The 71384-nt window shown below is 37.5% G+C and overlaps 2 protein-coding genes across 2 annotated transcripts; both read left to right on the forward strand.

The window, feature by feature from the left end:
- The first annotated feature begins 33930 nt into the window (after positions 1–33930).
- Positions 33931–35040, forward strand: LOC141660939 (uncharacterized). The gene has a single exon (XM_074467917.1). The coding sequence runs from the start codon at positions 33931–33933 to the stop codon at positions 35038–35040; it is 1110 nt and encodes a 369-aa protein (XP_074324018.1).
- A 1034-nt stretch (positions 35041–36074) lies between these two features.
- Positions 36075–38370, forward strand: LOC141660940 (uncharacterized). Its single transcript, XM_074467918.1, has 4 exons — positions 36075–36437; positions 36673–36762; positions 37130–37402; positions 37690–38370. Exons 1-4 carry the CDS (start codon positions 36075–36077, stop codon positions 38368–38370), a joined length of 1407 nt encoding a protein of 468 aa, XP_074324019.1.
- The last annotated feature ends 33014 nt before the right edge of the window (positions 38371–71384 follow it).

Raw genomic sequence — 71384 nt, forward strand, 5'->3', positions numbered from 1 at the left:
AAAATAAAATGAAGGAGAAAGAAGGATTAAAAGGAAGCAAAGTTTATTTTATTTTTTGAAATTTAAACCCCCAAAATAGAATTCTGTTCCGGGGGGTAGGGCGCTCCCCATATGCTCTCGGAAGGGGAAAAATAAAATTTTACGGAAAGAATTTACGAGGGACTTTTGCGGAAGATATTTACGGGAAATATTTACGGAGGATCTTTGCGGAAAATATTGGAAGATTTTGCGGAAGCACTTATCATTAAGATTCGGGAGAAGATTTTTATGATGAAGATTATTAATTAAAGTGTTCCTTTACGGAAGAAATAATGTACGCATATGGAAGGGAGTTAATTATCAAAAGATGAAGTGAAGATATTGCAGATGCCAAAGATCATGGAGAATCGGAAGAAGTAGAAGAAGATTTTCCACTTTGTTTTTAACAAACTAGAAAATTGGGGGTAGTTGTTATACCACAAAATCGTCAAGGGTATTTAATTGTTTCTTTAAAAAAATTGGTCGGATCGCCACCGCGAAAGAGGACGGACGAGCTCCGGAGCCTAGGGTGCTCCCTACATGGAAGTCGCTAACGACTATTGACGGTGATAAGTTACGATGATGATTTGTGAAGTTGTATATGGAGGTTTACGATAATCGTTACAATAGAAGATTATGACGACTATGGTGAAGGAAGTGTGCGACGACCGCAACGACGACGGTCGCTATAGTAGAAGACGACGATGAAGAACAAGTGTTGATAAATATCCTATAAAGGATGATCTTAAACCAAGGGAAAAAGAGTAAAGCGATCAAGAAATGAAGAACGACGCGAGCTCCGAGAAAATGTCCCCGAGCCTTCATAGGGCGCGCCCCGTGCTATATGGACGCACGAGGGTGGCCGCTCCACAACGCAAGTGAGATCATAAGGAAGAATTAGCGAGGAGGTTGCTCCCAAAACTAAACTTGGAAGTAAACAAAATATAAGAATCATACAAGAAAGGAAGAGGAGCCTCCAAAGGCCCTCTCCACGCTTAGGGCGCATTCGAGGCATGGGGAGGATTCCGGAGAGCTCCAACATCGTAAAGGAAAAGGGCCTTCCGAGTGGCCTTCGTCCTAGAAAACATGTCAAAGGCATTATTATGTACTCTTGCGGGTTATCCTCATAGGGGAACTGTCGTAAACATCTAGTGTGTGCTTTGGGATCCCTGTCTCCGTATTCGGCGGATTGTCCTCGACGGGAGACTTTGGGGTTATCTCGTACTTTGCACTTTTACGCTTGGGATCACTTGTCCTGTATTTTGGTGGGTTATCCTCATCGAGGGGTAAGGATGCCCTTTGGTATTTTTGGTAAATCATAGATATACCTGCGGTTATGATCGATGGAAGTAGCAGTAGCAGATGGGAATATTCTTCGGCCGGGGAGTTTTCTTGTTCGTGAAATCCCGAAGTCATAACCAAACCTTGGGTCTTTGTGACTATGCTACATCGTCGAGAACTCCTAAAGCAAATCAATATGTGAGTTATAATAGGAAGTTGGTTCGACAACTCCTATTGGGCCATGGAATGAGAAGCCAAATCCATCTAGGTTTCTTGTTCCCCAAGAAATATGTATGGTTTGATCATCTATAAAAGGTGGTACGTAGGCACATTGTGAGGGCACGTTTTTTAGAGCTCTGAGAAGGCAAACATAACTCTAGCATTCTCAGTCATTTCTTAAGCACAAATCAACACACTCTGGTGATTTCTCCGATCACCGAATATCACAACAGATCTTGATTCCGGCCACGAACCTCAAATCTTTGTTAACCAAATTCCTTTGTTAACACCTTCTCCTCACTTTCAAGAACTGGTTTTCAAGTTAGGTTTTCATGCTGCTTTGTTTTCCAAAAACCCTAACTTGAGGGGGGTGTTGGTGTAACTAACTCTTACAGCTCAGCATCCAGCTCAGCACATAGTTAGTTACTGGTTTTCCCACCAGAATGATTACAAAATTTAATAAATAGTCTTAGAGACAGTTTCAACTTAGTTAGTTGAGTCTTATCTTTCTTTCTCAATGATAACCTTCATTCTCTTTAGTGATGTAGTAATGTTCTTCTCTGTAAACTGTTTTCATCTTCATCAAGTACATAAATGTTTTTATAAACAATCGTTAGCTTTGTTCTTCATCTTGTTCAATCAATAATTGTTTGCATCTCTTCAAAGTTTAAAGATCAATACATTCATAACTATATCCCATTCTCATTTACCCTTGCTTCTTTTCCCAACATTCTCATTCTTGATTTTCATTCACACAATGAAATAAGCCAAACAAGCCCCAAGACTTTTACAGTTTCAAAAAATATCAAGGAGCGGTCGATCGAGTTTAGCAAATGATTTGCAGAAACTTTCTTAAGTTCGGGATGAAAGGAACATGCTGATAAATATTGGATTGAACGTAAAATGTCATAGTCACTCAATGGGCCTTTTAATTGGGTCCGGGAAAAACTATAATGTTTATACTTTTATAAATATTATAATATTAAAGAAAGCCTAGATATGATTTATTAAATATTACAATCTTTTTTTAGACAAAAGAAGGATTATGTGCTTCTTGTGTGCATGGAAAAACATAATAAACCACCTTAACACGTTAACCGATTTTAAAAATGTCAAGAAAGGAAGAAAAATACAACATTTATATTACATACTTTCATTTATCAAATATCAAGAAAAAAAAGAATTAACTTCATGGGTATAAAATTTATTGTGGTGGCTTGAATAGTTTAACATATTGGGCCTCATTTTTTAATTATATTAGGCCTGCCAAATTATTATTGGATAGTTTTTTGTGTATTATGGGCTACCTATTATTACCTACTCCTTTTACCATCAACTCGGTAAGCTTGTAAATTTTAAAGATTCATAGGCTAGAAGGCGGATGTATGATTTCCGAGTCTTAAATGCAAGTTCATCTAACCAAACTCCTCATTTTTATGTACACTACCTTTTAACACCAATAAAATCTCATTTCGATCATACTTGAAGGTAGCAAGAGTTTGATATTTTCATTCATAATGATAGGTAGATCGTAAGCTTGGGAGTCGAATGAATTAGGTAAAACCTCTAATTTCTGGGCATAAAAGTAGAAATGATAGAAAATATTGATTTGAAGATATATATGAACTGTGATGGAAGAAGTGAATATAAACAGAATGTATATAATCGAAACAGAAGTAAAACTAACCATTTAGGTTTCTAAAAGAATAATTAGTTATGTGATATACAATTCAATTTCCCTCATTTTATCTAATTAAATGATTTGTTAAAGGAGTCGAAAATATACGTAATACATTATTTGTATATGACCATTTCTACTTTAATTAGTGCTTCTAGCTGAGCATTGAACCAGAACTACCCTGATGACGTACATTTAGTTTTGGACCCAAAATATAAAGAATGCCTTTTTGTGCATTTTTGGCACTTTCTGTTTCACTGATAATCACACATTAAAATAAATCCCAAGGCTAGTGCTTTACGGTGCTCTATGTTTAGTTATGCACTTTGGAAGTGTGCTTTTAGAGTTTTAGTAATACCACTATTTCTTGTGTGAACAATTTTATATTATTCATAGCTTTTACTTTGGGAAATGCAGATATATTAACTTATAAAATACTTAATAACAGGAGAGTTGATGAACTCAGGTTGAAACAAATTCCTTACTGTAAAACTACTAAAGAGTATGGTCATATTATTAAAAGTGCGCATAAGCAAGTATCAATATAAATTTAGTCTTCATCGCATCGTGTTGAAAATGCAAAGAGCGGCACATAAGCATAGCGTGATGACGCATAGACGCACTTCATTTTAATTTGGCAGATATATAGGTAGAAAAAAGATTTATGTTGATACTCGCCAAAATCATAACCTTAAGTAAAAAATATATTTGACCGACCTAGATTAAACTCGAATGGCATATAAAGAAAATTTAAGATAATTTTTAAGATTAAGCACAACACTATGGTACATTATTTAGGCCTTTTGTCACACGAGTGCAAGTATCACTTTGGTTTAAATAGCGGCCACAACCAAGTGCCTTGATGATTGACATAACATTTCTCAAACCTGCAGAGTTATTATAGACATTTATTCTTCAAAGTAAGCATAAAAATCCAAGGTTGGCTGAATGCAGAAGGAGAGCTCCGAGCTGTATTGATGAGTTTTTTATACTAGGCATATTATAAATGGTATCTTGTTAAGGCGTTGTTGTAAAAGTGGATTTTAGACAACAAGATAGTCAAGTGACAACTGATGACCTTACTTCCGTCTTGGTAGTAGCCTGCAAGATTAAGATCAAGATTAAGAAGAAATACATCGTTCCTTCTTGATTGTTAGTAGAGATGCACAAAAAATCCAGGCACGAAAATCTGTCCCAGCCCAATCCGGTCAAAATCCAATCAAAACCCAGTCTGAAAAAGCCCGGCCCGAGCTTAGGGCCTCGACGGACCTTATATTTTTAAGAAAATCCTAGTCCGGCTCGATTAAGAGCCCGGGCTTCGGCCCAACCCAGTCTTTGACCCGACCCGATTTGAACCCAAAAAATCTCGGTTAAAATCTGATTACTTTAACATATTTCCTTATATATTCATGTATTTACATTTACCATAAATATAAATAATACCTTAAATACATATATATTTACATAATGGTGACGAAGAATACTATTTATATACTTTATTGTATGATTAATAAAAGAAGATATAATAAGTATATTGTATATATTTGGATAATATTTATAAATCGTATTATTCTATAAACATGTTCATTTAGTTGCCGAACTTAAATATTTTCAATGAAATAGTATTTTCATAAAATATTCCTTGCATGCCCGGTCAAAACCGGCCTAGGGGGCTGTTAGGTATGAAATGCAACACAGAGGGGGGTGAATATGTTTTCTTGATTTTGAATTAACTGTGATGGATTTTGGTTTAAGGAACAAGACAGTTGTATGAACTTGTAGTTGATAAAATACTAAATGCAAAAAACACAAGTAATTATCAAAAAACTCACTTGATTTATATTAAATCAAAATTGTCTTGCTACAAATCTGTGTTCTTAGAAATAAGGACTCAGCTTCTACTCTTGAGAGAATATAAGATTTTCTAGATATGTTTGTTACTTCTAAATAAAGGACCTGTGGCATGCTTTATAGATCAACATGCACGGTTTTACAAAACTTGCACTAAAATGGACTAACACAATTACTAAAGCTACTTTGTACATTTCTATTTCCAGTGCCGAATCTATTAGGTATGTGACCCCGCTTTATCCCGTTCATCTTGGCCCTTGATCATATATTTTCAAACTACATTTGTAGGTTTTCCAATTCAGTGATAGAATTGTTTGTTGACTAATAATCTTGGATCTTCAAGTTGTCTACATTCTGAATTATGAAGTTGTTTGTCGAGATCTCTTTTGTTATGTAGAGATGTCACATATCGATAATTAAAATGACTTATCGATATCTTGAGTTCTCTACATGTGTTTTTGACTTGTCGAGGTCTCCAGTTCTCTACAAGTAGAATGACTTATCGATATATCCAGTTCTCTACATAAGACGATATATCCAGTTCTCTACATAAGATTTTGACTTGTCGATATCTCTAGTTCTCTACATGAGGATTTGACTTGTCGATACTTCTAGTTCTCTACATGAATAATTGACTTGTCGATATCTCCAGTTCTTTACATGAGCTTTTGACTTGTCGATATCTCTAGTTCTCTACATGAGGTACTTGTCGATATCACTAGTTCTTTACATGAATAATTGACTTGTGGATATCTCCAGTTCTCTACATAAGCTTTTGACTTGTCAATATCTCTAGTTCTTTATATGAGGATTTGACTTGTCGATATCTCTTGGGACTTCTCTATAAGTCATTTTAGACTTCTTGACATATTTCTTGATATTCCTTGATCTGGGACTTGTCGATATCTGACTTAGAACATTTTTCTAGAACAACATTATTCAACTTCAAGCTTTTACACTTCTCTTTGAGGCATGATCAGGATTGATCTTCTTCCAGAGTTTATTCCTTAGCTTGATGGCTGTTCATAGAAAAATCCTCTTGTCTAATCTACTTAACATTTTTACAAACTCAAGAAATACAATTACATAATATACCTAAATTATCATACAACTTATCATTAGGTTTTCCAAGATGACTTAGTTTTGTTATGTACAAGCATGTCTTGCACAACAATCTCCCCCAATTTTTGAGAAGATTAGTTATCACAAATTCATGCCGGATAATAAGACTAACACCAAGCCAAAATTAAGTAAAATAAGACTTACAAATTTACAAAGTACAACTTTTATACATTCTTGCAGTTACATACAGAATTGAATTACATGATCATCTTAAATTCTCATAGCCTGACTGTTCTCTAATTAGATCTTTGAGTCTGACTAGGCACTCAAGTTCTTCAATAATTTAAGTTCCTCTTAAAGCTTCCACTAGCCTGAGCCATTCACCTAAGGAGTAACTATCAAGATATTGATTATGTACCTTGATAACTTGTGAGTCTTGATGTACAGAAACACAGCATTTGGAGACACTATGCTCAATCCCTTAGCCTTTAGTTCATTTGACCTTTGCTCAAACATCTTAATTTCCTGAGCATATTTTCTTTCATTTTCTTCCCGTACAACTTTTTTCCTTGCATGTCTTTCATTTCTCTCTCTCGCCCTCTCAGCTAATTATGCCTTCCTCATTCTTATAAAAGCATCCCTTGCATTCACCAAACTTATCACCCTCTCAAGTTCTGCAGTTGAGTAGTCCTCAATAACTTCTTTATTCAACAAATTGAAGGTTCCATCCTTGAAGTAAATTCTTACCTCCCCCAAAGATACAACACAGACTTTGAGTATATCTCAGCTAGCTTTTTATGGTAGTCATCATGTGTTATGTTTTATGAGATAGGTAGAAATATACTTTGATTAAAGCAATCCCACAGTGCACCAGCTTTAACTTGAATCCTTTTTGGTTTTCTTCAAACAGACTTAAAATGAGTTTTGGTTAGAGGTTTGAATGAAGGTGGTTTGGAGAGTTTCTTTAAGAAGGTTTTGTTTGCTTTGATAGGAATTTTGAGTAGAGAATTTGCATTTGGTTTATATAGTTACTTGGGCTTAGAGGTTTGGATATTTTGAGATAGTTTTAGCTAGGTGTTTGAGTTTGGATTGGAAAGGTTTCGGATGTTTGGGTCACACGTATTTTCTTTGTGTCTCTTCCATCTCCTCCATCCTTCTTCTTCTTCTTCTTCTTCTTCTTCTTCTTCTTACTGTCATCTTTTCCCTTCTTCTCATTGTTTTCCTTCTTTTTATCATCCTTGCTAGCTTTTTCATCCTTATGACTCCCACTACATTTGCCTAACTGACTTGGATTTGAGCCAAAAGATTTATGCTCATCTTTATTTTGGTCATCATCATCCAAGTCATTATCTTTTTATTTATTTGAGTTTTTTTTAGCATAGTATCTGCATTTTTTAGATATATAGCAAAGATCTTTATCTTTTCCACATCCTCATTGGTTTTGTTCTTCTTGGTCTTCAACTCAGTTTCTAAAGTCATCATCAGCTTCTTGTTTCTCCTATTTGACCATTTTTAAGCTCATGAAGCGAAAGAGTGTACTCTGGACTCATCACCCTGACTTTGTTGATGAATACATCCAGTTCAAATGCCCTTCTTGATTACAGGAAAGATAGGGACACCTGCATGTAACTGTCAACACCTGAGTCATTTACATTCACAACCACTCTCTTTCCTCTGAAGTTATGTCTGATCACTACCACCACCTTAGGAAATTTATGTTTTTGTCCACAGCCTTCTTGTATGAAAAATGATTGAAATTGAGAGAGACTCCCAGGACTTCTAGAAATTCATCAAACTCCTTGTCAAGGCAAGGGCCTTCAGCGGCCATCTTGAGTATTTCAAGTCCAGTGTTATCTTCACTTTTTCTTGATTAGCTGGATTTTAGCTTAGGTTCCATCATCTCCCCCTTAGGCTTGGTAGTAGGTATGGTTGAGCGTTGAGGGATTTGGGCCTTACCATTTGAGGTGTTTCCTGAAGTGGAACTTTCAGAGCACCCATAATAGCTCCTAGAGACATATTGGTCTGCATCTGAAAATACTTTCGGGAGTCTATAAGGGACTTGATATCCTGCTGTTGACTTTGGACTAGAGTAGTGAGTTGAGAAACTTGAGTAGTGAGAGAAATATTTGAACCTTGTAGCTCAGTCACTTGATGTTGGAGAGACTGAACTTGAAGATTTGTGGAAGTAGAAGGAGTAGTATGTGACCTTGATGAAATAGAGGTACCTAAAGTATTGTGCACTACATTTCTGATCTCCTCCATGACTAGTGTAGAAGGCTCATACCTAGCCTTGAATAATTGATCCAACTTGACCTTTCTGTCATTGTTGTTTGAAATTTGTTGTTGGACCACATTGCGAAGGGCAATGAAAGAGTCCTTTAACCTCTTGATGATGTCTTCAACGGGAGTGAGAAAGAGTTTGAAGTTTATCTGAGAATTTGATGTATTTGGTCTTCATTTTATTTAGTATAGGAATCAGTTCATCAATTTTCATGTTCACTAGCTCCTTCATTGTACCTTGATAACCATCCAGAGTATTTTCTTTAGCCTTTCCAACAAAATTAAAGGTATGAGTTGAGCTTTATTGACTTCTGCGATGGCATCATAAAATTCCTGTGGAGTGAGCACCTTAGCATTGCTTCCAATAATTGTGATGAACTCTTCCCTAAACCTCGTAAGTTCCTCCTCCATGTCAATAGAAAATGTTTTGGAGAGCCAAGCATCCACATTGCCATCCCTATCAGCTTCATCCATAATTTTATCTTGTTGTTTTTCAACTTCCTCCTTGCAGGTGAGAAGGATGGCTTGGTAGTCCTGGTTTGTCATGTTAGATGTAAGCAGTCGTTGAGCAATCTTAGCAAACCCTTCAATTTGATCTACCAGCATCTCATCTACAGTTGAAGTTTTAATATCTTGCAGCCATTGAGATAAGACTTGTTAAGGTTATTTTGAAGTTGAAGGTTGATTGGTGTCTGTTGAAGGTGTAGTTGAGGTTGATGGTATAGTAGGTAAGGTAACACCTGTGATTGGTGTCTGTTGAAGGTGGAGTTGCGGTTGATGGTATAGTAGGTAAGGTAACACCTGTGACTGGTGTCACAGTTTAACTTATATTAGAAACTATGGTTTTGATAGTTTGTTGTGCACTTGATAAGTGAACCTCTATTGGAATTGGAGGGGAGTTGACCAGGTTACTGTCATGTACCATGGCCTCAAACCCTTGTTTCTTTTTCAGGCTACTAGCACTTGAATGTGCTTGAGTACTTGCCTCCCCAATAGCTGGATCACTGGAAATTGAACTCCTAACCTTAATTAATAAAGCAATTTCAACTAGGGTTTTGAGGGGAGTTATTTCTACATGAGAAACCTCCAATTAAATTGGAGAGAATTAGAGTAGCTCCCCCCCAAGAGTACTAACCTCAAACCTATCAGTCTGTGAATACTGTGGTGCCCATGAAGATGCCTTGGAAAATTACACAGGATCTTCAGTAAAAACTGATGAGACCCCTGTATTTGTGTTGGTGTCATCAAGGTCTACCTCAACATGTAGCCACTCACCAACTGAAGATTGTGCCTGAGTGGTGATCACAGCTTCATGAACTGTGTCACATGATTTTAGCAGGACTTGAAAAGATGATTCAAGTCCTTCACTAAAATTAAAATAAATTTGAGAAATGAGATTCGTGAACTCAGACATGAGTGTTGGAAACTCCCCCTGAATAGATGAGGAGTTTCAATAGATGTGTTCTCTATGTGTGTGCCAGCCAAATTACTTCTTTCACACTATTGAGAGTGCTCAAGAGGGGGTGCATACTCATTACATGGTTGTAAAGCATAATGTAACATAATATGTAACTGAGGAAATATAACTCAACATGAAACATAAACAGATAAATAATATTAACAGTGAAGCATAGGAACCCTGAAGTTGAAGACTGGATAAATACAAAGAATCAAAAGATGGAATTAATGCTCTAAGTTTGTAATCAGGTCATGGGAAGAAGTTCATTAATATGTTCAATCCTCCATGAAGAATAAAATGTCAAAGGACTTCCAGTGTCAGTAAAATGATTTAATTTGAAGTATTAAAGATCAGGGGTTCAGTGATTGAAGCAATGAATAATTAACCAAGATTTATCAGTTTATAATTACAAAGGAAATTGAATTAAATAAATTCATGTTAGTTGTTTGTGAACCAGACCAGTGCACTAAGCATCAACATATCAGAAAGGATTTAATTCAGTTATACAGAAGAATTGTTATTGATAAAATTACTAAAGTTCAAGAGGTGAAAAATATGCTAAGTCATATATTATACTAGTGGTCGCAAGTCAAAAAAGAAGAGTTCTTTGATGGTGGTCGCAAGAAAAAAATTGTTCTAATGCAAAGTCAATTTGACTGTGGTCGCAAGTCAGGATGTGCTGCAGGAAAATGGCTAAGTAAAAACACAGTCTATGTGGTTGCCAGTAAATAAAATGTTCTAACGCAACACACTTGCACTATGGTCGCAAGTAAACATATAAGAGATTTCTGTCACCCTGTGGTCTCCAATAACAAGTCAAAGAAAATCTCTACGGCAACTATGTCACACTGTGGTCGCAAGTAAGAAAGACAAAGCAAGAAAACTCCCTCTAGTCGCTAGTAACTTGGTGATTTTCATTGAATAACTGAAGAAACTGATTTGTAATGTGTGGATATAAACATGCCATATGTCCAAAGAAATTGAAAGACTATAAAAGAAGCAGAATAAATTCATTTTGTTCAGTTATCTTCCTCAGCAACAACTGTAATTTTACGAAGCTCCATTGAAGGTTATATTTATTTAAGCTTGTAAACATAGTATTGTGCTGTCAAATTTATTGTAGCTAATCATTAAATTGATTAGATTGTAGCAACCTCTAGATTTATATTAATAAAACAATATATTCCTCAAATTTGATTCCGTAAATATAACGAAGAACTTGTAACGAATTGAAAAATATTGTAGGTATCGTATTCAACCCCCCCCCATCTACGATACTTTGGCACTAACAAGGACCCAATGAGTCAGTCTAAGATTGTAGGACCCAAGGAGTCAGTCTAAGTATGACGCTCTCAGTGGTCCTCCTAGAGATTTTAACTCTGGACCAGTCGTCTCACGATGACATTCAACTTGTCTTGAACAAGAATCGGGAATCGCGAACTCCCATTGCACCACTGCTGACCTCCTTAAGGATGGCTCTAGTGTTTCTTGCATGTACTCCTTCTAGATCTCGGAGCTATGAGCGGAGTGTATCCGTGAGGATGAGTGAAACACCAATCCCAAAACCGAGTGATAGAGTGCTGAGTGAAACACCACGAGAAGCCAGTAAGACACCTACCACCCTCTACATCAAGCTCCCATCAACCTGCATCTACTTCAACAAATCTTCAGATTCAATCTCTACAAGGTCGAGTCACAGCATTGCAAGACTCCAACCCTTTTCTCACTGCACAAGTTCAGGACTTGACATCTCTTGTCAAGAGCCAACAAACAGATATCCAAATCCTGGTGGACTCCCATAAGCATCTTCAAATGCGGAATTCTATAGCTTTGGGAGCCATCATGGTTAAACTCAATATACCACTACCTTCTCTACCTGAACAGGTAAGGCCTGAAATCCCTACTCCCCTCATCATGCCTGTCAACAAGACTAAAGGGGAGATAGAGGCTAGACTGGAACAATCAAGGTCATCTCATCAACAAGTCCAGGGTGCTAAAAAGAAATTATCTAAAGAAGTTGATCTTGACATGGAGAGACTTATTAGGGCTACTGAAGGACCTAGTCTTAGCAGAGAGTTTAATGAACTACTCTTTGCCTTAAAAGCTTTTCTCAACAACAATCACTTCACATAAAAAAAGGCCCTGGACAAGACAATTAATTTCATAAGAGTGATCATGGTCAATCAGGACAACTTTTTGCACAAGAGAATAGTGATCAATGCAAATGACTCAAGGACAGACAGATGTATGCAGGTGTCCCTCAATTACCTTGTCTTAAGGAGGGCATCTGAGTTAGATATCTTCATCAATAAAGTTAAAGTTATAACTCATGAAATAACCATACTATTAACTGAATTGAGAGATGCTCAAGTCGCTGCCTTTCCTGAAGCAAATCTACAGTCAAGCAAAGGTATATCATACATCTGTCCAAACACCAAACAATTCAAACATTTTAATATCCCCAAACAGTGTGTCATGAGTAACAAGAAGCTTATCATGATCCTTGGAAATGGTTTAAATACCAAGAAGAACAAGAAAAATGATGATATGGAAATGATAAAGCTACAGAGGAGATATCTGGATAATGCAGAAGCCAACTTGCCCAAAACACAGATCAACAAGGATGATTTTGGATGATGATGAGCAGAAGAAAGATGATCAAAATCCTTCTGGATCAAATCCAAGTCAATCCAGTAAGCCATCTGGTAGCAAGAGTGGAGAGAAGAAGAAGGAGGATGACAAGAAAGATGAAGAAAAGAAGAGGAGAAGTGAGAGGAGAAGCAAAAAGCTTCATGATGGCTCAGAACCACATCAAATCCTAAAAATCCAAACACAACTAGCTCAAACCTCAGCTCAACCTAAAAAATCAACTATCTCAAACATCAAACCACCTCAAACCTCAAAGACAAAGTTTCTATACAAACAAACAGCCAACTCTTTCCTAAAAATTTCAATCACCTCAAGCCAAACTAATCTCAAGAAAATGAAAACCCTGCCTTTAGCCAAACCTTCACTAAAATTTAAGCACAAATCTGTTGGGAGAAAACCTAAGAAAGTCAAGTCTAAAAAGAAATAAGAAGTCATTGAAATGGCCATCTGGAATTGCTTTAAAGAGTCTTACTTTCTACCTCTAAATTGGTGCACCTTTGATGAAGACCATTTCCAACATCTAGCTGAGGAAATTGTTAGAGTCTGGGTTGTATCCTTAAGAGAAGTTAGAATTTATTTTGAAGATGGGACATTCACTTTTCTTGGCAATGACTTAATGGATTCCTTGTCTCCAACAGAAATTAAGAGGGTGATAAGCTTGTTAAAGTACAAGGATACTGCTACAAGGGCATGGAGATCAGTTATAGCTGAATGGTTGATTGAAAGGGAGGAAAAAAAGAAAAGAAATGAGGCTGAAGCTGAAGCTGAAGAAAGAAGAAAGATGTATGATGAAGAGATTGAGATGTACATAAAAAGATCTGAAGAGTTTGAAAGCAAAAGGAATGAGCAGAATCTCCAAAGATGGAAAATTTCTAAACATCAAAGCTGGTGGATTCTCAAGATTCTGCATAGAATTTCTAGACAGTGGTTATCCTAAGGTATCAAGACAAAAACTTGTAGAAGCTCTAAGTGGAACACCTATTATAGAAGAACTTGAACTTCTTGACCACTTAAAGGATCAGCTTAGAGAAGAAGCAGACACAAAAATTGTCTTTACCTGATACTTGTAACCATTGAACCTTGTAAATCTTATGATGTACAAAAATTGTAATTCTATCAAGCTTTGTGTATTGATTTTATTTTCCATCATTTTAAACTTGGGGTTAGTATTGTTAACATGCATGAATTTGTGTTAAGCAATCTTCTCATAAATTGGGGGAGATTGTTGTATAAAACATGCCTGTACCTTAACAAGACTAAGACAATTTGTCAATCCTAAGTAAGTTGTATTATTATTTAAATTTGTATTTTGTACTTGTAACACTTAAAGTCTGTAAAAATGTAAAGGAGCGGACTGGAATCTTTTTCCTGAAACAGTATCAAGTATAAGGATTCTATCTGGAAGAAGATCAAGGTGATCATGCCTCAGAAGAACTTTGAAGAAGTTTGGAGTTGAATAAATCTGTTTGGTTAAAAATACTCTAAGTCAAGATCTCTACAAGTCACAGATTTAGTGTTATAGAGAAGTCATTAGAAAACTCCAAATGACTTATCGAGAAGTCAGGAAAGCTACTAGAGAACTCAGAGAGATATCGCCAAGTCAAGAAGACATGAAGGTTGGAGATATCTGTTAGTGTATACTGAAAATATTTATTTGAAGTATGTACATTTATTTCTGGCCAGTTTATTTGAGAATTATTTGAATGTTTACATGTTGTCTAATATTATATATTGTGAACAATCTAGTATCAAATGGGATACAGAATATTAGATTGTTAAATACGGTTATATAATATAATAAGGTTCACAGCACATGTGGTGTTGAACAATCCACTGGTATGGCTGTAGTATTATTTAGATTAGTTTATATTGACTAATAAATAATACTAGTATACTTTGTGTATATTGAACAGGATCAAATTTAGAATTGTTCCCTTAATACTGATTAAGAAGGAGAACTAAGATTCTATGTTATTATTAATGCTTAGGTTCTTAATCCGGAAATAGTAATTGACACATGTATATTATTTACATGCTTTGATTTATATATGAAATAATTCTTTTGAATTATATCATTATATTTTGGGTGATGGAATTATATACATGGTGGATATTATTTATTGAAGGAATCCATGTCCTGATAATATTCGGGTTAATGATGTCCCCTTGAAAGCTCAAAAAGATTTAATTATGTGAAACCCTGCAGGTGGAATTTATTCTGGCATAATTAAATAAAGGTTGAGTGGATGATCAAGGATAAAAGATATTAATTAAATAAATTATCAGTAATTTATTTAATTAATGGACATATGATATTTTAAACATGGGGAATTTAATAAGCAAATAATATTGGAACCGGATTAATTAAATTACGGTATTAGGAAAGGTAGTGCAAATATTAATTCTTTAGTGGATTGAATTAATATTTAATTACATTGGGCTAGGCTCAAGATGTAATTAGAAGGCCCAACCTAATTATCCATGGTCCCTATTGTAGCCTATATATATTCTTATTCTCTTCTTGCTTGGAATTATGTGAAAACATATTGTAGCCACCAAGGAGCAATAAGAGAGGATAACTTGAGAAGACGGAGGCCACACTTCGCTCAAGGGAATTTGGGAATAGAATAGAAGAGCGTGGAATCAACCATTAACAAGGTAATCCTCTTTTCGTAATCTTTATCGTAAAATGTAGTAACACCCTAAGTCCGTGGTTCCCAACAATTGGTATCAGAGCCTGGTAATGGGTTCTACATTTTATGATATAATGTCCATGTCGTAATTATATATGCGTGTATATAGTGTTTTGCTTGTATTGGTTTTGATGCAGGTTGTTAATCCACTATTATGACCATGTATATTTTAATTATGTGTTTGGATCCCACGTGGTTTAATCGTGGTTAATTTTTGTTTTAGTTTCCACGTGGTTTAATCGTGGTTGTAATTTACACGAGGGTTGATCGTGTTAGAATAGATTTTACAAAATTAGTTTTGTATTAGATCTATTTTTTTTGTAATTGTTTCGGGTATTTTGTAATAGTTATGTGCGATCGGAAATCAATTCCGGTAGTTTTTTGTTCCGCTGTGCGATTACAAGGGGCTGCTGTTGATGTTTGGATCGAACAAAATCAAAACAAAACTCACAGAAAAGCAACAGGCGCGCGCGCGCTGCGGCCGCTGCGGCAGCTGGGACTGCTGGGGCTGCTGGGGCTGCTGGGGCTGCTGCGGTAGCTGGGGCTGCTGGGGCTGCTGTGGCAGCTGGGACTGCTGTGGCTGCTGGGGCTGCTGGGGCTGCGGGGGGCGTCGGGGCGCGCTTGGGGCAGATTTTTTTTGAGAGCTGGATTTTTTTTTCAAGGGCCATAATAGTGGAAAATTTATTTTAATTTTTTCCATTAAATTTTAATTATTGCTTTAATTTCTTGATTATGTGTGTCGTTAATTATGTGTGTAATTCTTTTAAAATTGCATGTTTAACTTAATTAGGACGACATGGACATAAAATTTATTTATTGCTTTAATTAAATGTTATATGTTTCTAAAATTATGTGTGTATTTTGAATGCATGATTAGACATAATTATAACAACATTGGGCCCCATTTAATTTTAAAATTCCTCAATTTTAATAAAAAATTCTAAGTGGGAGAGGGAATTAATATGAAATTAAATCCTATGGTCTCCATTATTGGTTGTAGGTAATTTAACATAAAGACGAATATAAATTATATATACGTCACCCATCGTGGCATGTAATTTATGGTGTCTAGAATGTTATAGAAATTACTAGAACAAACTTCTTAAATTAATAAATTTTGAAAGGAATAAAATAAGGATTTTCTTTATTTCTGATTTGGGGCGATTTTGTCAAAAACGGGTTCATCGAACTTGTAAGGCTGTGGGTTTTAAGCGAGACCGATGTGACACCTCCACTACCTGGAAATCAAACCATTGATGAATATTGAATTGAAGTATTCTATTCAAGGCAAAATTACGAATATTGGAAGGTATACACGCCACCCATCGTGGCGTACCAAGTTCCATAGATTTCAAATAATTTAAGATTTGATGATGGTATACACTTAGCTATGAAAAATAATATAGTCCACCCCAACGTGGCATATTGTTTAGTAATAGGACCGAAGTAACATTTAAACAAAATTAGGTGGTATACATGTCGCACATCGTGGCGTACCAGAAGCTTATGGTGTTTAGATGTTAGTGCATTAAATTTTAATAATTGTTAGAGGAATCAATAGATCTTAATAATTAATGCACCCTTATTTATGTGATGTTTTTATGCATGATTCTCAGGATAAAATGGGCTTTAATCCACTATTCACCATATTTAAGGATAACAAACTTACCGGACCTAACTATATTGAATGGAAACGAAATTTGGACATTGTGTTGAATGCTGAGGAGTACAAGTTTTGCACTTATGAACCCAAGCCTGAACAGCCTGCAGCTGATGCTCCTGAAGATGAGAAAGAGTATTATAAACGGTGGATTAAGGCTGATGAGATGTTGCGATGTTACATTCTGGCAGCAATGTCGGGTGTTTTGCAGCATCAACATCAGTCTATGGCCACTGCTTCGGATATGCTCTTTAATCTCAAGGAACTTTTTGGAGATCAGAATAGGGCTGCTAGGCAAGTAGCCATGAAGGATTTAATGAACACTCAGATGGCTGAAGGTACACCTGTAAGGGATCATGTTCTCAAGATGATGTCACATCTGAATGAGATAGAGATCCTTGGTGCTGAACTTGACTGGGAAACCCAGATTGACATTATCCTTATGAGCTTGTCCAAGAGTTTTGAGCAGTTTCGCTTGAATTACAACATGAACAAGAGGCAGTATAGTCTCGTGGAACTGCTGACAGAACTTCAGGCAGCTGAAGGATTATTTCGGCAGAGTGTTCAAGTGAATGTGGCTGAGAAAGGTTCTTCCTCTAAGCTGAAAGGTATTAAGAAGAAGAAAAAGGCTCAGACACAGAAAGCTGTGAAGGCAGTGGGAGTTCAGGGTGGTGTGAAAAAGCCTAAGGGAAAGTGCTTCAGATGCAAATAGTCAGGTCACTGGAAACAGGATTGTCCTCTTCCTAAGAAGACAAACAATAATGGTATGTCTCTTTCTCTAGTTACAGAAATATTTATAGCGGCTATATCTACGAGCACTTGGTGTGTAGATACAGGAGCCACTGATCATGTTTGTAATTCTATGCAGGGGTTCCAACTATCCAGAATGCTTAGAGATGGTGAGATATACGTGTTCATGGGAGATGCTACGAAAGTAGCAGTAGGAGTTATTCATTTATCTTTTGGTTCTGATAGGATTTTGGTTTTGAACAATTGTCTTTATGTACCTTCTTTTAGAAGGAATTTAATTTCGGTTTCTAAACTTGCTTTGGATGGTTATAATGTTTGTTTGGATCGTAATGTTTCTATTATGATGAATAAATGAATTATATGTTCTGGTACATTGCAAGACAATTTGTATATAATTAATCCTAGTCAACCTGCACTGTAACTGCAATTTAGGGAATTGAACAACACATCTTCTAACTCTACTAAAAGAAAGGAACCTTCTAGTTTGAACCAAATATATCTTTGGCACTTGAGATTAGGTCATATTAACTTGAGGAGGATTCAAAGAATGGTAGTAGCCGGGCCTTTAAGCTCATTGGCAGTGGAGCCATTTCCAGTTTGTGAATCCTGCTTGGAAGGTAAAATGACTAATAGGCCTTTCAAGGCAAAGCGGAATAGAGCCAAACAAGTATTAAAATTGGTTCACTCTGATTTATGTGGACCCATGAATATCCAAGCAAGAGGTGGTTATGAATATTTAGTCACTTTCATTGATGATTATTCTAGATATGGGTACGTTTATTTGTTGCGCCGTAAGTCTGAGTGCTTTGATAAGTTCAAAGAGTACAAAGCTAAAACGAAGAAGCGACTTAATAAAAGTATCAAGTCACTACGATCAGATCGTGGTGGCGAATACTTGCTTGGAGAATTTAGGGAATATTTATCAGAAAATGGGATAGAATCCCAGTTAACTGCACCAGGCACACCCCAGCAGAACGGTGTAGCAGAGAGAAGGAACCGGACTCTTTTAGAGAGTGTTATATCGATGATGAGTTATTCGGATTTACCCAAGTCGTTTTGGGGACATGCCTTAGAGACAGCAGCTTATCTTCTGAACTTAGTACCTTCTAAGTCGGTTCCTAAAACCCCCTTAGAATTGTGGATCGGGGATAAACCGAGTCTAAGACATATTCGAATATGGGGTTGTCCAGCACATGTGTTGAACAAGAACGCGACTAAGTTAGAATCTCGTACAGAAGTAAAGTTGTTTGTAGGTTACCCCAGGGGAACGAAAGGATATTTATTTTATAGTCCGAAGAATCGGGATGTCATTGTTAGCACCAATACAAGATTCTTGGAGGAGAACTATATAATGAATCACAAACCCATGAGTAGTGTCATTTTAGAGGAACTAGTGGGAGGGACAAATAATACCCATGAAGCTGTAGTACAAGTAGAACAACCACAACATAATGTACAACCTGTCACTAATACCGTACCAGTGCCTCGTCGTAGTGGGAGGGTTGTTCAACAGCCTGATAGATTCATGTTTTTGGGAGAGTCTTCAGACTTGGTCCCTGGTGAACATGATGATGATCCCCGTACATACGAAGAGGCAGTACAAGACAAAGATGCAGATCTTTGGCAAAAGGCGATGGAATCTGAGATAGAATCAATGTATTCTAATCAGGTCTGGGAGCTCGTGGAACCACCCAAAGGTATAAAACCTAATGGATGTAAGTGGATCTACAAGAAAAAGAGGGGATTAGATAAAAAGGTGAAAGCCTGGAAAGCAAGACTTGTTGCGAAAGGGTATACTCAGAAAGAAGGTATCGATTATGAGGAAACCTTTTCACCGGTAGTCATGCTTAAGTCAATCCGTATTCTTTTATCTATAGCAGCTCATCTCGATTATGAGATTTGGCAAATGGATGTCAAGACAACTTTTCTTAATGGAAGTCTTGAAGAAACCATCTATATGCAGCAACCAAAAGGATTCATTAAGGAAGGCCAAGAGCATCTGGTATGTAAGCTTAAGAGGTCTATTTATGGACTTAAACAAGCTTCTAGAGACTGGAATATTCGTTTTGATCAGGCAGTCCAGTCATATGGATTTGATCAAAGTCCAAGCGAATCGTGCGTGTATAAGAGAAGTGAAGGTAATGCAGTGGTTTTTCTAGTACTATATGTAGATGATATTTTACTCATTGGAAACAATGTTGAGATGTTGTCATCAGTAAAGGCATGGTTGTTCAAACAATTTGACATGAAGGACTTAGGTGAAGCGGCATACATCCTTGGGATCAAAGTTATAAGGGATCGCAAGAAAAGGATGTTGGATTTATCTCAAGAGCCCTACATTGATGAAGTATTAGCTCGTTTTAACATGCAGAACTCCAAGAAAGGTTTTCTACCTTTTAAGCATGGAGTTGCTCTATCTAAGAAGCAGTGTCCTTCGACACCTAAGGATATAGAGAGCATGAAAGCAGTTCCTTATGCTTCAGCATGTGGAAGCTTAATGTATGCTATGATATGTACGAGGCCTGACATCTGCTTTGCTGTAGGCATGGTTAGTAGATATCAGTCGAACCCAGGTCAGGAACATTGGAGTGCAGTAAAAACTATACTCAAGTACCTGAGAAGGACTAAGGAGTATATGTTAATTTACAAGGCCTCAGGTCTATTTCCTTTGGGATATACTAATTCAGATTTCCAATCAGATAGGGATAAGAGGAAATCAACCTCGGGATATGTTTTTACTTTGGGAGGTGGAGCCGTTATATGGAGGAGTGTAAAGCAGAAATGCATTGCAGACTCCACCATGAAGGCCGAGTACGTGGCGGCCTCTGAGGCTGCCAAGGAGGCTGTATGGTTCAGGAACTTCCTTTTAGACTTAGATGTGGTACCTAATTTGCCTAGGAGCTTGACGGTGTATTGTGATAACACTGGTGCTGTGGTAAATTCAAAGGAACCGCGAGACCACAAAGCAGCTAAACATATTGAACGTAAGTATCATCTCATACGAGGAATCGTAAAGCGAGGGGATATAGTTGTGGCTCACATATCATCAGAAGACAACCGAGCAGATCCTTTCACAAAGAGCTTGCCAACCAAGGTTTTTGACAAGCATGTGGAAGCGATAGGAGTCAGATGGATGGATACATAGATTTTTATGTAATAGTGGATTAAATAAATACTGATGTACACATAGAATATTTTGAGTATAAGTGGGAGATTGTTAGTGTATACTGAAAATATTTATTTGAAGTATGTACATTTATTTCTGGCCAGTTTATTTGAGAATCATTTGAATGTTTACATGTTGTCTAATATTATATATTGTGAACAATCTAGTATCAAATGGGATACATAATATTAGATTGTTAAATACGGTTATATAATATAATAAGGTTCACAGCACAAGTGGTGTTGGACAATCCACTGGTATGGCTGTAGTATTATTTAGATTAGTTTATATTGACTAATAAATAATACTAGTATACTTTGTGTATATTGAACAGGATCAAATTTAGAATTGTTCCCTTAATACTGATTAAGAAGGAGAACTAAGATTCTATGTTATTATTAATGCTTAGGTTCTTAATCCGGAAATAGTAATTGACACGTGTATATTATTTACATGCTTTGATTTATATATGAAATAATTCTTTTGAATTATATCATTATATTTTGGGTGATGGAATTATATACATGGTGGATATTATTTATTGAAGGAATCCATGTCCTGATAATATTCGGGTTAATGATGTCCCCTTGAAAGCTCAAAAAGATTTAATTATGTGAAACCCTGCAGGTGGAATTTATTCTGGCATAATTAAATAAAGGTTGAGTGGATGATCAAGGATAAAAGAAATTAATTAAATAAATTATCAGTAATTTATTTAATTAATGGACATATGATATTTTAAACATGGGGAATTTAATAAGTAAATAATATTGGAACCGAATTAATTAAATTACGGTATTAGGAAAGGTAGTGCAAATATTAATTCTTTAGTGGATTGAATTAATATTTAATTACATTGGGCTAGGCTCAAGATGTAATTAGAAGGCCCAACCTAATTATCAATGGTCCCTATTGTAGCCTATATATATTCTTATTCTCTTCTTGCTTGGAATTATGTGAAAACATATTGTAGCCACCAAGGAGCAAGAAGAGAGGATAACTTGAGAAGACGGAGGCCACACTTCGCTCAAGGGAATTTGGGAATACAATAGAAGAGCGTGGAATCAACCATTAACAAGGTAATCCTCTTTTCATAATCTTTATCGTAAAACGTAGTAATACCCTAAGTCCGTGGTTCCCAACAATATCGACAAGTCATTTGTTCACTAGAGAACTCAGAGTTATCGACAAGTCTACATTCATTAGAGAACTCTGAGTTATCTAAGTTAAAGTTCACTAGAGAACTCAGAGATATCGATAAGTCAAAATTTATTAGAAAACTCTAAGTTGTCGACAAGTCAAAGTGAAGACATGATGCTGAGAGATCTCGACAAGCCAAAGTTTCATTCGAGAACTCAGAGACCTCTATAAGTCAAATTCACTGAAGCATTAGAGATCTCGATAAGTCATTATACTTATCGAGATGTCAAGATCTCTATATGCCTAATTGGAGATATCGAGTGAAATTCTCAAAGTACAAAATCACATACCAGTTTAATATTCAAGATAAACAATCAACAAACAATCCAACCAGCTGGATTGACAAGTCTACAAAAAGCAGCTTGAAGAATGTGCAAGATCAATTGTAAAGATTAACTGACAAAGGAAGATCAAGATAATCACGGGATATTAAAGATATGTTAAGCCAGAAATAGAAGAGTTACTTTTTTATAAATACAAATGACAAGTGACAGCGTAGAAAAGCTAATAGTATATCTTATTGTACACTATGTAAACCAGCAGTTAACTGAATTATAAAGTTAACACTGGTCCTTCAGTCAGTTGTAACTATTTAGATAAAAATCTTGTAACTCTCTCCAGAAGAAGCTAAACTCTTTATCAACAAAGAACCTAGAAATTTTGTAGCAAAACATTTTTAATTTTATATAAAATTAAGTGAGTTTTGAAAAGATTGTGTCCTTATTTACTGCATTAACACACCTTCCCTACAAGATTTAATTTACTTTGTTCAACCATAAACATTCAAGAAAAGTTCAAAAATAGTAAAACACATTGACCCCCCCTTGTGTGTTATTCATTTCCTAACATTCAGCAACTTCTGAAATCTGTCATAGATCTCAGTTAAGGACTCATTATCCCCCGAGTCAAAGTGCTCATATTCTTGAGTAAGTATTGCCCTCCTATTCTTCTTGATAGCAATTGTACCTTGACACTTTACTTTTAAAACATCCCATATATCTTTTTTTGTCTTACATCCAATGACTCTATTGGACATAACACTATCAAGACTGTTGTGCATGATGTGTATGACTTTAGCATCCTTCATGATAGATGAGATATCTTCAGGAGAATAGTCATTCCTGTCTTTGTCTATCATCTTCTCTGGTTCTCCTGCAAGTGAAACAACTACCTTAATTGGTTTATGAGGACCATCATAGATCCTGCTTAGGTATTCAGGATCCGTGTCTATCAAGCACATGGCCATCCTGACTTTACAGATTGGATATTCATGTATCTTCAGGATTGGCACCTTGATTGCTTCATACCTACTCATGTTGCTGCTTATCTGTGATGTGGCTGGGGGTGGTGGCTTCGGATTTAGATTCTGTATTTCTTCTTCTTTGTCTGACATAGTTCATTGATTTTCAGATCTTAAACTGTTTGTACGTTAACAACAAGCTCTGATACCAATTGTTAGGCCCTTAATCAATTATAGAGGGGGCGGGGTGAATACATTTAATACAATCAATTCGACAAAGCTTCACCAGAATCAACAGTTTTTATATTAACTGATAAAAACTTATTAAAATCCTCTCTCGAAAGGATGAACAAGTATCTTTGAGAGCTGCTAGGTTATGCGAAATATATAACAATGTCGCAATGCTTATATCATGAACCTAATATGTGCTTTATATAGAGCACAACTAAAAATGTATAAGAAATCATTCTATTAACAACAAGGAAACCTATACTATTGCTTCTGAGATAAAGTCCTTCACCGCCTTGGGTTCATGTTTCCTTTTCCTTCTCAAAGATCAACTGATGTGACAAATACCGATTTCATCATCCGTTGACATCATCATCCGTTGATATCATTATTCATCGATTATCAACATCCGTCGATGTCATCATCATCCGTCGATGTAGTCAACATCCGTCGATGTAATCATCATCCGTCGATACTTCTGATAGTTTCTATTTGATATCATCAATTGCTCCTAATAGGTCCATATCTTGAAAAAGGTTAAAACACTTACAATGAATGAATCTTGATGTTAAGGTTAGGGAGGTTATAAAAAATCTGGGTTATAATAAAAAAAACAACTCAACCTTGACTTTCAGTATTAGTGATTCAAGAAGTATTTACTATTCTGGGATTCCATTTGGGTTCTATCTTTCTGGTGAGCAAACAAGCAACTTATTAATCAATATGTTATCATTCTGGAAAACAAAATGTAAAACTTAAGCATTTTAAATATTTTAGAAATTCGAGCGTAAAGATTTAATTTATATAGCCCTATTACTACATAAGTTGCTTTCTATAATCGGTTGATAACAAGATAGACGTATTTATGACAAGAAACAATGATTTTGGAAGGCTATAGTGGCACATAGGTACTAATTGAGAAGGCATATAAACTAGTTGTATCAAACGAAATATTATGAATTAAGGTTACATGGTATGTGGGTATATAAATTGAACTCAAAAATCATACCAAACCCGAAATGGGTCTTTCAAAAAAAATTGAACCAATCCAGGCATGGAGGTACAGATATTGTAGAGGAAGAAAAGAGGAGCACAAGCACGGTCTTGGATCGAAAAACGGTAAAGAAGTGAGTAAAACATAGAGAGAGAGAGAGAGAGAGAGATTGTCATGTGAGAGAGGAGAGAGAGAGAAGCTTCGGGAGTTTTGGTGAAGAAGAGAAGATAGGCTGCTTGTTTATAAGAAAAAAGTGGCAGGAGCATATTTATCCTTTGCCATTTTTATTTAACGATTTCTGAATTTAATATATAGTTGAAAGTGCACTTGAAAATTGTATAATAATTAGGAAAAGATGAATTTAGATAAGAAATCAAGGGTTAAATTAAAGATCATAAAAATATCTATCTCCCGGTATTTTCAAAATAACATTTGAGCAAACGGTTTATTTTATATATATTTTGCAAGATAATGCTAAAAAATAGAAATAAATCTCATAAAATAATTTTAAAATACTCCAAACTCAAAATAAATCCAACCATCATTTTAAAAATATCTCTAAGAATATTATAGAGGTAATAAAACAAGTTTCAAGAACCAATCATACTCCAATGATTTTATAAAAATATTTAAAGGTCAAATAACCTTTATTTTCACTTAATAAATCATTTAAAATACTTAAAAATTCCCTTCATCACAAATTTAACCACGTAGGGGGTCAAATTACATATATTCACATATCCCAATCAAACAAATCTCATATCCGCAAATCTTTCTATTTAAACTCCATTTATAACTATTTTTCACATTTATCAAACAGTCAATAATTCAAATAACGATATGACTTTACATTATTTTTATTCAAATAATTACAGGATTACACAAGACTCTTCACATTCACACATTTTCCACATAGTCCACTTAATTCTTTCTTTCAATAATATCGTCAAATCTATTTTCCGTGTCATCGTATTTTACGGGTCGCGTCTCAACTGACGGCTCGATTGTCATTCCAACTTGATCATCAGTCACATATCATAACTCAATTATAATTCATATAATTTACACATAAACCACATAATTTACATTTTATTCTCATGTTATAATTCGCGAAAATCCCGGTTGTTACACAGTTGGAGGCAGAATCGGTCTGGAAATGGCAGCCTTGCTCTTCCTCGTAGTCATAACACTTCACAATACGTAAAAACACAGCTAAACACAATGTGTGCTCGTGCAAAAATACGTAAGTTTAGATCTTAAGTGTGTAGTAATCACAGCTATAATCCAATATGTGCCCACGTATTATGACAAATATTTCTAAACAGGATCTATTAATGATGATGTACAAGCGTAAGCGTCGTACAATATAGATTTGAAAAAATCAACAATAATCTTACAAGGACGAAATATCTTGGTCTCATGGGCGGAGTAGAGAGGTTAAAAATGACACCACCATCGTGTGAAGGTTCGGCTCCTCCTTCTAGCGCCAATGATAACTCCAATCTCTACCCAGGCTCTCCTCTACTTCTATCTGGATTGGGCCTTCAGTTTGAACAGGGAAAAGGGAACAGGAGGTTAAGCTGTAGGTAAGGCTCCTGCAAAATAGAACCGGAGGGGGATGGCGTCCCTGCGGCACATCCGGTGTGAGAATGCGATAAGATTTTGGAGAAGAAGGGTATGATGGAAATTATACAAATAAGAGTGGTGTGTGTATATGTGTATAGGTGAATATAAATCAGTAACCCCAAAAACACCTTTTAGTCAGCCTTTTATAGGCTTCCTATTAGGGTTATGGAGTTTGTACCTTGAATCTGGACCGTATGCAAGTTTTGGATTGGGGAATACGAGTACGTCTGTGATGGGACAACGTGGCTCTGGATTCGGACTAGGTACGGGCAACCTCACTACAAGAAAAAGGTTGATAGACATTGGTTTTTGGCTGATGTCTATCTTTTTTTCGACCGATATCTTTGTCGGTGATGTCTATTCTAAATTCGGCCAAAAACTGATGTCTTTAGTAAATTACACATCAGTTTTAACTCAAATTCTGATGTCTAAGGCACAATTTTTTATAAAATATGTTAGACATAATTAATTTTATAAGACAATTACATCAATTTTATGCCATTTAACATATAATTATACTAGGAAAATAAGACTTAGACATCGGTGTTTAAATACAAAAGTGATTTCTATTTTGTTCTTAGACATCACCTGAAACTATGTCTTTTTGTATTTAGACATTAGAGTCATTAAGAAAAAACTAATATTGATACATATATTAGACATCAGTTTTAATTGATGTCTATTTAGGTAGAGACATCGATTTAATTAAAAAAACTGATATTTATTTAAATATTAGACATCACTTTTGCCGATGTCTATTTGGCTTCAGACATCAATTATTTCAGAAATAAACTTATATATGTTTGTCCATTAGACATCACATATTCCTGATGTCCACATCAGTTTTACACTACTTATAAAACACAATAATTAAATTACTTTTGGGAAAAATAATTACCAAAACTGAATTCAATATTAACAAAGATTCAATATTCTCATTTTTACTAAAAACTGAATTCAATATTAACAAAGATTCAATATTCTCATTTTTACTAGTGCGTAATACTATAATAACTTGCATAAGGATATTCTATCAAAACCAAAATTCCAATACATTGATGTGTAAAAATTACGACTAAACTGACATTAAAAAAATTGGCCTATAAAAGGATCCAACAACCCATATTATCTTGGAATTGTCTAATGCTTGTTGTCGGAATTGTAATTACTTCCATGACTGCATCGTGGCATTCCTGCATTTCAGCAGCGGTGCCCATTATCTGCAAAAAGGACAAACACACAATATACTATGAGTTGAAATAAAGATGTTTTCGGATACGGAGCAGCCTATTTCATGATGGTAAAACGTCTCCGCCTCTCCCTTTAATTCTTGTGATTTGGCTTAGTAATTCTATCTGTTATCAAACTTCTGGTAGTATCCGTCTATTCCACCAGTAAATATTCAACACAAACACAAAGAATCAGTTATAAACCGGGCCTCGGCTTTCAACCACCTCTCGATACTCTTGCTCAATAGTTTGCCTAAGATTCTGCAAGCAGTAGAAGAAACTAAACTCAAAAAATTTGTTAAGTATAAATAGCTTAGTTAGGGAACATATACCGGCATTTACATAAAAATTAGAAAACAAAAAACGACCTGAAATTCTTTGATATTATCTTCAAACTTCTTTCTCAAGGAATTACAATAAGCAATTGAAAAGTTGGCATGTAAGTGTTAGCTAATTAATTTTGTCAGGGAAAGTAGATTTTTTCGTCACCTAACTTATTGTGTTTTTAGTAACTTACCATTCAACTTTTTTTTTTTTACTCACTAATGTTAGTTCGTATTTGTTTTTAGTCACTAACATTAGGTTCAGATTTGATTATTAGCATTATGCCAATTTTTGGTAACATTATTAAATATAGTGCTAGTATGTAATATTTTAATGATTTGATATATATCTATATCTTTATATATAGTACTGCATATGTTCCCAAAGACGTTTACCTTGGTGATAAGAGTTTGACAAGCATTTTAAGGCTCGTAAAAGATGTAGTTTCATGAATTATTTTTAATTTTTTTCTTTTAAATAATAATTTAACGTTTAAATTTTTATATACAAAAAAAAAAATTTTAAATAAGTTATAAAACTATGTTTGTACAATAAATATCTTGTGAGAGTTGTTTGATTTAATACCAAATTCACATTATTACAATATTATTATATTTTTGTGTTTATATATATACTTGTTTCACAATTCTATTAGAATGAATGAGTTTATAATTTTGATTTTGGGTCTGTAATAATTGCATTAAGGAGTTGTGATTGGTGATTTCATTGGATTTGTGAAATTGTCGTTTGGTAAAATATTGATATGTAATTTTTTAATTTTTTTATAAGTACTTTATGATCAGTTTGCTAATTTGATTATATTGAATTTTTTTATTTCCCAATAATTTTAGTACGGATTGTGATGCCTCTCCCTAATAATTTTGGTTTTGAGGTTAGTACCCCATCTAAAAAATAACAAACGTATATAAATTGATTTTATGCGTCTGTTTAATATATATATATATATATATATATATATATATATATATATATCTGTTTTGACCAGATGTTTAAAATAATATGCGTCATTCCGATAACATACGTATATAATTCAGACATTATACGACTCCTCCATATGTATCTAACAAACTCAGACACATATAAGTTTTCTTATGAGACACATATGACGCTTTTTTAATAGTTATCACTATATTTTAATATTACTATTAAAAATTGACAAAATAAAAGATAATCAAATCCGAACCTAACATTAGTGAATAAAAAAAATCCGAACCTAACATTAGTGAGTAAAATAAAAAAAAATATAATTCAGTGGTAAATTTCTCAACACACAATAAGCTAGGTGACGAAAAAATTCATTTTCCCATTTTGTTATTATATCAAAATTTCACAACTTGCAAAATCTTAAACCCGTGTTAAACAAAAAAAGGAAAAAATAACTGAGTCTAACAGCGAAAAATTCGTGAAAATGGGTAAAAGGGATTTTAATTCATTATTTCGTGGATGGATTTATGAGCACAGGTTAAAACCGTCAAGTAAATGGAGATTTTATAAAAAGAAAAGTAGTCACTGGAGTATGTATCATAATCAGAAGTTTTTTTTAATCTCATATCTCGATCAAGTGCCTCGATTTTTGATTTAATAAAATGAGCAATACGGATTACTTCGTCAACATCTTTCTTATTTTCTGCTTAATTGCTGTGTATTAACAAATGGCTGACCATGAACATTAATACGTACACTTGACGTAAATAAATTAATATACACAGTACGACCATACTCTAATCTTATATATGTAAAATGATTTCATTTGATATTTGGAGCATAACATTTGATTAAGATTTCTGTGTATGTACCACTAATTACAATGAAAGCATCGTACCTTCCATTGAAGAAGCTTTTGTCACACTCCTTGATTGCTCATTCGATGTCTGCAGAAGGTGGTTTACGTTGAGCAAAACAGTACATCTTTATTTAGTCAATGTAACTATGAAATTCATGCAGCAATACCACACTAGCAACATTGTTATAAAACACTACCATGTATGTACCTGGTGCAAAGTAACAGGACCCTGGAGATGCTGACAGCACTGATGACTGAAATGCAGCTTCTCATACAATCCTATCAAGAGAAAAATCGGTGAGCTTTGGTTCAAAATTTTCATCTAGAAGGACATTTATGGACTTGACATTTCCGTGAAGTAAGCGAGGAACATAATCCTCGTGCATGCAGTGGCGATCCAGTTTCGGGGGTCGGAATTTTTTTTTAACGAGCTCGAGCCGAACATTTGGTATATTCTGCTCGAATTCGGCTCGAAAAAAAATTAAAAAATACGATCTTATATATTAGATTATTGAGAATATTTCGGTTGACAATCCTCTCTTAATTGTTGTTGTTGCAACTGTTAGAATCACTGACAATTTTACAAACTCAAAGATATTCAATATTTTTGTGTAAGGCTATAATACGATCCAGGCAGCGAGCTCGCCTGGTTCAAACTCGTTTTACTGGGCTCGGCTCGTTTCGTAAACGAGCTTGAGCTCAAGAATACCATTCAAATTTTGAAAATCAACTCTGATTCTTGTGTCAACTATATAGTTAAAAAGCTGACCTTAAGTGATTAGAAGACGTATTTGATCAAATCCTGAATGATAGAATTTTAATCAAAAGCTAATAAAGAATTGTGTGGATTAAGACATGATAGGCGACAAATCAACTTCATATTAACTTCATTATAATTCTATCGAAATCAAAATTAATGGTGTTAAAGTGGTTTAACTATAATTGCTCGTTCAATACCTATTCCTATTATTTTTGTCATTTATTCCTAACTTCTACTTTTATTTGTAACTCATAAAGGGGCAATCTTTTTTTAGACAAAAATTAAGGGGGGTCATTTTTAATTTTTATACATTATGAGTATACATATTTAACTAAAATAAAAATTTAAGGGGGGTCGGATGACCCCCGTGCCCCGAAGAGAATCCGTCTCTGAGTGCATGTAGGCCAATCCTTGAGCAACCTCTGTTGCGATTCTTAATCGAACATTCCATGGCAATTGAAAATCATGTGAGGCGATCTTATTCCCAAGACGCCCTTTTGGTAAATGTTCATAGATTAGGATGAGTGCATCACTGGAATAACAAAAACCAAGAATTTTAGCAATGTTTTTGTTCCTAATTTTTGCCAGTGCCTTGACCTCAGCCTTTAAAGTTTTCGGAGATTGGCTTTCAAAATTATCTTTTTCACAACGACATGTTCTCCACTAGGCAAGTTTATGATGTAAACCTTACCAAAAGCCCCACCACTCCCTCAAGCAGATTTGTCATCCATTGCTACTAACAGATCCTGCTCAGTGACCCTGAGTGAAAAGAAGAAAACTGCATATGCAACATAGCATGTCAAAGAAGAAAGAAATAACATATGCACTACAAAATGTAACAAAAACTTGTCCGAACCAGTATTTCCCGAGCCACCAGTTAATCTTCTTCCAACAAAAACTTGTCCGAACCCCCTACCCAACTTTCGATATAACTTGTACGCTGGGGAGTTTCCGAGCTGCACCTGTTAGTGACATGAATACACATAATATCAGTAGACGAGCTAGATTTTTGACTGCAGAAGACAAACATCTGTCCCCAATATATCATATTCAATAAAGATATAAAACACAAAATGTCATCATCCCGCTTTGTGAACCCATTATCACACATCCGTTGAACCAGCTCATTAAAAGCTACGGAACTGGAAACCAAACCAGCCTCTATATCATACTCTCACAAAATCTCAGGCTGTCTTCTAACCGACCAGCTCGGGCACATCCCAAAATAAGATTTAAACCTAAAAAAACAGATTTAAGTAAACCTTGTAAGTATTAAGGGGTTAATTTGAAGTCCGGAATTATTGAGACAAAGAAAATCATGTCAGTATAGATTCCCCGTGACCATGAAAATAGTTCTATTTATCATCATAAAAGTTTAAAAACAACAAGTAGAACTGCAGTGTGCACATGTGTTATACCCAAAAATTGTTATAAACAATATTCAGATTTTAGATTGATAATTAGGCAAAATTGAAGAAGGGATGCCTAAAATTGAGGAACACATAAAATTATCTTTCCATGAAAGGAAAGAAGGCGCGCCCTTTGAGTAATAAGGACGCACCCCATGAACTGAATAGTTGATTAACAGTTCTGGTTGACCATGCATTAGAGGCGCGCCCTCAAGCATAGTGAGGAGGCGCGCCCAATGGTTGAAGGAAGGGTGAGGAATTTCTTCCTATGGTGAGCCTTAGGGCGCGCCCTAAGTGAGAGAGATGGCTTGGATGGATTCTGTGGAAGATTAAAGAAAGATGGAAATTATTATTACTAACTTATTTAGTGCAGGTACTCTATTGAAGAACTCCTTCCTATAGCACTTCTACAGGAAAGACGGTGTCCGTGGTCAAAGACCTCCAGGGGTATGCCTGGACTGAAGGCCTCCTTCTATAGTCAATGGGTGTTCTCATTGGGGATGTGGGGTGAAATCTGGTGTGTGCTTTGGGAGCTCTGTCTCTGTAGTCAACGGGTGTCCTCGTTGGGAGACTTCGGAGTATCCTGCACTTTGCACCCAAAAGCTTGGGATCACTTGTCCTGCAATCTGGTAGGGGCTCCTTATCGGGGGACAAGGATGCGTCCAACATTTGGGGTGAACCACGGCTATACCTGCGTCCGCGGAATAGAGAAACAGCTGGTAGCGGAGGGTTATCCTTGGCCAGGGAGATGCCTTATCCGTGAAGTCTCAAAGCCGCGGACGAGCCTTGGGCCTTTGTGGTTGGACCTCATCGGCGGACATTCCTAAAGCTAGTAGAAGACGGTTTGCAGTAGGTTTCCTACTGGGCCTCGAGATAATAAATTTAAGCCCATTAGGTTTCTTGTTCCCCAAGAACTACGTGGGCTTGATCCCCTATAAATAGGGGTACGTAGGCAAATTGTAAGGGGTCAGAAGCGAGAGCGCAAAGGAGCCACCACTAACCCTAAGCAATCTCAGCCCCCAATAATCACCACCACCAAACACTGTTCATCTTTTTTGACGAATACTGTTCATCGGATCCACCGATTACTGTTCACGTTTCCGACGAAGAACCGTCATCACAGATCTTATTTTCGGCTACGAACCTCAGACTTTGTTGCTCCCAAATTCCTCTGTCAACAAATTGGCGCTATAAGGAGGGGCTAATCAAAATCTGCATCTAGGAGGAAGGATGTCTCAATATCGTGATGGAAGTTTTTATGATGGAAGTTCCGAAGAAGAATCTGATCACGACTATGAACATGAACCTTATGTTCCGCCGATGACTGATCGTCCCACTCCGGACGTTGGGGGCAGCCGCCTGTGCTCATCAATAACTCCGACTTGCTGGAACAACTATATCGTATGGGCGATGCTTTGAACGACTTCGATTCAAGGTTGAGCACCGTGGAGCGGCGCAAGAACAGGAGGGGCCTTCGCCGCAACTGTGCAACTCATGCACCTGGAAAAGCACCTATGACTAACAAGGACGCCTCAACTGGCCACGACCACACTGGAGGAGGACGTGTGCCGATAACCCCACGGCGCCTGGACTATTCCAATGACACGTCCCCAATCATCGAGCTGGTGGAAGAAGATGCTGATGATCGAGAAATCCTGCAGACGGATAACCAGGGAGCCACCCATCCACACCGGTCTGGACGTAGTCTTGAGGAACGCCGATAGGCGGAGTCGATGCTGGAGAATCAGCGACGGGGCTTCGCAGCTTTGAAAGACCGATTGGAGATCCGCTTGGGCGATGATGATTTAAGAATGTTGTTGCTTGAATGGAAAAAAGAAGCTGATCATGGAGATGTGACGCCCCATGATACAACGCGTGTGCCCCTGAATTCCCAGGAAAATCGGGAGCGACACCGCGATCATGAGAGAGCTCATCCCCGCAGATCGCTGGATCGATATGGTCGTGGATATGGAAGCGACCATTGGAGAAGGCCTCAATGGAGGGGAAGAGGTGGAGGCCGAGGTAGGTACTTAGATGGATACCGTCACGACAATTATCGCGGCCACATTGATTCCCGCTGGTATAATCGAGCAGACAGCGATAACTATGCGGAATATGATGATCACATAGATGTGGAAAATTATGATCGCGGGACGGTTCGAGGCCGCGGTCGGGGTCACTCCAAGACGCCCAGAACACGAACCGGCAGTAAGCCCCTCCAGGGGGGAACCAAGTAGAGGTACTTCCACTGCAACCCCAAGGTCCGCAGCCTCAAGTGCAGACTATTCCGGGTGTGGGGACTTTCAATGTGGGAGATCTAAAAAGGCTGCTTAACCATCTAGAAGGCAGAATGACGGTCACAGCTAAAATCCCTTCCCCGTTCTGGATAGCGGTGGGAGAGACACAGTTGCCGGCCGGATATCGTAACACTACTAGCGATCTCCGTTTCCACGGAAACTCAGATCCTGTGGAATTCATGGGTCGTTTTAATATAGAGATGAATATGTACCAAGTCCCGGACTTGGCTCGATGCCGGCTCTTGGCGGTGACCTTTAGAGAAAGCGCCCAACAGTGGTTTCAAAAGCTCGGGCCAGGAGTGATCACTTCCTGGGATCAGATGAAAACTCTTTTCTTGACCAAGTTCCAAGCTGCGGTAAGATATGCGCCATCTGTCACAACTCTTGCCAATGTTAGGCAAAGGGAAAATGAAAGCTTGACATCGTACTTCAAAAGGTTCAACGCTGAATCTACCAGCGTGAGGGGGGCATCAGATGAAGCCTTGAAAAGCTTTTTGATCGCAGGATTAAGGGTTGGTTCGGATTTTTGGAAGCACTTACAAGGGAAAGACCTGGCTACTCTAGCAGATGTCTTTGTTTTGGCAGAATCGTTTAAAGTCATAGAACAATCTCTGGCAGAGGTACAACTGACTTCGCAGACAAGTCAGAGAAACAAAGCAAGAAAGAGAGATAGGTCTCCAAGCCCAAGGTACAGAAAGGGCAGTCGGAGCCCAGACCGGGTGAATACCGTGAACACGAGGAGGGGATGGAGTCCTCCCTCAAACTATGACTACAGAGCAAGCCGGTACATGCCTTTGGTCACATCTATCGAGCATATCTTTGAGGTAAACAAAAATAGAGGGCTATTTAGAAAACCTGAAGCTTTATCATCATGGAAAAGCAAAGACAAGAAAAAGTATTGTGAATACCATGAATCATCTGGACATAACACGCATGAGTGTCGACATTTAAAAGATGAGATCGAAGCGCTTATCAAAGAAGGATACCTCGGTGAATGGGTAGTCAAGGAAGTAAGGAAGCACAAGGATGACAGAGCACAGGAAGAAGAAAGACGAGCCCCGCGGGGGTCGAACAATGATACCCTGGAGGAAAATAAATTCATCAGGGATGGCAGCATCCGAACAATCTATGGGAGAGGTCCCGGGATGGAATGCAGTAACTGAGCCTTGGCAAGATATGCTAGGGAAGCTCGGTTCAGACCTCTCACGGACATTCATATGGTAGAAACTCGACCGCCCAATGTATTTAAGGGTGAGTCCATGGACATTACCTTCAGAGAAGCAGATGCCCGATGGGTATATCACCCCCACAATGATGCGCTGGTTATTTCCATCCAGATTAGAACCAAAAACGTCCATAGGGCCTTCGTGGACAATGGAAGCTCGGCGAATATCCTCTACTACAGCACCTTTAAGAAGATGGGGCTACCTGATCAAGATATGTCGGGGGAAGATTCGTGGGTCTATGGCTTTTCCGGCGCGGGAGTTAGAGTCATGGGATCAATTCGGCTACCATGTACGTTGGGAGAAAGCCCGTTGTCGGTAACAAAGATGCTTGAGTTTAAGGTCTTGAATCAGGAATCATCCCACAACATGTTATTGGGACGACCTTTTCTACGGGAAATGAGGATTATTACTTCAATCCACCACCTGACCATCAAGTTTCCAACGCCAAGTGGGGTGGGGAGTATAAAGGGCTCTCAGTATGACTCTCGGGAGTGTTACAAGCAAGCTATGAGAGGCTTTAGAAAAGACTCCTACACCGAGGATATATCAGACGATGATCGAGAAAAGAGCATTGAGCAACCGATCGAGGAAATCCGAGTCCATTATTATGTCGAGCAAGAAGACGAGCGCCCCTCTGGGCTGCCCCCAGCAACGTTGTTCTTGGAAGACACAATCAGAATTGAGATGTTGTAAGAGGAGGAGGCCTCAAACACTATAGTCCAAGCAGATTTTAATGGAGAACAATTAGAAGGAAGATTCGACGTCTTGCAAAGCCTTGAACAAGGTGAGCATAAGGTGGATTCCCTTCTTCCAAAAGGAGCGCCCTTGCCCGTGAAACATATCAAGGAAGTTGATGCCCCTGCAATGCAGGGTGCGCCTTCTAAAGAAGTCGACGTTCCTCCTAAAGGGGATGCGCCTTCTCTACAGAACAATGAAACCATGATTCGCCCGACCTGGATCCCCGGATACAAATGCCAACGGAGAATATGGGGCTAGCAGAAGATACAATTGAAATCCCTGTCGATGAAAAAGATCCAAGCAAAGTTTTAAGAATAGGATCTCAGTTGGCACCAAGGTTGAAGGAGGGTCTTTCGATATTTCTCTTAGCAAACCTTGACGTATTCGCATGGAACCACTCTGATATGGTGGGAATTAACCCAGAGGTAATGTGCCACCATTTGAATATCGATCCCAAGCATAAAGGGGTTCGACAAAAGCGTAGGGCCATAAGCGAAGAGAGGGATATAACCTTAGCAGAAGAAGTAGATAGGCTCTTGGACGTCGGACTAATTCGGGAGTCCTTCTACCCAGAGTGGCTAGCAAACCCGGTGTTGGTAAAGAAGCCCAACGGTAAATGGAGAACATGTGTGGATTTTACCGATCTGAATAAAGCGTGTCCAAAGGATAGCTTTCCTTGCCAAGGATTGATCAGTTGGTCGACGCCACGACAGGACATGCCTTGCTCAGCTTCATGGATGCATACTCCGGGTATAATCAAATTCCCATGTATGGGCCCGACCAGGAGCACAGCTCTTTTATTACTGATAGGGGACTCTATTGCTATATTAGAATGCCATTTGGTCTGATCAACGCCGGTGCCACTTATCAAAGATTGGTAAACAAAATGTTCAAGAGGCAGATTTGAAAGACGATGGAAGTGTATGTGGACGATATGCTCGTAAAGTCTAAGAAGGCAGAATATCACATCGCCGACTTAGCTGAGATGTTCCATATTCTGAGAAAGTATAAGATGAAGCTAAACCCTCAGAATTGTGTATTCGGTATGGAATCAGGGAAATTCTTGAGATTCATGGTTAACCACTCGGGAATTGAGGCCAACCCGGCAAAAATCAAGGCTCTGTTAGACATGAAATCTCCCACCAGCGTCAAACAAGTGCAGAGCCTAACAGGAAGGATTGCGGCCTTAAATTGATTTATCTCAAAGTCATCAGATAGGTGCAAGGAATTCTTCAAGGCAATCAAATGGATGAGGAAGGATTTTGTGTGGACCTCTGATTGTGAATAGGCTTTTCTGAAAATCAAAGAGCAGTTGGGAAATCCTCCAATATTGGCCAAGCCATCAGATGGAGAGACATTGATTCTCTACTTGGCAGTATCTGAATACTCTGTCAGCGCGGTGTTGGTGAAGGAGGAAACAAGCCACCAGTGGCCCATGTACTATGTGAGCAAAAGGTTGCTAGATGCAGAAACCAGATATACCAACATGGAAAAACTGGTGTATGCTCTTATTCTTGCGGCACGAAAGTTAAGACCATACTTTCAGGCTCACCGGATAGAAGTTTGCACCGCTTATCCGCTCTGGCATATTTTACACAAACCTCAATCGTCGGGAAGAATGTTAAAGTAGGCAGTAGAGCTAGGACAATTCGATTTGGAATATTGCCCTCGCACGGCAATTAAGGGACAGGCATTGGCTGATTTCATACTTGAGTTTGATTCTGAAGTTGATGACAAGGCCATAGTGTTGGCGGAACCTTCCTCGCAAGGAAAATCTCATGATGGTAAAGGGGAGGAACTCCCACACCCATAGTGGATGTTACATGCCGATGGGACCGTGAACAACAGTGGATCAGGTGTCGGAATTGTCTTAATCACTCCGGAGGGGCACCGTTTGATGGGTGCTATCCATTTCAAGTTTATGTCACTAACAATGACGCTGAGTACGAAGCTTTGATCAACGGTCTGAAAGTAGCTCTGGAGGTGGGGGCTATGAATCTGATAGTTCGGAGTGACTCCGAATTAGTTGTGAACCAAGTCAACGGACGTTTCCAGGCCAGGGGACCACGGACGGAGTTATATATGAGATGTGCGCAACGCCTATTGAAAAAATTTGAAAATGCCAGGCTAGAAAGTGTTCCGCGAGAAGAAAATAGTAATGCTGATGCTTTGGCCAAGTTGGGATCACAGATAGACAGAGTCCAACTTGGACAAATCCCTTTGGGAATCCAGGAAATCTCGAGTATTCTAGAGTTAGAGGTATTTCAGACGCAAGAAATCCCGCGAGGAAGCTGGATGACCCCCATTCATAACTATATTCAAACAGGAGCTGTACGAGAAGACAAACTACAGGCTAGACGCCTTCGGTACCAGGCTGCAAAGTATATTGAATATGACGGGATATTATACAAGAGAGGATTTAACCAGCCACTGTTACACTGTGTAGATATAGAAGAGGGAAATTGTATTATCAGAGAAGTGCACGAAGGGATTTGTGGCAATTACTCGGGGGTGGTTCGTTGGCATTAAAAGTGCTCAGACAAGGATATTACTGGCCGACCATAAAAGAAGATGCCTTCAAGTTTGTCTGGGCCTGTGATCATTGCCAACGATTCGCCAACTATTCCAACGCCCCGGCATCTACCATTACCTCATTGGAAAGTCCTTGGCCTTTTGCCACGTGGGGAATTGATCTCATTGGAGAGTTGCCCAAAGCAAAGGGGGTGTGAAATATGCTGTGGTGGCTGTGGACTACTTTACCAAATGGGCGGAGGTTATGCCACTGGCCACGATCACAGCAAAGAAGATAAGGGACTTTGTTTTCAATTCCATAGTATGCATGTTCGGTATCCCTACAAACTCATCTCGGATAATGGGAGGCAGTTTGATAGTAAAGAGTTAAGGAAGCTTTGTGAGGATTTGAACATCAAAAAGGACTTTGCCGCAGTTTATCATCCGCAAAGTAATGGTTAGAAAGAGGCTATAAACAAAATTATAAAATATACCTTGAAGGCAAAGTTGGAAGAAAAAAGGAGATTGGCCAGAGGAGATGCCCATGGTCGTCTGGTCTTACAATACAACTCCCAGATCGACTATAGGAGAAACCCCATTTCTGCTGACTTATGGGTATGAGGCCATGGTTCCCGTAAAGGTAGGAGCTGGATCCCTCCAGAGAGACGTGTTTGTTGAGGGAGATGCAGAAGTTAACCAGAGGCTCCACTTGGATTTGTTAGACGAAGCCCGAACAAACTCTCAATTAAAGCTTGCTGCATATCAGCATAGAATCGCGAGGTATTTTAATAAAAAGGTAAAATCCGTGCCATTTAAGGTTGGAGATCTTGTGTTGTGAAAAGTTATGCCTAACACTAAGATAGCTCAGCACGGGGTGCTTGGAGTTAATTGGGAAGGACCGTACAAGGTCAAAGCTATACTCTGGAAGGGAACATATCGCTTGAAGATCTGGATGGTAAACCTATTCCTCGAGCATGGAATGCGGAACATTTATGAAAGTATTATCAGTAGGGTGTGGCTGTGTCCCCCTCATTTCCATGATTAATTCCTATGTAATAGACTAGTAGCAAATAAATTCCTCCTAGCCTGGGGGGTAGTACATATGACTACGAACCTTGGAACTAGCAGAAGGAAGAAATTTTTTAAATAATTTCCCCAAAGAGCATAGTAGCCATGGGACTGGTGTAATTTATACACTAGAGCGTATTATCAATAAAAGAAAGAAGTTACTTCAAATTGTTTTATCTGCTTGGCATGAAAATTTTTCACTTGAAGAAAACCAGAAGCGCGCCCTATGATAAGGCGCGCCCTATCGAATAGTTATTCCATAATCAAGATAACATAGTATGCATACATAAAAGGACACACCCAAAAATAAAAAAAACGATAACGAAGAAATAAAAGTATATGACCAGTCAAATAAATTAAGGTAAAAATCCTTCATATTAAGCCGCGCCATTGGGCTGGTACTTAGGCAAATTATCGCAAAGGAATCGCTGATAAGGAAAAGTACTTATCATTTGCATTCTGAAAATAAATAAGGCGCGCCCTGATTTTTAAATGTCATGAGGACAATTTCGAGATCACATGAAAAGAAAAACACCCACAAATATGCTAAATAATTCTTTAAATGTCAAAGGGCGCGCCCTGTAGTGACGTAAGTCATAACTAACTGAAGATTTATGAAAACACGATATAAGGGCATGCCGTCGTGGAAGTATGTGCCTCATGTTTTTGGAAGTATAAAATGGCCAAGAAAAAGTCGAAGTGCCTTTACCAATTTTTTATGCATATTGAAGAAAACAAGAAATTATATCAAACCATACGGAATATCATGGTGCAAAAGGTAAAGAGTAGCAAAATAATAAGTCATACAACCTTGCACAGCATCAAAAGAGGGCTGGCTCCTCAGAAGTATTTGAAACTTAAAGTATAGATGCTGGATAAACATGCATCAGGACGCGCCCTGAGATTTCTCTATTAGGGGGATGGTTTGAAGAGGAACAGTAGGGTCGGCTTCAGGCGTGTCGTTGGGGGTTTCCTCTCGTGGAGCGCCCTCACCTTCTTCCTCTAATCCAAGATCTACCCTCCGCGCCTTGATTTCAGCAGCATGCTCCTTCTTAAATTCTACCATCTCAGCAGTCGTTTCTTCCCCAAACTTCTCAAAAGTGTAATCAGGGTCATTGGCCACAAAACCAATCCTGTAGAAGTGGAACCCATTGGCAAATACTTCATCAGTCATTTCCCTCTTCTCATCAGGCCATCCCGTTTTCTGTTGCTCCTCAAGATACTCAATCCTCAATTTGGCTCCACCAAGCTCAGTGTGGAGAGAGGTAGCCTTTTTGTTGGCAATCTGCAGCTGAGAAGTAAGATTGGACACATCATCCTTGAGAAAGGAGATTTCAGAGTCGTTGGCTTTGATATCTTTAGCATGCAGAAAATCCTTGTCTTTAAGGGTGTTCTTCAAAATGTTATTGTCACCCTGCAGCCTCTCTAGGCGTGACCTCTCTTCAAGAAGCTTGTCCACCACTCGGGTGGAGTGGACGAACAATTGGCAGGATGATTTTATAGAAGCACGAGTGGCCTCTTCCAAGTCCAAGGCTTTCCACTGTTCCACTTCTTCATATGAAACATGAAGGGAACCCATGGGGCCAAGAGAATTCAAAGCAGCAGATGAGCCTGATGGCGTGCCCTCTGTTCTATGCCTTTTAGGCGCGCCCTGTTTCTCCGTGAGATTAATTATGGGCCTTTTCGGGACAGGAGTTGTTTGAGGAATAAGAGTAGAAGTTGGGACGGATGCCTGTGCTGTAGGAGAATCTGTCTTTGGCTTGGGCTTAAGTTTGTCACCAGGGCGCGCCCCAAACGAATTGGAAATTCTTGGAGGAGCCATTTCTGCATAAAATATAGAACATGTTAGTTAAATGTGACAAATAGGTGTGCTGAAGAAAGCAGTAAGTAAAGGCAATTGATAAAGATAGCACTGATAAAATGTGTAAAAAAGTGCGCCTAGAGCGAAAGGGCGCGCCCTAAGTAATGGAAAGTTTGACAATATTAACAGGAATTTATATCTAGTATGCTAATGCAAAAGCTAACAGAAAGGAAGCCAGGATGCGCCAAGTATGGAAAGGCGCGCCTTTAGACTCTGCAATGCTTGAACCTGCAGGGTCTTGGCCTTGAAAAGAGTTGTCTTCTGCTTCTTCTTCTTCTTTTTCTTCTTCAGCCTCTTCTTCACTATCTAGGTCAATGGCACGGGAAACAGGGGCACCTTTCCTAAACCTTACGTATTTACATTTCGTTCCTACTTGGTCAGAAAGGATTCCAACTCGCATCAAATTGGTCTGGGTGACTAAGGTCTTTAAGTTCCACCTGTCAGCAGCCACTCTGAAAAGGGCTTTAGCTCGTTTTTTGGGCTCGCCCTTAAGTGGTTTGGCCGCTGGTCTGTCTGAAAAGAATAAGGATGTAAAAAAAAGGAACATAGAAATAATGTAGGGAAAAGATAATGAAAGGGCGCGCCCTTACTTGGTGACTTGTTGAATCTTATTCTTAATCTGGGAACATCATACAAGTAAAAGAAGTTTTCCTTCCAGACTTTTTCATGGCTGAGCTTGCCAGAGGAGAAACCTTTCTTGTTATGTTGCTTGTCTACAACCAAATAGAAGTATCTATAGTCAGACTTTCTCAGGTTAAAGAAATAAGTGACTTCATCCATTGAAGGTTGAGGAAAACCCAGGTCCGTGTAGAGAATGAACAGAGCCAGAATGAATTTGTAGCTGTTGGGAGAGAGTTGGAGTGGAGCCATATCATAAAGTTCTATCACTTCCCTAAGATAGGGATGTAAGGGCGCGCCTAAACCTAATGATACCAGCTTAGGGTTGGTTACCATTCTAGGGATCTTGAAGTTCCTCCCGTAGTTGAAAATATGGGGACGCATCATGCTTAAAGGGCGCGCCCATATGCCCTCCATATCATAAAACTCCATGAGCCATTCTAGTTGATCATCTGAACAGGCTGAGGACAGGCCCACACAGAAAAGCTTCCCATGCTCCTTCCTAAAGTGTTTCTTCACAGCTTCACTGCATGGTTCGAATTCATTCCAGTCAAATTCTAATACACTGTCAGAAACTTCCCAGTGCTGGAAGGGGATTGGAGAAGGTTCAAGAGAGGTGGAAAACTGGAAAGAGTCCTCATCAAAGAAATTTAATTCATCGCGAAGGGGCGATACATTTCCTTCAGGCGCCCTTAGAAATAGGAGAAGTAGGTGCGTCCTGTGATTTTTGTGGAGATAGGCTTGGAGAAACAGCCCTATAGGAGACTTTGTATGGCCCTGCGTCTACGTTGATACCCCTTTCAACAGCTCTATATCTATCAGCATTCAAACTCTCGAACCAGTCGTCATCGTCTAATTATGTGCCAGTAGGAGCTGGGGATCTTTCTTTTTGGATTAGTTTTTGCTTCCCATGTCTACGGGACAAAGGAATATTGTCTGTGGAAGAACTGTTTGAAGACTCCACGATCAGGGTACCCTTTTTGGAATCTTGAAGAAGGCGCGCCACCCGGTTAAGAAACTCAGGAGTATGGTGGGCGTTTGGAGGCTGAGGGTCGAAGTAGGTGCTTGGAGGCGAGTAGATTCCCAAATTGGTAAGGAAATCCTTGAATGGGTGAAAAGGAGAGGACCCGCCCTTGTTTTCCAGCTGTCAAGAAAATTTAGAAAGATTGAAGGTGCGCCCAGTTCAGAAATTTGGAAGAAGGAAAACTAAAGAGCATTGAAAGGAGGGTATTGAAAAGATATCATGCTCTAATGAAAGGGATGGGCTTAAAATTATCCTATCACAACAAAAGATGAGCCTTATCATGAAAAGGCGTGCCATAAAGAAAATCCTAGTCTATTTGAAAGGATGTGTTTAACTACAATAAGGCGCGCCCTGTTATGGTCATGTGCAGATTATAAGAAGCTTAAAATAGGGCGCGTCCTAAGTTGCTGGCGGATTCTAAAGACAGAGATGGTCATGTGCAGATTGTAAGTAGTGATTTTTAAGGCATAAGGGCACTAACGATTGAAATTCTCAAAAACACAAATTTGAAATTGATTATCCTACAATTTTGGATCTGGACAGGCAAATATAGATGTATACACTTATATATATACAAATACATACAAAAACATATACATTCAAGAAATGGAAGATGAACAGTTTTGTGGCATGCATAAGGATTTAATAGACGAAACTCAGAAATGTAAAGAGTCGGGTGTACCTTTTTAATTGGAGAAAGAGATGAGTTAAAAAAATTGAAGAAACTGTGGAGGATTGAGGTCGATTCCGGGAAAAATGTCTTCCCGCCGGTGTGGTGAGTTTTTAAAGAAGAGTAAAGTGAGAGAGAAGGAGTAAAAGTAAAAAGAAAAGATGTGGCTGATATTTATAGCTGAAAAAGTGACAGCTGTTAAAAATAAATCACGTCAATCATGTCAGGCACGATTTCCAAATAAATAGGGGAACCGTTTCAAAATAATTCAAATTTTAGGACGCGCACTCTTGAAGGCGCGCCTCATAAGATTGACAGCGATTTAAAATTCAGAATGCACGAAAATAAGAACTTTAAGCAGATCAAGCCCTGTTTAGGGCGCGCCTAGTAGGTAGTATTGGGAAGTTTTTTTATACATATTTTATTAAAGATGAAGAGAAATTCCAATCCCATTTTTAATGGCATATGGAATTTGGGGGGTAGTTGTTATGCCCAAAAATTGGTATAAACAATATTCAGGTTTTAGATTGATAAAATAGGCAAAATTGAAGAAGGGATGCCTAAAATTAAGGAACAGATAAGATTATCTTTCCATGAAAGGAAAGAAGGCGCGCCCTTTGTGTAATAAGGACGTGCCCCATGGACTGAATAGTTGATTAACAGTTATGGTTGACCATGCATTAGAGGCGCTCCCTCAAGAATAGTGAGGAGGCGCGCCCAATTGTTGAAGGAAGGGTGAGGAATTCCTTCATATGGTGAGCCTTAGGGCGCGCCCTAAGTGAGAGAGATGGCTTGGATGGGTTCTGTGGAAGATTCAAGGAAGATGGACATTATTATTACTAACTTATTTGGTGCAGGTACTCTATTGAAGAACTCCTTCCTGTAGCACTTCTACAGGAAAGGCGGTCTCCGTGGTCAAAGACCTCCAGTGGTATGCTTGGACTGAAGGCCTCCTCCTGTAGTCAATGGGTGTCCTCATTGGGGATGAGGGGTGAAATCTGGTGTGTGCTTTGGGAGCTCTGTCTCTGTAGTCAATGGGTGTCCTCGTTGAGAGACTTTGGAGTATCCTGCACTTTGCACCCAAAAGCTTGGGATCACTTGTCCTGCAATCTGGTAGGGGCTCCTTATCGGGGGACAAGGATGCGTCCAATATTTAGGGTGAACCACGGCTATACCTGCGTCCGCGGACTAGAGAAACAGCTGGTAGCGGAGGGTTATCCTTGGCCAGGGAGATGCCTTATCCGTGAAGTCTCAAAGCCACGGACGAGCCTTGGCCTTTGTGGTTAGACCTCATCGGTGGACATTCCTAAAGCTAGTAGAAGACGGTTTCCATTAGGTTTCCTACTGGGCCTTGGGTTAAGAAATCTAAGCCCATTAGGTTTCTTGTTCCCCAATAACTACGTGGGTTTGATCCCCTATAAATAAGGGTACGTAGGCAAATTGTAAGGGGTCAGAAGCGAGAGCGCAAATGAGCCACCACTAACCCTAAGCAATCTCAGCCCCCAATAATCACCACCACCAAACACTGTTCATCTTTTCCGACGAATACTGTTCATCGGATCCACCGATTACTGTTCACGTTTCCGACGAAGAACCGCCATCACAGATCTTGTTTCCGGCTACGAACTCAAACTTTGTTGCTCCAAAATTCCTCTGTCAACAACATGAATAATTCTCGCCTCCATTCTGGAGCACAAAATGGAACTTAGACGCTACCGATTAGAAGGTAAGACAAGGGCATCTGGTCACCTCCATTTCTAGTGGATTGGACAGCGGATGAGAACCGAAAGTTACCGGCTCCTGAGCACAATATCGATCTATAATATTGCATAGAAGAAAAGGCTATACTAGAACAACATACAGTCCTCCAATCAGGGTTTCAATTTGAAAATCCCCAATTCTTAAAACTTGGGTTTCAATTTAAAAAACCCTAATTCCAATTTCGAAAATACAGAGATAACCGATTCAAGTTTCTAAAATGAAAATTGAGGAGAGAAAAACCTAATTCATGCATCGTTGTTCTTGAGTTTTCACCGTAAAAGAGATTAGAGAGTGAGTGAGAGAGAGAATCGAGAGATTTGATCATTTGAGAGGGGTACAGGTGTAGTTTTTATTTATTTTTTTGACTGAATTTATGTGAATGAGAGATGAAATAAAATGGGGAATATAGCAGGGGATGGAGTAAAAAAATTTGGTTAAGAGGGGAATATTTGGTTAAGGGGGGAAATAATTGGGGATATGGCACTTTCAATTTTTAAAAAGTGAACTTATGACATCGGTTTGTAAATAAACGATGTCTTAAAAAAAAGACATCAAATAAATGCGGGATATATCGGTGGCATCAATGACCGATGTCTAATGTATGATGTCTATTAACATTTTTTGTAGTACGTGAACGGTGGGGATGTTGCAATATCTGGATGTCCTTCCTTTATTTGTCATTTGAGCTCTGAGCTTATTTTATTAGACCTGAACTAATATGAATTATCACCGGCTATTATAGTTATTTTTGTGCAGTACGCAGTGTTATAGAACTCGATCGTTCCACCGATAAATCGGCCAAGTAATCGGCAAAGTTGCTGCTGCCGATCTAGTTTCATTGAATTGCTCCGTTATGCGGTTTTGATCAAATCGGGTCAAAACTCGGGTCAAATAGAACAAAATCGGGTCACAGATTAAGACATATCAAAGCATTAATTGAAATGGCTTGAAACCTGGGTGGCAATGGCAGTGTTATATCATCGGACTTTTACTGTTGGCTACTTCCGATACTTGTATTCAGTATATATGTAAGTATATGTAAGTATAAACTTGAAAAATAGAGGATCTATCAAAGGAAGAAGATAAAAAGATTCAAAGGCTCGTTTGGGCTTTTTTGCTATTAAGGCCCACAAAAGAAGAGGAAATTGAGAGAATTAAAACAAAGCTGCAGCGCCCAAGTCCCTGTTAGCCCTCCATTTTAAATTTCTATGAAAATTTTAATATGATTTATTATATTTTCTAGTTATCCTACTTCCTGTTGGTTGTAAAGATTGATTTTTTTTGTTATGTTACTGAAAAATTGTACATTTCACTTAAATCTATATAATCTTAAAGGCTACTATTACCCATATAAAATTTACCCATAACCCATGACCCATGATCTATTTTATTTTCTTACACATAAAATTTTATATTATACACATATTCATGGATCTTTCATATTTAAATCCATTATAACCTATTAACCCATTATCATTTCAACTTAACTGTTATTCCCAGTGGACTAAGAATGAGATTTACAGAAGGGGGGTTGAATGTAAATCTCAAAATTTTTCAAGTTTTGAGTAGTTTCTAAGGCTAAGTGTTTTAGTGAGCAGATGTGTGTGAATGGGTTGAAGTTAATACAGACAGATATATATTCAAACATAAATGTAGAGAACACAAAGAACTTAAAAACTTTTCTGGTGGATTTGTTGTTCCACCAGAGATGTGTTATTTCATAAAATCTGTGATTCAAAGAATTAAATCACAGCTGCTTCCTTGTACAAACTAGATGATTTTCTCTCTGGATTTTTCTAAACAGCTCTGGAAAATTCACATCTAATTACTAGCTGCTACTTGGTTTATATATCACCAAGTTTACAAGAGAAGACAAAACTGTAAAATACAATTAAAAAGGCTCTTCACATGTTTCTTCTTCATTTCTCTATCCAATGCAATTTAGGCTTAGCTGTTAATCTTTGAATACTTCCTTGTTTGCACCAGAATGGAAATGCTGCATTTTCTTGATTCCTCCTAGAGGCTTCCACATTCCAGTTTGTCTCTGTCAACCCATGTGCCTCTGTCAGCTTATGAATTGTCACTATCAACTACTAATGAACTAAGCATCCGTTGAAGCTTTCATCCGTTGATGCCTTATCCGTTGAGACTTTATCCGTTGAAGCTTTATCCGTTGATGCATTAGCAGTTGAAGTCTTTATCCGTTGAAGCACTTATCCGTTGATGGATATTATCCGTTGAAGCTTTAGAGACATCCGTTGAAGCTTTGTTTCTTATCCGTTGAAGGTCTTCAATATCAGTTGATACTTCTTCACTTATACAAAATTAGAAGGCATGAAATATTTACAATTAGCCCTCCTATTTGCATATCCACTAGTAGTCAACATGACTGATAATTTCCTACAACATCTAAGAATTATAACTTGAATCCAGAGAATGAAATGTGGTACAATACTAAACTTATTGCTAAGTAAAGCTACTCCTTCAACGGATAGCCAAGATGGTCTTATCCGTTGAGGCTACAAACACTAGATTTCTACTTAAGTATTTTGTTTAACTTATCATCAAACTAATACACATATTCCTAACATTAACTCATTAGCCCATTATCATTTTAACCGATCTTTGATCGATCATATTTACACGTGAAATAAACCTACTTTATTATCGCTCACAATCAAAATTCAAAATTTGAATTCTTATGTATCTTTGTGATTCTATAATACTCATCCGCGCCTTCAATTGATTATCTTATTTTTAATTGATTTCCATTTTTCCCATATATCTCAGTTTTTCATAGTTTCTGCTTTGATGTTTGTATATATTCGTTTACTCATATTTTTTTGATTTGTGCATATAAGAGACGATGATGAACCCTAAATCATTCAAAAAGTATTAATTGAGGTATGTGTGTGTATATTTATTTATATATATGTTAGCTTGAAAAACCTTCAAATTCATTATTTACTTAATTCTATTACAATACTTATTTTTTTTTATTAGTGCAGAAAGTGAATCAATTTATAGTATTGGAGAATGAACTGGACACCTGTTGGGTTATGTTAAGTGTCATAAAAAATAAGAAATGCATCATCTTTTTCTTCACCTTTTATTGGTAATATTTGTTTGTGTGTGTTTATGTAGTTACAATTATTAAAATTAAAAAGGATTTCTTGGTATGAGAAAATAAAAGTGAATCGACCAAATTTTATCATCAACGAATAATTTTGGTACATGTTCTTGAATTCTGATTCTACGTGTATGGATAATGGATTGAAATTTTGGGTAAAGTTAAGACCTTAATTTTGAAGTTGTATGTATATAATTATTTTATTTGTGTATCTCTTTCAGTGGTGTTTGCCTTACTATTTTGTAGTCAAAATATGGTGCAAGTATATGAATTAGTTAGTATTTGGTATTTGTTATAGATTGAGACTGAATTGGTGTATTTGTTCTTTGTTAAGAGAGGAGTAAATTGTTCTAGAATTAAGTTGTTTGGATATTATTTATTTTTTGCTTTTCTATTTTTCTTATCGGTGTTTCACTAAATGGCAGCGTAGTCATGGTGTACTTCTTACATTTTATCAGTGCGAGGCTATTTTTCAGGTTATATAAAATATAGTTATGTGATATACATGTCAAGCACTTCTTACATTTTACTACTTCATCTGCTTTGCAAAGAATGGTATAAAAGTTCACAGAAGCATCATGAAGTTGAATAACCATTTTTGAAGGAGTTTGGTTAAAGATAGTTTGGTTAATTTTTGTATATATGTGTTTATATATGTTCATATATGTGTATGTGTATAATATATATGTTACTTACTTTAATTTGCTTTGATTTACAGGACCTTAAAAAAGAAATCTACTTACTTCAATAATTGTAACTATGAATAGATTTTGGGGGTCTTACTGCTGAGTAGGACTCCAAAAGAATTTTTTTGGCCTGGCTAGCTTTGTTTCCAGATACCATAAAAGATATAGGAAGGTCTTCCTCACATTATTCTCATTATTATAGAGGTCGAACGATGTCATGTTGTAGGTTTTTTCTTGAAATGTATGTCTGAATGTTTAATTAGTATTGTTTTTTAATTATCTTTTGGTGTGTGAACATTGTATAAGATAGATTGAGAATTAACATGGACCTGTGATGTTCCTGGTGAAGCCTACACCAGTTGGGCACATGGAAGTGGGTCTGGATAAAGAATTTTTACGGTTTATGTGCAACCAAGACGATGCCCTAGATCCCATTGTATCACTCCCAGCTTTTTTCGATTATTTTATATCTTTTCTCTATCATTTCCCTAAACATTAAAGGTAATGATTTTCTTTACTTATTAATATGCTATCAATTACAGTAAATAGAATATATAAGATATATGGGTTCTTTTTTTTATTATCTCACACGTGCATATTTTTTCAGGTCTAATCTTTTTAAATTTAAGATGGTGGATGAAAATTATCCAACAAGAAGGATACATTAAACAAAGGTAACCAGTCATGTCCCATCATATATTACTCTTCAAGCAATTGTAGTTTTACTGTACTATCATAAATGTTTTTTTAACATTTCTATGTAGGGGTTAAGTGAAATCTCTCGGACCATTATCTCCCATTCATCTAATTGGATCTTTACATTTGCTTTCTAAAATTTTATCATGTGTGGATTAGGTGTTTGATCTATTGTTTAGAAGATATGTGTATTGAGCAAGAAAATTGAATTGGTCATTGTGTTCAAGGTTGGTTTTCTCAGGTTTACATACATATAATATTTTGTAACTAATCAGAATTGTTTATTCTTGATTTTAAGATATTTATTTTGGAATATTATGTTAGTACTGCTAATGAACTTCTCATTCATTTAGGTATGGTAGAGAATGATTTTGTTGAAATATTTTATTATATCATTTAGGTAATGAACACAATTTACGGTGCTTCTCACTTTTATATTATATTGAAATTTTTAATAAAACTAATTTTTGTGTTTTTTCATTTTCGGCAATTAAGAATTTTACTGTTGTTTATGAATTTGCAGGCCATGATAAGTTTTGAACATTTATATGTTGAAGTAGAAGTTCCCTTGATCTTGTGTCACCGTCTTTTTGAAATAAGGTAATTTTTATTTCTATCATTGGCTTAATCTCATTGATTAATAATCTGTATGTTTTTTATTCGGATTGCAAAGTTATAACTTCATCATTTATATATTTTGTTCAATTCCAAATTCATAAGCTATCATGTCTTTGAGTACAAATAAGTATCTACATGGAAAATGTCCCTAGGAAAATTTTGAACTAAAAAAATATATAAACTATGAAACTTATATTAACAGGTAAACATAACAAGAATATTAAGAAGTTCAGCGATTTTACATGTACATATTATTTAGACTACAAAATAAGAAGAAGGCAGGAAGAAGACATGGGTTTTAGTAATGTTCTTACTGTATTCATTAGCATCTACTCTTGAATGTGCAAATAAACCACTAAAAGGAAAGATTGTGACAATGCTTAGTAAATAAGGAGGTGGCATTAGAGGCATCATCCTAGAACCATTCTCGCCTTTCTCGAGTCCAAGCTTTAGGTCTTCTTTAATCTTTGTTAAGATTCATTCTAAAGAATTACAAACTGATCTTATAGGCTAATAGTTTGGTTAATATACACAAGCTGGATGGCCAAAATACCAGAATGGTACAATACTTAGATGTGATATATGTTGTACATTATAGTGCCTCCTCTGTAGGGGCAACATACTATGGGAAGTACCTAAGATTGACAATTAAAGCATTATTAGGCAACATAACAACGAACCAGACTTTTACAGATGTTATCATACCAACCGACATCAAACATTATAAAAAAATTTACAAGTGATGTATGCCGATCTCTTAAACTACTTAGGATTATTGTAAAAGATTTTTAAAAGAGCAGTTATATATATTATTAAATTTATTAAACTCATTTGGAAAGCAAAAGCAAAATCTTGAAAAATTGCCTTACTGTATAGCCTACAAAAATTCATAGAAAGGCTCATACTTTATATAATATAAAAGACTTTATTTTAATTTAAGACCTTTAATTTTTTTTGAATAAAATAGAGTTTTTCTAATAAAAATTAGGCGGTACTTTAATTTCCATAATCTAAATTGCTTCTGAAAGGAGCATACCAGTGTAAATCTCATTATTGTTTTATAAGAGTATATCGTGATAAGTATACAAGCACCCAAGTATGAAATTTCTTAATCACATCTTTTTCCTGCATGTAAGAATGGTAGAGATTTGGGTTCAGCAAAGTCTGCGCTAGAGAGTGACACAAGAGTGGGTAATTTGTACGATATTTCTCTATTTCCCTACACTATAAAAATTATATATTTTGACATTCATGATGGATTTTAATAATTTAAAATATGTCTAGGTTTGACCTTGGAAGCGGGAAGGAAGCATAAAGTAAGGGTCCAAGTTTGAAGGACCTGATCTAATTTATATTGTAGGACCAAGTATTAACAGCTCATGAGTATGATATCTCTAAACATATCTTCTCCTAAACTCCTTGCATGCTTTATGAAAGACTTGGAAGTTTTGCCTAAGTTTTACTTAAATTTACCAATACATTACGATTCTGTGACATCATATCCATGAATTATAGAGTAGTATAGAAGTTCATATTGCCAGTGTATTACGAAGATAGATACTGAATTAGTGTTCGGAAGTGTTACTTTTTACAATAAATAATATATTCAAGTTAAAATTCAGAAAGTCCTATAAAATAGATAGTATTGTTATTCCCAGTGGACTAACAATGAGATTTACAGAAGGGGGGTTGAATGTAAATCTCAAAACTTTTTCAAGTTCTGAGCAGTTTCTAAGGCTAAGTGTTTTTGAGACAAGTGTGTGAATTGCTTGAAGCTAATACAGACAGATATATATTCAAACACAAATGTAAAGAACACAAAGAACTTAAAAACTTTTCTGGTGGATTTGTTGTTCCACCAGAGATGTGTTATTTCAGAAAATCTGTGATTCAAAGAATTAAATCACAGCTGCTTCCTAGTACAAACTAGATGATTTTCTCTCTGGATATTTCTAAACAACTCTGGAAAATTCATATCTAATTCCTAGCTGCTACTTGGTTTATATATCACCAAGTTTACAAGTGAAGACAAAACTGTAAAATACAATTAAAAAGATTCTTCACATGTTTCTTCTTCATTTCTCTATCAAATGCAATTTAGGCTTGGCTGTAGATCCTTTAATACTTCCTTGTTTGCATCAGAATGGAAATGCTGCATTTTCTTGATTCCTCCTAGAGGCTTCCATATTCCAGTTTGTCTCTGTCAACCCATGTGCCTCTGTCAGCTTGTGAATTGTCACTATCAACTGCTAATGAACTAAGCATCCGTTGAAGCTTTCATCCGTTGATGCCTTATCCGTTGAGGCTTTATCCGTTGAAGCTTTATCCGTTGATGCATTATCAGTTGAAGTCTTTATCCGTTGAAGCACTTATCCGTTGATGGATATTATCCGTTGAAGCTTTAGAGACATCCGTTGAAGCTTTATTTCTTATCCGTTGAAGGTCTTCAATATCAGTTGATACTTCTTCACTTATATAAAATTACAAGGCATGAAATATTTACAATTAGCCCTCCTATTTGCATATCCACTAGTAGTCAACATGACTGATACTTTCCTACAATATCTAAGAATTACAACTTGAATCCAGAGAATGAAATGTGCTACAATACTAAACTTATTGCTAAGTAAAGCTACTCCTTCAACGGATAGCCAAGATGGTCTTATCCGTTGAGGCTACAAACACTAGATTTCTACTTAAGTGTTTTGTTTAACTTATCATCAAACTAATACACATATTCTTAACAATCTCCCCCTATTTATGTCTACTAGAACTGTAGGCATAAATTTGGGTTTAGCTTGATGATAACAAAACACTTGACAAATATATAAACTGTAATAAAGCAGAAATTCAAAAGTGCTGCAAAAATTTGTATGCTGAGATGGAATTGAAGAATTACATTGTTTCCAATGGTGCTCCTTTAGCCTGAGCAGATTAGTTTCTTTTTCTTTGATTCCTTGTTTTCTTTCCTAGCCTCCTGTCATTCTCCTCTATTTGAAGTTGAAGTTGTCTATAGAATTCAGCTTCATCTTCTTCATTGATGTCCAACTTAGATTGCATATCCTTGAGAGTTTCATTACTGGCAATCTTGAGCTGATCTTCAATTCTGAAAAATCTTCTGACTCCTTTGTTGTCTCTGAACTCCATCAACCAATGAGGTGATTTGTGAACTGTAATTCCTCTTTCTTGAATGAGTAATGTTCTAGGCAAAGCATTGGGCTCCCTCCAAGTTTTCCTTATGTTGGCAATCTTGTTGAGAATCTCAGTCTTGGCAGTCCTGGTAAAGCCAGAATCCCTTTGTATGGCTGAGTAGACTCTAATCAAGGTAGAGTAGCCTTCATTCAGAATTCTATAAAGAGGCCAAGTTCTTTCCCCGTCTCCTTTGTATTTGAACACTAGTCTTTCTGGTAGCTGTCTATAGGCAGCTATTCCCCTTACTTCCTCCAGCTCATCCAGATAGAATTCAATGTCTGAAAATTCTTTTATGTCACAGATGTGATAATCATCCTTAGAGGTTTGAGGCTTAGGCTTAGGCTTCTGTGTGAATTTGATTGAGGCTTTAGAGGGTGTTGATTTGATTCTTCTTTTCTGCTTCTTTGATGGTGGAGAAGAGGTTAGGAAGGTGGGCAATTTAATGGTGTCCCAATCAATTGGTTCCTCCTTGGGAATGATTGTTTCACCATGAATGTTCATGAAGGGGTCAGGCACAATGGGTTCAGGAATAAAGGGTAGTGGTTTGGATTTTGATTGGGTTTCTTCAGTCTTATCTACCATCTTTCTCTTTGCATTGGCCTTCTTTCTGTTCCCTTTCTACCATTCTTCTCTTTCCTTACTTCTCTCTTCCATATCAGTATCAACCATGTCCCCCATAGCTTCATCTTCACTTTTGTCTTCAATTTCTTTCTGTTCTTCAGCCTGACTTGACTTTAGCTATTTTTCAAGCTTTGCTTGTGCTCTTTTGTCAGCCTTTAGCTGTTTGGCTTCTTCCTTCAACCTTCTGGTTTCTTCCCTCTTGGCTATTGAGAATTTGGGATGTCCTTGCATCACACATATGTTCTTTCCCTCTCTGAAGATAATAGCCATGTTCCTCCTTACAGCCACATCCATGGTCTCTTTGAGCTTTGTGATACTTCTACCTAAAAGCTTGTCCTCATTAGCCTTTAGAAGAGGAAAATCCACTTCTTTCAGAGGATTCTTTGTAGAGTCCTTAATGGATCTGTTGTTGGGCTTAAGAACCATAGGTTTCAGATCCTTGGAAGAAATCTCTCCAACCTTATTCCTCCCTACTGGCTTGAGCTCCATAATAATTGATTCCACTTTTGTGCTATGCTTCACAGATTGTGATTGAGAAGTTGTAGAACCAAAAATTTGTTGCATCTTTTCATCAATCTTCTTCCTTTGCTCTTTGACTTGCAATTCAGCTGCTGCTATCTGGATTAGATCAATTCCATCAAGCTTTCCTTTGATTTGAACAATTGGAGAAGTGGTGATGGCAGGAACTAGCACTTGAGAAATTTGAACTGTTGTTGATGGCTCTCCTTCCCCTTCCCCTTTATTCTCCCCCTTTTTGTTATCATCAAGGGTAGGGGTCAAGCCTTGTGCTTTTGCCAGCTGTATGAGTAGATTTGTTTGAGTTTGTTGATTCTGAAGAATAGTGACCATAGAGTCTTCAATGATCTGAACTCTGGTTTCCAATCTGGCCAGCCTCTTGTCAGCATCAGATTCTTTCCTCAGTCTCCCCAACAAATCTTGCATAGTACCATAAGGTATGACTGAATCCAACTTCTCAGCATTGTAGGATTTCAGATCAGCAATGTCCTGTTTGAGCTCATCCACACTTAGATTCTATTTGAAATGCTGCAACTGCAAGAGATGCAGAGATTCCAGATGAGCTTGAAGTATTGCCTTGGTACCAGCATCTGTAGTCTCCTGAAGGGCCTTCTGAATTGTCATGACTTGTCTGACCAAAGTGACACCAAACTCTCCTGGTGTTGATGCTTTTGCCCATGCCCATTCAGGAAGATCTGGAACAGAACTTGGGCCTGCTACTCCCCCTAAGTTCATGCTCTCATCCAAAGAATCAAAGTCATCATCATTAGAATTTACTCCAAATTCTTCAGATGGCTCACCAGCTTGAGGAAAGGCAGCCTGTTAACAGCAGCTTTGTCTCTGAGAAGAGATTCTGAAGTGTGTACAATGTTTAAAGTCTGTTCTGCCTCCAGATTGCCCTGAGCAGCCAATAATTGATAGGCTGAAACAGGATGAGTAAAAGTGTCAGCATCCAAGGAAATGTTATCAATTACAGCTTTGTAATGTTACTGAAATTGTCTTTCCTTTTCTGCATCATCCACTTTCATTGACTCACTAGCAATGGCTGGATCCACCCTTATAGCTTTTGTACCTGCCTTTCTCTCATTTTCTCTATGTTCTTGTATCGGGGACTCCCCTGGCTCACACACACCCTCACCCTCACCTTCTAAGGTGGCACTCCTCTCACTCACTTTTGCCATGCTGGAAGAAATAGCATGCATATGGTGACTCTCAACCTCTCCTTTTTCCTGGGAACAACCCAGCCTCTCACTCAAAGGATCACTCCCTTCCCTCAAACCTAAAAGTGATTGCACAGTAACCATGTCCTCTACAGTTGGAATTGTTTCTGTTATGTGTGTAGAGACCAACGGATAGGGAGTATCCGTTGAAGTGGAAACTGATGGTATCAACGGATAACTGCTGTTAAGCTTATCCGTTGAAGAACAACCACTTGTCAACGGATGAGAGATATCCGTTAAAGAAGGAAAAAATGTAGATATAGAAAGTGACATAATTGTTGAATCTGTGTGAATTGATTTTAAGTGAGGTGACACAGATTCTTCAACTACATCTGAAAGAATTGGCTGATGATCCAACAAATCATCTAAAAGATGATGATCATCAGGTTTTGAGTGGGGCTCCTCCCTGAGTTTTAATGAGGGAGAATCATAAATTGATGTGAATATCATATCCACATCCAGAGAGGGTCATGGAGAGTTTGATGATTGGTGTGTTTCTATTATGAGAGAATGGGGCTGTGACTCCACATTTGCTGGAATCACATCAAGCTGAATTTGAGAAGGCTTAGATACAGGTGGATGTATCTGTGCTGTGTGTGCCCCTTGTGTGGAAACTAGGGTCTTGGCCTTCTTCTTCCTTGAAAAGGCTTTAATTGGTGAATGTGTGACTTCAGTGTCCCTCCCTCTTTTGGTCTATGTCCCTGGTTGGGGACTATTTTCAATAGTTGCACCCTTTTGGGAGGATGCAACTAGGGATGTGTTAGACTCCTTTTGAACCACCACAGTCTTTTGAGAGACTGTGGCTTGGCTGGCTTGGGTACCACTCACCTCTCCCACCTTATCCTGGGGGTTTCTTGATGTTCACCCCTCCCCTCACCACTCACACCCTGTTCACTCCCTTCAGGGTTTATGGTTATTGTTACAACTGTTGTCTTTTGAGAAACAACAGAGGTAGTTTGCTTTGACTTGAGTTTTGAAACTTTAGTTTTGGTGGCCTTGGTAGGAACCTGTTTGGACAAAGACACAGATTCCATGGCCACACTAGAAGGCAAACAAACAATGGGGTTGGAAATAGTAGGGGGAGCAAATCCGAAAGCGCTTTTTGGAGCAGTGTTTACCTCACTTACCTGTGGTGCATTCATGATTGGCAAATATACCAATGGCACCTGGCTGTTGAGGTTCATTCTCAAAAGGTCTGCAAGGACCCTTTTCTCTTGTGCCCAGCATTTGAGTTTATTATTCTCATTTGATATAACCAATCCTTCTGCAACATGGTTAGCCAATAATATAAAAAATCTAGCATAGTAGATGTTATATGGTCTATTAGCTTTGTTACCTAATCTGGAACCTAATTCTAGCATGACACAGTTGCTAAAATTAAAGTACCTATCAGAAACTAGCATATAAAGCATATTAACAAGAGATGAAGTTATGGCATCAAAATTGCTAATCTTCCCAGAGAAAACCTTAATAAAGGCATCTCCAAGAAAACTCCATTCTTTCCTAAGGAATTTCCTTCTAATGCTACCTAAACTAGCAGAATCAAAAGCATAGCCTATGGAATCTAACATAGCAGATACATCTTTATCAGTGTGTGGTGTCATGGCATTATTCTCAGGAAACTTAAAGCAAGACTGTATATCATCACAGTTAATGCAATAATCCTTACCTTTGAGAGAGAAGGCAATAGTCATATATGTGGAGTTGAACTCTGCAGTTGTCCAAATCTCCTCAATCACCTCACAGTAGATGGTTGGGGCTTCCAGCATTGCATAGCTCAGTTTGCAGTTTTTGATAAAGTCCATCATCTTGTGATAATCAGAACGGGCTTCATTCTTTTCAACCAAGGCTACGAAATTATTCTTTTCATAAATAAATCCTGGTTGAGACATAATTTTGACTACTGGTGCCATTGTTGTGAGTAGAGGTTGCAGAGAAAAACTTGAGAATTTTGGGAGAGAAGGAGAATGAAAATTACAAGAAAGCGTAAAGTGAAAATAAGAGTTCAATGGGATTTTATACTTTCTTGAATTAAAACGTAAATAAAATGATACTTTTAAGTAAATTACAGCCGTTCAAGAATAAATAAAACTGTAGAAATTCTAAACTGCCTTTAAAACAAATATATACAACAGTGTATATCTGTATCAACGGTTAAGTAAAGAAATCAAAGGCTGTGACTTACTGAAAGTAACTGATGTGACACTTCAACGGATAAGGTAAATAGTTATCCGTTGATGATCAACACTATTTTATCCGTTGAGGGATAAAATTACCAGAAATGTATTTGTCTTTCAACGGATAATGAACATCCGTTGATAGAACAATTTTGGCTTTCAACGGATAGGGAATATCCGTTGATAGGATAAGTTTTACTAAAAGCCAACTTAGTTCTTGCAGCAAATTCATTTCAGGCTTCAAAGCAGATTATATAAAGGGCATAAATTTATGAATAATTAAGCATACCTAGCTCACTTACTAATCTTGTGAATATTGATTCATCAAGTGGCTTGGTAAATATGTCTGTAATCTGCTTTTCACTTGGAACAAAATGAAGTTCCACTGTACCTTTCATCACATGTTCCCTAATGAAGTGGTACTTGATGTCAATGTACTTGGTTCTTGAGTGTTGCACTGGATTTTCAGTAATGGCAATGGCACTTGTGTTGTCACAGAATATTGGAATTTTGTCAACAGTCAAATCATAGTCAAATAGTTTATTCCTCATTCATAGTATCTGTGCACAGCAACTACCAGCAGCAATGTACTCAGCTTCAGCTGTTGATGTAGAAAAAGAATTTTGCTTCTTGCTGAACCATGACACAAGCTTGTTCCCTAGAAATTGACAGGTGCCAGTTGTGCTTTTCCTGTCTATTTTACAGCCTGCATAATCTGCATCTGAGTAGCCAATTAGATCAAAACCAGACTCTCTAGGGTACCAAATTCCTAGATTTGGAGTCCCTTTGAGATATCTGAAGATTCTTTTAATAGCCACTAAGTGAGATTCTTTAGGGTCAGCTTGAAATCTAGCACAGAGACATGTAGAAAACATTATATCAGGTCTACTAGCTTAAATATAAAAGTGAGCCAACCATGCCTCTATAACTTGAAATATCCACAGACTTTTCAGCCTTGTTTAATTCAAGCTTGGTGGCAGTGGCCATGGGAGTTTTTGCAAATGACCAATCCATTAAGTCAAACTTCTTTAAAAGATCATAAATATATTTAGTTTGACTAATGAAAATTCCATCACTAACTTGTTTAACTTGTAAACCAAGAAAATAAGTTAGCTCTCCCATCATGCTCATTTCATATTTACTTTGCATTAACTTAGCAAACTTTTTACAAAGCTTATCATCTATAGACATAAATATAATATCATCTACATAAATCTGAATAAGTATTTTAGAGCCATTAACATTTCTAAAGAAGAGAGTTTTGTCAACAGTACCTCTTGTGAAGTGATTATCTAGAAGGAATTTTGACAAAGTCTCATACTAGGCTCTAGGTGCTTGCTTTAGTCCATAGAGTGCTTTCAACAGATAATACACATAGTCTGGAAAGTTTGGATCTTCAAATCCTGGAGGTTGGCTTACATAAACTTCTTCCTCCAATTCCCCATTTAGAAATGCACTCTTGACATCCATTTGATAGACTTTGAAATTGGCATGAGCTGCATAGGCTAGAAAGATTCTGATGGCCTCAAGTCTGGCAACTGGAGCAAATGTTTCATCAAAATCTATTCCTTCTTGTTGAGAATAGCCTTTAGCAACCAATCTGGCTTTATTCCTTATGACAATGCCATTTTCATCCATCTTGTTTTTGAATACCCATTTTGTGTCAATAGAACTCTTGTTCTTTGGTTTGGGTACCAGCTTCCATACTTTGTTCCTTTCAAATTGGTTTAGCTCCTCTTGCATTGCTAAAATCCCATCTGGATCCAATAGAGCTTCTTCCACTCTCTTAGGTTCCTCCTGTGATAGAAAGCTACTATACAGACATTCATCTTGAGTAGCCCTTCTAGTTTGCACTTTAGATGTAGCATCACCAATGATCAGTTCAAAAGGGTGATTCTTGGTCCATTTCCTTTGAGGTGGTAGATTAGCTCTAGATGAGGTTGCCTCAGTATTGTCATGATGTGAGATAGAATGTTGATTGGTTGAAACTCCCCCTGAGTTGCTGATCCTTTGAAAGGAATTGGGAGCTCTATCAACTGATGAAGTGAATTGATTATTCGTTGACAGACTGTGATCAACGGATGCTTCATTATGAACTTCAACGGATGATGCACTTTGTCTTTCAACGGATGCTGCATTGCTTCTTTCAACGGAAGCTGAATTATGACTTTTAAGGGATGCAGTATTCTGTGCATTATCCAAAGGCAGATTCTGAATTCTTCTTGAGATGCCTTCTTCATCATTCTCATCTTCACTATCATCACAATATATCTCAATGTTGTCAAATTTGAGTCCTTCATGATATCCCTCATCTGTTAGTCCATCAATCTTTTTATCATCAAACACAACATGCACAGATTCCATGACAATGTTGGTTCTTAGATTGTAGACCCTATAAGATTTTCCAGCAGAATAACCAACAAATATTCCTTCATCATCCTTTGCATCAAACTTCCCTTTGTGATCAGATTGATTCCTTAAGATGTAACATTTACAACCAAAGACATGCAGAAAGTTTAAAGTTGGTTTTCTTCTCTTGAATAATTGATAGGGAGTCATGCCTTTTGCTTGATTGATTAGAGAAATATTCTGAGTGTAACATACACAGTTAACAGCCTCAGCCCAAAAGTAAGTTGGGAGTTTTGACTCTTCAAGCATTGTCCTTGCAGCCTCAATTAGTGATCTGTTTTTCCTTTCCACCACACCATTTTGTTGTGGGGTCCTTGGAGCTGAGAACTCATGCATGATCCCATTTTCTTCACAGAACAACTTCATGGTTGAATTCTTGAACTCAGTTCCATTGTCACTCCTAATATTCCTTACTTTGAAATCAGGATGATTGTTGACTTGCTTGATATGATTGATAATGATTTCACTAGCTTCATCCTTTGATCCAAGAAAATAGACCCATGAAAACTTAGAGAAATCATCAACAATCACTAGGCAATATCTTTTCCTTGAAATTGACAATACATTGACTGGTCCAAAAAGATCCATGTGTAGCAGTTGTAATGATTCATCAATTGCAGATTCAAGCTTCTTACTGAATGATCCTTCCTTTTGCTTTCCTTTCTGACAAGCCTCACACAGTCCATCCCTTGTGAATTCCACTAGAGGCATTCCTCTAACTAAGTCCTTTTTGACTAGATCATTCATTGTCTTGAAATTCAAATGGGACAGCTTCTTGTGCCATAGCCAACTTTCAACTGCACTTGCTTTGCTGAAAAGATAAGTAATGGATTCTGCATCTGTAGAGTTGAAGTCAGCTAGGTACACATTTCCTTTTCTAACTCCAGTTAGAACCACTTTATTGTCCTTCTTACTTGTGATAATACAGGCTTCAGAATTGAAGGAAACAGTATTCCCTCTGTCACATAGTTGACTGATGCTCAATAAGTTTTGTTTGAGACCATCAACCAATGCAACTTCATCAATGATGACATTTTCTTTTGAAATCAAGCCATATCCCATAGTGAATCCTTTGCTGTCATCTCCAAAGGTTATGCTAGGGCCAGCTCTCTCCTTAAACTCTGTGAGCAGGGTGAAATCTCCTGTCATGTGTCTTGAACAGCCACTGTCCAAGTACCATAGATTCCTTCTTTTTCCCTGCACACAACAAAATCAATCAAGTTGATTTTGGTACCCAAGTTTCCTTGGGTCCAGCCTTGCTAGTCTTTTTCCTAGACTTCATTCCTCCTGCATCTTTTGACTTAGGTAACTTTGGGTCTACCTTGATCTCAGATGTGGTTGGTTGAAGTGTAGGGTTAGTCACAGAATCATTTAGCACATTTGATTAACTTTGATAAGGCATAGATTGTGCAAACATGTTATTCCTCATAGGCATATTGTATGGCATTTGAGGCATACTAAATGCAGTAAAATAAGGATTATTAATATATGGCATGTTAGCAAAATGTGCATGGGGATTCTGATGAGACATAACAGGCATAGCATGCAGAGGTGACATAGACATGTTAGGCATGGAGGGATTTGAAGGCATGGGAGCATTTTTAACAGATTTTCAATTATCAGATAGGTGATTAACACTTTTATAATGCACACAGCTTTTTCTAGGAGCATACCTATCAGGTGTGTAATTGTTATGTTTATTAATCCCTACCTTCCCATCTCTTTTAAATTTTCTTTTAATTTCCTTCTTATCCTCAACCAACTTAAGCGTATTTTTCAGCTGATCCAAAGTCATGTGTCCTATATTCACCTTACTGGCATCTTTGGATGTGCTAGCTCCTTCTTTGACAAAGTTCTTGAGAGTAGAATCATTCTTCTTATTAAGGTTTTTATTTTTAAAATTACTTGCCTGTTTTAATTGATGAGCCTTCAACGGATGCTCCTTTTCTTCCTTCAACGGATAACTTTCATCATCCGTTGATTCCACATCCATTGACAATCCATCAATTAATTCTAACTCCATTTTGTTTTTCTTCCAGGCATCCTCATAGAATGATTCAATTCCCTGAACCTTGGCAATTTGAACACTAACATCCCTAGATGTTTTCCAGGCCTTGATTACCTCTTGCTCACTTTCTAACTGTTTAGAAAGAATTTCTACTTTCTTAACAGCTTCTTCTAGTTCACTCTCAACAGTCAAGCATTTAAGTTTAATCTTTTCAAGTTCAATTACCTGATTCTCTAACACAGCATTCCTATCACTTAAAAACACATTATTCTCTTTGATCCTAGTGTTTTCTTTAGCTAGTGATTTAAGGGAAACACGCAAATGATATAATTCATTGGACATATCATTTATGGCTTCATTGCATTCATGTTTAGAAAGCTGAGAGAGATCAGTAGTAATTACCTGGTTGCTTGATGAACTAGTTTCATTTTCATCAGAATTAGCCATTAGGCCTAGGTTGACATATTCCACATCATCATCTTCATTGACCCCATCTGCTGCCCAATCATCTTGAGTGAGAAAAGCTCTTTCCTTTTGTTTGAGCAAATCAAAATACTTCTTTTTGTAATCAACTTGCTCAAATTTCTTTTTATCAGAGGTTGGCTTCCTACACTCACTTGCAAAGTGTCCACTCATGCCACAGTTATAACATTTGAACTTGGATTTGTCCACCATGTTTTTGTTTGGCTTAGTGAATTTTGTATTTTTCCTGAACTTCATCTTTGCAAACCTCCTGGACAGAAAAGCCAGATGTTCATCAATATCATCAGAGTCATCCTGACTGGAATTGTCTTCATCCTCAGCTACTTGCTCTTTACCCTTGCTTGATTCTGATTTGCTTGTGCCAATTTTGAGACTTGGCATTGTCTTTTCTTCATTCCTAGCTTCAACCTTCTCACTGTCAGCTACAAGTGCAACTTATCCTCCTTTTCTCTTTCCCTTTTCCAACAGCTCATCTTGCTCCATCTCAAGTTCATAAGTCTTCAAAATTCCATATAATCTTTCAAGTGTGAAGTCCTTATAATCTTGAGAATTTCTTAGAGAAACAGTCATAGGCTTCCATTCCTTTGGTAGAGACCTTAGAAATTTTAAATTGGAGTCCTTGACTTGGTACACTCTCCCATACAGCTTCAATCCATTCAATAGTTTCTGAAATCTGTTGAAGGTATCATTCAATGATTCTCCTTCTTCAAAGTGAAAATATTCATACTGTTGAATGAGAAGCTGCATTTTGTTTTCTCTAACTTGCTCAGTGCCTTCACAGATAAGCTGCACAGTATCCCAAATTTCCTTAGCAGTTTGGTTGTTGATGACATTGTCAAACATATCTTGATCCAGGCCATTAAACAGAATGTTCATGGCTTTCTTGTCCTTGTGGACCTCTTCAATATCTTCAACAGTCCATTCTACCTTTGGCTTGGGAATAGAAAGTCCAACAGCAATTGTTGCAGTAGCAGTTGTGGCCACCTTGTGTGGGATGTGAGGACCATTTTCAATGCAGTTGATGTAGCTTTCATCTTGAGAGAGAAGATGTAAATGCATCTTTACCTTCCAGTGATGATAGTTATCTCTTTCCAGGATTGGAATCTTTACACAAATATCCTTCTTACTCATGATGTTAGCAGAATAGATCTTTAAACTCTTTGTATGTTAAGAGCTTGCTCTGATACCAATTGTTATTCCCAGTGGACTAACAATGAGATTTACAGAAGGGGGTGTTATTCCTAGTGGACTAACAATGAGATTTACAGAAGGGGGGTTGAATGTAAATCTCAAAACTTTTTCAAGTTTTGAGCAGTTTATGAAAGTTGTGTGTTCAAGAACAACAAGTGTGTGAATTGCTTTAAGCTAATACAGACAGATATAAATTCAAGCATAAATGTAAAGAACACAACAGAACTTAAAAACTTTTCTGGTGGATTCGTTGTTCCACCAGAGATGGTATTTTAGAAAATCTGTGATTAAACAATGTTGATCACAGCTGCATCCTAGTACAAACTAGATGAATTTTCTCTCAATATTTTTCTAAACAGCTCTGGAAAATCTCTCATCCAATTACTAGCTTCTACTTGGTTTATATATTACCAAGTGTACAAGTTAAGAACAATATAAAATACAGTAATAAAATAAGTTCTTCACTTGCTTCTTTTCCTGTTCACTCCAGTACTTTGTTGACTATTGCATCTTTGTACTAAAGAAGAACGGCTGCTTTTTCTGTTGTTCCTGAAATTCGGCTACCACATCTCAGTTGTCTCTATCAACCCATGTGCCTCTGTTTGTAGGTACAACTACCCCTTATCAACGGCTAATCATTAGAACATCCGTTGAAGCTTTCATCCGTTGATGCACTGAAGGATGTGAAGCTTTCATCCGTTGAAGGATGTTATCCGTTGATGACTTTATCCGTTGAAGCTTCAGAGACATCCGTTGAAGCTTAGCTTCTTATCCGTTGAAGGTCTTTAAGTCATCCGTTGATACCACTTCACTTATACAAAATTACAAGGCATGAAGTATTTACAATTGGCCTTCCTATCTGCATATCATCTAGTAGTCAACATGACTCATAGTTTCTCTCAACTTCCAAGAATTACATTTTAAATACAGAGACTGAAATATGCTACAACACTAGACTTATTTCTAAGTAAAGCTACACCATCAACGGATAGCCAAAGTGGTCTTATCCGTTGAGGCTACAGACACTAAATTTCTACTTAAGTATTTTGTTAAACATATCATCAAACTAATGCACATACATTCCTAACAATCTCCCCCTATTTATGTCTATAAGAATTGTAGGCATAAATTCAGGGTTAACTTGATGATAAAAAAACACTTAACAGATATATGAATTGAAACTAAGTAGAAATTTAAAAATGCTGCAAAAGTGTATGTACTAGGAGGTAATTGAAGATTTACAGTGTTTCCAAGGACACTCCTTTAGTCTGAGCAAATCATCTTTTTCTTCTTTGTTCCCTGGTTTTCTTTCCTAGCCTTTTGTCATTTTCCTCAATTTGGAGTTGGAGTTGTCTGAAGAATTCAGCTTCATCTTCAACACTGACATCCAACTTAGATTGCATTTCTTTGAGAGTTTCATTGCTGGCAATCTTGAGTTGGTCTTCAAGTCTGAAAAATCTTCTGACTCCTTTATCATCTCTAAATTCCATCAACCAATGAGGTGATTTGTGAATTTTCATTTCCCTTTCTTGAATGAGTAAAGTCCTGGGTAAAGCATTGGGCTCCCTCCAAGTTTTCCTTATATTGGCTATCTTGTTGAGAATTTCAGTCTTGGCAGTTCTGGTAAAGCCAGAATCCTTTTGTATAGCTGAAAAGACTCTAATCAAGGTAGAGTAGCCTTCATCCAGAATCCTGTGGAGAGGCCATGTTCTTTCCCAGCTCCTTTATATCTGAACACTAATCTCTCTGGTAGCTGTCTGTAGGCAGCTATTCCCCTTACATCCTCCAGCTCATCCAGATAGAGTTCAATGTCTGAAATTTCTTTTATGTCACAGATGTGAACATAATCATCTTTAGAAATGGGTGACTTAGGCTTAGGTTTTTGTTTTTGAGTGAATTTCTTAGAGGTTATGGGAGGTGTAGATTTTGGTTTTCTTTTCTGTTTCTTTGGTAGTGGAAGAGTGGTTAGAAAGGTAGGCAATTTGATAGTGTCCCAATCAATAGGTTCCTCTTTTGGAATGATTGGTTCACCATGGATGTTTATTGTGGGATCAGCAACAAGGGGTTCAGGTATGGAAGGTAGTGGTTTAGATATAGATTTGGTTACTTCAGTGTTATCTCCACTCCTTCTATGTGCCTTGGCCTTTCTTCTGTTTCCCTTCTGCCATTCTTCTCTTTCTTCCACACTCTCACCAAATATACTCCCTAAAACCTCATCTAGGTTTGTAGTCTTGTCTTCACCCCTGACTTCAATCCCTTTTTCTTTTTCAACTAGACTTGACTTTAGCTGTTGTTCAAGCTTTGCTTGTGCTCTTTTGTCAGTCTTTAATTGCTTGGCTTCTTCCTTCTTGGCTATTGAGAATTTGGGATGTCCTTGCATCACACAGATGCTCTTTCCCTCTCTAATGATAATAGCTCTATTTCTCCTTACAGCCTCATCCATGGTCTCTTTGAGATAAGCAATACTCCTGCCTAAAATCTTGTTCTCATCAGCTTTTGGAGGAGGAAAGTCCAATTCTTTTAAAGGATTCTTTGTTGAGTCCTTATTGGATCTTTCACTGGGCTTGAGAATTATAGCTTGTAGTTCTTTGGAAGAAGCTTCTCCATCCTTATGACTCCCTACTGGCTTGAGCTCCATGTTGATTGGTTCAATTTTTGTGCTGTATTTCACAGATGTTGATTTGTCTTGTGTAGAACCAAACAACAGTTGCAACCTTTCATCAATTCTCCTCCTTTGCTCTTTCACTTGAATTTCAGCTGCTGCTAGCTGAATCAAATCAATTCCATCAGGCTTGCCCTTGATTTGAATGATTGGAGAAGTAGTGATGGCAGGAACTAGCACTTTAGATATGTTGACTTTTGTAGATGGCTCTCCTTCCCCTTCCCTTTTACTCTCCCCCTTTTTGTTATCATCAAGGAGAGGGGTCAAGCCTTGTGCTTTTGCCAGCTGCATTAGGAGACTGGTTTGAGATTGTTGATTGTGAAGAATGGTGGCCACAGAATCTTCAATAACTTGAACTCTGTCTTCTAACTTGGCCAACCGTTTTTCAGTAACAGATTCTTTCTTCAATCTCAAGACCAAGTCCTGCAATGTACCATAGGGCATGACTGAATCCAATTTTTCTGAAGTATGGCTTTTCAAGTCAGCAATATCCTTCCTGAGATCATCCATACTCAGATTCTGCTTCACTTGCTGCAGCTTCATGAGATGCAGTGAGTCCAGGTGAGCTTGAAGGATAGCCTTGATACTTGCATGTGAAGTATTCTGAATGGCCTGTTGAATAGTGTTGATTTGTTTGACTAAAGAGACATTGAATTCCCCTGATCTATACTCCTTAGTCAAGGCCCATTCAGGTAGATTTGGAATTGAACTAGGGCCTTCATCTCCCCCTAAGTTCATGCTTCCATCAAAAGAAATATCTACTGTACCTGCTTTTCTCTCTTTTTCTCTATGTTCTTGCATCAGGGGCTCCCCCTGGCTCACACAACTCACTCCCTCACCTTCACCTACTAAGGTGGTACTCCACTCACTTACTTTTGCCATGCTGGAAGAAATAGCATGCATTTTGGAGCTCTCAATCTCTCCTTTTGCCTGGGAGCAACCCAGCCTCTCACTCAAATTGCCACTCCCTTCCCTCAATCCTAAGAGTGATTGCACAGTATTCATGTCTTCTACACTTGGGATTAATTCAGTTATTTGTGTAGAGACTGTCAACGGATGTGGAATATCCGTTGAAGATGAAACTGATGTTATCAACGGATAACTGCTGTTAAGCTTATCCGTTGAAGAACAACCACTTGTCAACGGATGAGTGATATCCGTTGAAGAAGGAAAAGAAGTTGAAATTGAAAGTGATATAACTGTTGAATCTGTGTAGATTGATTTGAGATGTGGTGACACAGATCCTTCAATTATATCTGAAAGAATTTGCGGGTGATCCAACAAATCATCTAAGAGATGATGATCACCTGTATTCGAGTGGGGCTTCTCCCTGAGTTGTAAAGCGGGAGAATCAGGAATTGATGGGAATAACATATCCACATCCAGAGATGGTGATGAAGTGTTTGGTGATTGATGTGTGATTATTGTGAGAGAATGGGGTTGTGACTCCATATTTATTGGAGTCACATCAAACTGAGTTTGAGAAGGCATAGATACAGATGGATGTATCTGTGCAGTGTGTGCACCCTGTGTAGAAGATTGGGTTCTGGCCTTCTTTCTTCTAATAAAGGCTTTTGTTGGTGAGTGTTTGGCTTTAGTGTCCCTCCCTCGTTTGTTCTGTGTTCCTGGTTTGGAACTATTTTCAATAGTAACATCCTTTTGGGAGGATGCTACTAGGGATGTGCTAGATACCTTTTCAACCACCACAGCTTTTTGAGAAACTGTGGCTTGGCTAGCTTGGGAAGCACTCAACTTTCCTTCCTTATCCTGGGGGTTTCTTTGATGGTCACCCCTCCCCTCACCACTCACACCCTGTTCACTCACCTCAGGGTTAATAGTTGGTGTTACAACTGTTGTCTTTTGAGAAACAACAGAGGTGGATTTCTTTGTCTTGGATTTTGAAAGTTTAGTTTTGGTGACCTTGGTAGAAATCTGTTGGGGCATCACAGATTTCATGGCCACACTAGAAGATAAAGAAATAGAGGGGTTGGAAGAAGTAGGGGTTGTAGAAGCAATTACCTCACCTACCTGAGGTGCATTCATGATTGGTAAATATACCAATGGCACACTGCTGTTAAGATCCATTCTCTTCAAGTCTGCAAGAACTCTTTTCTCTTGTGCCCAGCACTTGAGTTTATTATTCTCATTGATTATGACTAAACCTTCAGCAACATGGTTAGCCAATAACATAAAGAATCTAGCATAATAGATGTTATTAGGTCTATTAGCTTTGTTACCTAATCTAGTACCTAATTCTAGCATCACATAGTTGCTAAAGTTAAAATACCTATCAGAAACAAGCATATAGAACATATTAACCAGAGATGAAGTTATGGCATCAAAGTTACTAATTTTCCCAGAGAAAACCTTTATAAAGGCATCCCCAAGGAAACTCCATTCTTTCCTAAGGCCTTTTCTTCTAATACTCCCTAAATTAGCAGAGTTAAGAGAATATCCTATGGAATCTAACATGCTGGATACATCACTATCAGTGTGTGGTGTCATGGCATTGTTCTCAGGCAATTTAAAACATGCTTGTAAATCATCACAGTTAATACAGTGAGTTTTACCTTTGAGAGTGAAGGAGATAGTCATATCCATGGAGTTGAACTCAGCAGTTGTCCAAATCTCCTCAACTACTTCACAGAAAATTGTTGGGGCTTCCAACATTGCATAGCTAAGTTTGCAGTTTTTGATGAAGTCCATCATTTTGTGATAGTCTGAGTGGGCTTCATTCTTTTCTACCAAAGCTATGAAATTGTTCTTTTCATAGATGAACCCAGATTGAGACATAATCTTCACGACTGGTGCCATTGTTGTGAGTAGAAATAGCAGAGAATAACTTGAAGTTTTTGCAGAGAGAAAATGGTAAATGCTTGAAATTTCAAGAAAGCGTAAAGTAAAAATGAACAATCAGAAGGACTTATGTGCTTTCTCAAATTAATAAACAAAAATACAAAAGAAAGATTTATCAATAAATATGCGTTAGTGAATTTCAGCCGTTTAAGAATAAACTGTAAGTATTCTAAAAACTACCTTTAAAACCAATACATACAGATGTATGTACGAGTATCAACGGTTAAGAGAATAGAATCAACGGCTGTTAAACACCTGAATCGATTGATGTGACATTTCAACGGATAAGGCAAATTGTCATCCGTTGAAAGGTACTTCAGTTTTATCCGTTGACGGATAAAAATTCCAGAAATGTATTTGTCTTTCAACGGATAATGACTATCCGTTGATAGAGCAATTTTGACTTTCAACGGATAGGGAACATCCGTTGATGGAATAAACTATGTTAAAAGTCAAATTTGTTCTAGCAACTAATATATTTCAGGCTTCAATTCAAATTGCAATAAAGACATGAATTTTAAGAGTAATTAAGCATACCTAGCTCACTTACCAATCTTGTGAATGTTGATTCATCAAGTGGCTTGGTAAATATGTCAGCAATTTGTTGTTCACTTGGAACAAAATGTAGTTCCACTGTACCATTCATGACATGCTCCCTAATGAAGTGGTACTTGATATCAATGTGCTTGGTCCTTGAGTGCTGCACAGGATTCTCTGTTATGGCTATGGCACTTATGTTGTCACAAAAGATAGGAATTCTATCAACATGAAGTCCATAGTCAAGGAGTTGGTTCCTCATCCATAACACTTGAGAACAGCAACTTCCAGCAGCAATGTATTCAGCCTCAGCTGTAGAAGTAGAGACTGAATTTTGCTTTTTGCTAAACCATGATACAAGCTTGTTTCCCAGGAATTGACAGGAGCCTGTTGTACTTTTCCTATCTATTTTGCAACCTGCATAGTCTGCATCTGAATAACCAATTAGATCAAAGCCAGATTCTCTAGGATACCAAATACCTAAATTTGGTGTACCCTTGAGATATCTGAAAATCCTTTTGATAGCAATTAAGTGAGACTCCCTAGGATCAGCTTGGAATCTAGCACATAGACATGTAGCAAACATTATATCTGGTCTGCTAGAAGTTAAATATAAAAGTGAACCAACCATGCCTCTATAACTTGTAATATCCACAGACCTTTCAGTCTTATTTAATTCAAGTTTGGTGGCAGTGGCCATGGGAGTTTTTCCAGATGAACATTCCATTAAGTCAAACTTCTTTAAAAGATCATAAATATATTTAGTTTGACTAATGAAAATTCCATCACTAACTTGTTTAACTTGTAAACCAAGAAAATAGGTTAGTTCTCCCATTAAGCTCATTTCATAATTACTTTGCATTAGCTTAGCAAACTTTTTGCAAAGTTTATCATCTTTAGAACCAAATATTATGTCATCTACATAAATTTGAACAAGTATACTAGAGCCATTAACATCCCTAAAGAAGAGAGTTTTATCAACAGTACCTCTAGTGAAGTGATTCTCCAAAAGAAATTTTGATAAGGTT

This window comes from Apium graveolens, chromosome 5, assembly GCF_009905375.1.
Source record: "Apium graveolens cultivar Ventura chromosome 5, ASM990537v1, whole genome shotgun sequence".
NCBI lineage: Eukaryota > Viridiplantae > Streptophyta > Magnoliopsida > Apiales > Apiaceae > Apium > Apium graveolens.

Coding starts and splice junctions, on each gene's coding strand:
- LOC141660939 (XM_074467917.1), top strand. CDS start 33,931: ATGACGGTCACAGCTAAAATCCCTTCCCCGTTCTGGATAGCGGTGGGA.
- LOC141660940 (XM_074467918.1), top strand. CDS start 36,075: ATGCCAACGGAGAATATGGGGCTAGCAGAAGATACAATTGAAATCCCT. Junction 36,438..36,672: donor GGCTAGCAAACCCGGTGTTG/GTAAAGAAGCCC, acceptor TTGCTATATTAG/AATGCCATTTGGTCTGATCA. Junction 36,763..37,129: donor ATTTGAAAGACGATGGAAGT/GTATGTGGACGA, acceptor GATTGTGAATAG/GCTTTTCTGAAAATCAAAGA.